Source organism: Vigna unguiculata, chromosome 11 (assembly GCF_004118075.2).
Source record: "Vigna unguiculata cultivar IT97K-499-35 chromosome 11, ASM411807v1, whole genome shotgun sequence".
Taxonomy (NCBI): Eukaryota; Viridiplantae; Streptophyta; class Magnoliopsida; order Fabales; family Fabaceae; genus Vigna; species Vigna unguiculata.
The window spans coordinates 9,418,529-9,490,617 of NC_040289.1; the positions used below are offsets into that span (position 1 = coordinate 9,418,529).

The 72,089-nt window shown below is 33.3% G+C and overlaps 2 protein-coding genes across 5 annotated transcripts; one reads left to right on the plus strand and one right to left on the minus strand.

Annotated features, from left to right (window-relative positions):
* The first annotated feature begins 3,051 nt into the window (after nucleotides 1–3,051).
* LOC114170732 (beta-glucuronosyltransferase GlcAT14A-like) lies at nucleotides 3,052–7,058 on the plus strand. Of its 2 annotated transcripts, none has more exons than XM_028056280.1 (5): nucleotides 3,052–3,265; nucleotides 4,084–4,793; nucleotides 5,190–5,265; nucleotides 5,401–5,516; nucleotides 6,306–7,058. In XM_028056280.1, exons 2-5 carry the CDS (start codon nucleotides 4,217–4,219, stop codon nucleotides 6,806–6,808), a joined length of 1,272 nt encoding a protein of 423 aa, XP_027912081.1. In that variant the 5' UTR covers nucleotides 3,052–3,265; nucleotides 4,084–4,216; the 3' UTR covers nucleotides 6,809–7,058. The 2 variants fall into 2 exon arrangements, with proteins under 2 accessions (XP_027912081.1, XP_027912082.1); XM_028056281.1 differs by having other exon boundaries at nucleotides 3,068–3,265; nucleotides 4,087–4,793.
* Nucleotides 7,059–31,964: 24,906 nt separating this feature from the next.
* LOC114168727 (protein SPA1-RELATED 3-like) lies at nucleotides 31,965–55,034 on the minus strand. 3 transcript variants are annotated; one of them, XM_028053640.1, is made up of 9 exons: nucleotides 54,959–55,034; nucleotides 54,493–54,801; nucleotides 53,854–54,373; nucleotides 53,548–53,705; nucleotides 39,619–40,465; nucleotides 39,280–39,426; nucleotides 37,728–38,039; nucleotides 32,490–32,549; nucleotides 31,965–32,217 (listed from the first exon to the last, which is right to left on the minus strand). In XM_028053640.1, the coding sequence occupies exons 3-9, from the start codon at nucleotides 54,370–54,372 to the stop codon at nucleotides 32,029–32,031; spliced, it is 2,232 nt and encodes a 743-aa protein (XP_027909441.1). In that variant the 5' UTR covers nucleotide 54,373; nucleotides 54,493–54,801; nucleotides 54,959–55,034; the 3' UTR covers nucleotides 31,965–32,028. The 3 variants fall into 3 exon arrangements, with proteins under 3 accessions (XP_027909441.1, XP_027909439.1, XP_027909440.1); XM_028053638.1 differs by having other exon boundaries at nucleotides 53,854–54,801; XM_028053639.1 differs by lacking the exon at nucleotides 54,959–55,034 and having other exon boundaries at nucleotides 53,854–54,838.
* Between the last annotated feature and the right edge of the window lie 17,055 nt (nucleotides 55,035–72,089).

The following is a 72,089-nucleotide window of genomic DNA, read 5'->3' on the forward strand; positions in this document are numbered from 1 at the left end:
CCTTGACCGACAACTTATATCGGACAAGGCTGGGGGACTGGTGTACCACACCTAGCCAAACTCGACCAAATAAGTAAACAATGCATATATCAAGGCAGCCAAGTACTCAGCCTAGGCCGAGTCAGCCTAACTTGTACCAGTTCTAACCTAAACATCTAGAGGAACAGCCTGCACATCATATAACCAACATAAGCCGTCAAGGAAAGTAGTCGGCCTAGGCCGACTACTCCAATAGACTCAGTAAGATTAGAACCCCCAGCGTTCAATAGGTCCTAAGGGCCTGGGCTAGGGTCCAGGCCCACTTATAGCCAAAGCCCAAGCCAAGGCCCGACCCATAGAATAACCAAATATAATTAATGCTCTATAAATACGTGTGGACTCTAGTAATTAAAGGTACGCATTCATTAATCACAGATTTGACCTTCTGAGAGCTTTGACTTACTTGAGCTTCGGAGTCTCTTCTGCAGGTAACCCCTCCTGGGTTCAAGCTGACATATACCAACCGGGAAGAAGCCAACTGAGGAGATAACGAACTACATGGTAAGGTGACACTTGTGCCTAACTTATCTTATTTGTTCTCTGCAGGAACAATATATAAATATATATATATATATATATATATATATATATTTATTTATTTATTGAATTTGAACGATGAAATTGAAATAAAGCAAGGAAGATGCTTAAGTAAATTATAGATGATATTGATAATTTTGAATCATTTGAAAGTTGTATTTGTTAAAATAGTCTTAAACATAATGACACGTGTAGATAAATGAACCTAATTATAATGAACTTATCGTGAATGTATGATTTATGTGTTCATTTTGAAATTCATCTTTTGGATCGAATAAAATATTAATCTTACTTACATATATTGAATATGAATCTTTTGGAAAAGATAAGTTGATATTTTAAATGTTAAATATTTTTTGAATATAGATCATATATAGTCTATTAGTCTATATGATTTTTAAATGTTTATGTTATTTTGAAATTGAATTGTTTATAGATTGTTAATAAATTTTTTTATACAATTATAATTATACTGTTAAAAATTTATTTTTAATAAAAACACTTTCTAGTTTTTGAAAATCTGCAATTGATGTAGAAATCATCTATTGAGCAATGTTATAAGTTTTTATGTTTTGTTTTAGGATTTTACTTATGACATGTGTTTTATAAAGTAGTACGAAGTTAGTGTAAACTCTGAATATTTTATCTTCACTATTTTTCTTTTACTTTATTGTTGAATACGCAATAAAATAGTAGTTTTAAGATTAAAAATGTTAAAGTTTTATAATATATTAATATAACATAGTTAAGAGAAAAATATATGGCAATATATAAATAAAATAGAAATGTGTTATTATATATTGTAACAAATGTTTTAAAATATCACCGACATAGTTTTAACGAATTTTGTTAAATTTTAATTTCTATATATTTTATTTAAGTTTTTATAGTACTTATTCATTCATATTATTTTAAACCTTTTCAGCCTCTATATTTATAAGATTACAATAAATTAAAAATAACGTAGTGATTAAATGAGTAATTTACTGTATCTAAATGTAATAGGTTTTCATTGGAATAAATATAAATATAAATATAAATATATATATTCATTACATTTTAGAGTTCTTGCATGTAATTAAATGTAGAAGTTTTAATTAAAGAAATACTTATTACAACTTTTTTAAGTTATAAATTTTTTAATAAATGGTATTCCTTAAAGATGCTTACAATCTATCCAAAAGTTTGATGTTAATATTTTATTTTTAACTATGCAAAAATACATATTAAATATTTATTAATGAGGGGAAAACACATTTTAATTTTTGTTTTAAAGGAACCATTTTTCCAACTCAGAACGTTTAAGTTAATACTAATACATTTTTTAAAGAAGTTAATTTAAAAAACTAAAATAATAATAATACAAAAACGAGTATCTAAGGAAAACTCAAATCATGCATTTTGTATGAAATGATTTCGTATTGATTAGCATTTTCCTAAACATACGTAGGAAACACAGACACGTCTATATAGTATAATATAATAAGAGAAAATAGCGTGTGTGAATTAAAAATGTATAAGATTTTGTTTGAAATTCAATTTTGTTTCATATTATATTTATTTGGTAGTTTGAGATCTTTATTTAAAATGTAGTTATCGTTTCTTTGTTTTAGAAAATTTTCAATTTTAGTTAATCTTCAATTTAACCAGAGGTATAAAAATGGACTGTAATCTATGAGCCAATCCCACTCAGTGTGGGTTTGATTCGGATTAAATTAAAAAAAATAAAATTAAATGTGTATTAAATTCAACTTAACTCCTAAACTAATAAATTTGAGTCAAATTTGATTTGAATTAAATTAAAAAAATAATAATTTTCTTAAATATATCAAATTCAACTTAACTCCTAAATTAAATAAGTTTGAATCAGATTGGAGATAGATTAATCCATAATTCAACACTACCAATTTTTTTATTATTTTTCATAATTTTTTATTATAATTAATTAATATTTTTAATTATATAAATTCATAATTTAATATTTTAAAAAATTGAAATGTAAGTCAACAATATTCAAATTATTTGAATATTTAATTAATTAATTAATTTAATTATATTGAGCTGAATTCATTTACTTTGATATCCCAAAATTTAACCCATGTTTTATTTTGATTAAATTTAATTCAAACTAACAAATTCATGAAGATACTGTAAAAATAGTTTAAGTAATTAAAATATAAAAATAATATTTTTTAATGAAAGGTATATATTTTCGAAAATAAAATACTAAGTATGTTTATTTTAAAATGAAAAGTCAAACTTATATTTTGTACACAATACAAGAACTAAAGTTGTATTAGTAGTACAGGATATTTACATTATCATTAATTACAAACTATTACACAAAATAAATTTATTCATTTTTATAATAATTATTTTAAAAGAAATGAAATCCACCGACAAAATCTTTTTTATTAATTAACCACAAACTTAAAAAAAAGAAAGTAATTATGTTGCTTGAATTGTAGTTGGTATCTTCTCTCTAGCGCCTTGGAGTAACAGAAATGCCTAAGCTCAAATACAATCGCTTTCTCAGTTTCTTTTACAAATACATGTATAAATAATTATGAAACACTCACACCCTTACAACAAAAGAAACCCATCTTTTATTTCAATAATTCATTAAATCTCTATCCGAATCCAGAATTTTCCCATGATTCCTTCTTCTCTTCTCCATCTACAGATACAGGTTCGTGTCTCATGTTTTCTTAGGTTGTTGTGTTAATTGATCAGTATTATGTATCTATCTATTTATATATAAATATAGATTTTGATACATAGATAGGTAGGTAATGATTAATCATATGATTTAAACTTTGTTTCATGCATATTTGAGCTTAAAATTCAGCCTTGTGTTTATTACCATGAAGTTTCTGTTGTCCTATTTTTTGTGTTTCTGTTGTTTGTATGTTTCAACAAAAACATAAAAGTAAAATAAAAGTTGAATGTTTGATCCGGATGTTTTGTCCATTTTTCTGGTTTATATTATCGTTTTCTTTCTCAACGTTTTTGGGATGCAGATTCATTGTTCTTTTCAAAAACCTTTTCAAACCTCAGGAATCAAATTTTTTTGGCACGCCTTGAGCTGAACTGGTCTTTGATTTTATCCCGACGATTTGTTCTAGGTCATTGTTTTTCTGTCTATTTCGTTACAATACAATCACTATTTCCATTGGGACTGTTTCTCTTACGCATTTTTTTAAATACCTCATTGACAAGAACTAGTACAACAGTGTTTTGGTTTTCTGTAGTTGTTTATTCCTTTGCCACTTTTCGATATCTTTTATCCTCCAGATTTGTCTCTTCTGTTAGGAAACGCATGCTGACAACGAATCACAACACATGCCCACACATGTTTGAAAATTTTGGCAATTTAAAATGCTTTATTCATTCTTTTATTTATTGGGGCTTAATATGTTTGATTTTGGAAACTGCAATTCCTTTCTTTTATGAAAACAATGAATGTGAATATTCATTTATTGAATTGAATACATGATTTTGATTCAGCAGACACTGTTCAGAGGAAAAGTGTGTGGAGAAGATATATTAAGAGATACCAATATGGTTATATCAGTGGCTTCTTCTTGGTGGTGAATTTCATGGAATGACAGAATTGAATAAGAGCACATGATAAGTCTCAATGATGGGGTCCTTTCACGTAGAGAAGAAATGGCAATTTCCTCTCATTATGATCTCAATTGTTTTCATATTCTTTCTAGCAACTTGCTTCAACATGGGGCTTGTCTCTACAATTCACAGCTTCAATTCAATATTATTCTTTCTCCCATCTCGCCTAGCCATAAACCAGTCTGCTCCAGTTTTTGTGGAGACAAAGATTCCTTCTACAGCTCCAGGTCCTACTGTGCTTGCAATTCCTCGTTTTGCTTATTTGATTTCTGGCTCAAAAAATGACTTGGAGAAGCTTTGGAGAACTCTTCTAGTCCTTTACCATCCCCTGAACCATTATATTGTTCATTTGGACCTTGAGTCACCACTAGAGGTGAGGTTGGAGCTTGCTTCTAGAATTGAGAAACAGCCTATTTTCTCTGAGGTTGGGAATGTTTTCATGATTCAGAAAGCTAATATGGTCACTTACAGAGGACCAACCATGATTTCTCACACTCTTCATGCTTGTGCCATTCTGCTCAAGAGAACTAAGGACTGGGATTGGTTTATTAACCTCAGTGCTTCAGATTACCCTCTCGTGACTCAGGATGGTTAGTGTCTCATCTATATAATTGTTTCAATTTTCTGTTCTCCTCACGTTGAAAATATGCCTACATATCTGCTGTCTAAAAGTGAACAATTTCATGAGTTTTGGTTAGGTTTCAAAGTTTTAGGATGTTAAGATAATGATACTAATATAAGTTTTATGATTAAGAATGTTATCTGTTTGATTTTATGATGAAGATATTGTTAGTATTTGGATTTTGTCTTACACTTTAGCTCTATATACAGTGTCCCTGATAAAAATTTCATAAGCTTCTCTACCTAACACCACTTTTCTAAAAAATATTTTTTTGATAAAAAAACAAAAGGTTCTGATTCACACTATATGTTGTTGCTCCTGATTCTTAGATACTTGCACTTACTTGGGTGTTGTTTTTGTTCAGATCTTCTATATACTTTTTCTGATGTAGACAGAAGCCTTAACTTCATTGAGCACACAAGTCATTTGGGATGGAAGCAGTGAGTTTCTTCTTTTCTCCTCTCCTTCTCATAATCAATTCTGAAATGTAGTTATGCACATAATAATGAATTGAACTATTCCCTTGAGATATGAAATCCTGATATGCACTAAATGATTTGACCCAAACTGTGCAGGGAAAAACGGGCAATGCCTTTAATTATTGATCCAGGTCTTTACAGGACAAACAAGTCTGATGTTTTTTGGGTTGGTCCTAAGAGAACTTTGCCAACAGCATTTAAATTATTTACTGGTTAGTTTGTCCCTTTTGGTTTCCATTTATTCATCCTTAATAAGTTATTACTTGATCACTACTGAAATGGTGCACTTATGTTTATCCGGATTATTGTCTAAAATTTTGCTGTTTAGTCTGACTAGTTACTGACTAGTTTGAGAGTGAATACACTGCTACAATAGGATTATCTTTTTTCATTCTTAAGTGCATTGAAAATTCTAGTTTTTCATGCGTAAAATATGATGTCATATAGCCTTTTCTAATAAGACTTATGGCGTGTTTGATTTCCATTTTCAAAATCTCTTTTAATTTTCAAGAAAAAAGGTTGGTCAGATAACTGGTGGAGGGTAATGAAAGGCGCAGAACAAAGTGTGAAATTGAGGGAGAGGTTTAACAAAATGTACACAGAAGATGTGAAAACATCTCCTAGTTATGAGTTTTCGATTTTGACATTTTTTCATAAATTCATACCAAACATTATTATAAAATTTGACATCTCTATTAAACTAAGAACATAAAATTCACCAAACGTCACACATATCATATCATAAAAAGGAAAAGAAACAAGATACAAAATCACAGGTACTAACTACACCAAACTCAAACAGAACACAAAACACACTCTTACTAAACAAAATGAAACATAGGAAGCTGAAACCTATTATGGTACGAGAATTTGATTGCTGAGAAGCATGAGGTTATGTTAAGATACATTCTTTAAAACCATAAAGTTAGAAGAGAATCAAACATGCCCTTTTCTTTCAATTGCATTCTTTTGTTAAATAATGGTCGGTATCAACATTGCAGGTTCAGCATGGATGGTTTTATCACGCTCCTTTGTAGAATATGTTGTGTGGGGTTGGGATAATCTTCCAAGGACCCTTCTCATGTACTACACTAATTTCATCTCCTCCCCTGAAGGCTACTTTCAGACTGTGATATGCAATGAGCCAGAACTAGCCAAAACTATTGTGAACAGTGACTTGCATTATATTTCATGGGACAATCCCCCCAAACAGCACCCTCATGTCCTTACAATCAATGACACAAACAAGATGATTGCAAGCAAAGCTGCTTTTGCAAGGAAATTCAAGCACAATGATCCAGTCTTGGATGAGATTGATAAACAATTACTAAATAGGGAAAAGGAACAACTATTCACCCCAGGTGGTTGGTGTTCTGGGAATCCGACATGTTCAAAGGTTGGCAACATTTACAAGATTACACCTGGTCCTGGATCTCGAAGGCTGCGCTTCCTTGTAACTAGGCTAACTTGGATGGCTAAATTTGGTCAGAAACAGTGTAAATAGATATGTTGTGGGAATTTTTATTGTTAAAGAGTTAGAGGAGTGAAACAGATTAAGGTCACTTTAATGGCCAGATATTTCACTCCAACATTCAGTCCATACCTTAAATTGCAGGGTACAACAGTCCTAGATATGAACATAGTCAAAGTTCACACCTGACACCATTTCAGTTTTAAAGGTGGAAAGAGAGTCACAGTGTTGATTGAGAATTTTCGCAGTTAGTTCAAAAATATATCATTAGTTTCAAATTCTAGTGGTTCAAAGAAAATTTTGGTAGTTAGTTCAAATTATACGTGTAGTTTCTAATAGAACTAAATTGAAATAGAATTTTATCAACACATAAAAATGTTAAAATCTTCAACCGAATTTAGAAATCTGCAACCACACTAAACTAAACCAAGGTAATTTTATTTAATTATCAATAGGTTATGATGTACGGATAAGATATGTGTATTGAATACGAAACATATTCGATACGCATATATTTATTTTAAAAATAATATATATATATATATATATATATATATATATATATATATATATATATATTAAAAAGTCTACAATAATTTTTAAAAACATGATAAATATATAATTGTTATTATGTGTATCCCCAATCAGCACTCATGATGAATTGGGCCTCCATCAGCGCTATAAGGAATTGGGCCTTGCTGTAGGATCCAATCTTTCTAAAACAGTTCCTTAATGTTTTCCTATATGTGTTTTATAGTCTTTACTTTTGTAAATAGTAAAACACTTTTTCTCTTTTGCAATAATATTAGTTTCTTTTGTCTCTTAGTGCGTCGTGCTTTCTCTCTTTCGTCTCTCCATGTGCACCAATATTCACCACTTTCGCTTGACAATTTCTCCTATGCTAATGAGAATCAGGTTTCTTAAGATGGTATCAGAGCTTTTCTTTTGAAGAGCTCTGTTGTGCATCACTCTATTTTCCCTTTTCTTTCTCTTTCGTTCTTTCTTCGTTTCTTTTTAGGGTTTCTTGTCCCTATTTTCTTTCTTTGATGGTCACGGAGAATGATTCCAAAACTCTTGTTGTTGCTAACGATTTCAATGCCTCGCATAGTTTTCTTTACTTGCATCCCAGTGAAAATCCAGCAATTTCTCTCGTATCACCCGTTCTCGAATCACACAACTATCACTCATGGAGTAAATCATTTGCCATTGCCCTTAGTGCAAAGAACAAGATGGAGTTCATTGATGGGACTGCTCCGGCCGACAAAGACAGATCCGAATTATCAGGCTTGGAGAAGGTGTAATAACATGGTGGTATCTTGGTTGACTCACTTTGTTTCGCCCTCGATCAGACAGAGCATATTGTGGATGGACAAGTTTGAAGAGATATGGAAAGACCTACAATCCAGGTTCTTTCAAGAAATTTACTTGGTATTTTAGAATTACAACTTGAAGCATCCTCTCTTAAGCAAGGAAATTTATCGGTTACTAAGTATTTCACAAAGATTCGTGTTATTTAGGATGAACTTGACAATTTTCATCTAGATTTGGTTTGTAGTGGCCCTATTAAATGTGTTTGTGATCTCGTCAGTTCTTTTCATTAGAGGAAGATCGAAGACCATGCTATGCAGTTCTTGAGGGGTATGAATGAACAATACGACAACGTTACTTCCCACGTTCTGATGATGGATCCAATCCCTCCCATCTCAAAGATCTTTTCTTATGTGGTTTAACATGAAAGGCAGATTGGCGGAAACAATTCTCTGAGTGGAAATGAGGTCAAAATCAACAACACCAACGTTACTTGTAGTTATTGTAAAAGGGATGGTCACACTGAGTCAGTGTGCTATAGAAAACATGGCTTTCCCAGGAACAGTACTGACAAGAATGCTAAAAGCGTATAAAAGATTTGTTCCTTTTGTGGTCGGAATGGTCATACTGTTGATAATTGCTACAGGAAGCATGTCTTCCCACCTGGCTACAAGATAGACAACAGAGAAACCACCGTGAATAATGTTAATACTACTCAAGAAACAAAGAGGCTAATGGTAATCATCTCAACAACAATACCAGGCTTTGATGAGTCTCCTGAAACAGGCTAATGGTAATGGCAGTGAGAATGTCTCTACCAATTAGGTTGGTTCCATTATATCCTGCATCATAGACAAAGGTAAAAATCATGTCTCTTTGATTACTTTCAATTCACATAATAACTGGATTATAGATTCGGGTGCCACAGATCACATATGCTGCTCTCTATCCAACTTAGTTTTCTTTAAAGAAATATCACCTATAAGTGTCAATTTACTTGATGGAAGTAAGGTTCAAGCCACCCATTCGGGTACCGCAAGAATTTTTGAAGACTTATTCATACAAAATGTTCTCTTTGTTCCTAACTTTTCATATAATCTAATATCTATTTCCAAGCTTATGTCACATTCGAATTCCACCATTATTTTTCCACTAATGAGTGTCTTATCCAGGACAAGATATCCACCAAGAAGATTGGTACAACTAGCCTTCAATCAGGGTTATATGTGATAAATTATGGTGCTCAAGCTAAAAGGGATTCTTCTATGCAGATCTGTAACAACACTATGAAAGATAATGTTTGGCACATGCATCTTGGCCATCCTTCACATAAAAGGATGGAAGTTCTCAATAAAAGGTTCCCTTATGTAACTCTTGCTACCAATTCTAATTGTGATGTGTGTCACTTATCTAAGAAATGAAAGTTGCCTTTTTCGAATAGTACATCTTATGCCAATTCTGTTTTTGATTTGACACATGTGGATATTTGGGGACCCTGTACTGTTACTTCCATGAATGGTGATAAATACTTTCTTACCATGGTGATTCACTTGGTTATATATTATGTGCACCAACATTCACCACTTCCGCTTGACAATTTCTCCTATACTAATGAGAATTGGGTTTCTTAAGATATATATATATATATATATATATATATATATATATATATATATATATTGAAAAGTCTACAATAATTCTTAAAAACATGATAAATATATAATTGTTATTGTATGTATCCAAATTAAAGTTTTATGTATTATAGTTGTTAACATAAAAAATAATAAATTGTTGTCATCATAAAAGTACATACTGCTTTGTTAATTAGATACTTCATTGATAAGTATCAATAAAGTATCCTAAAGTATCAGACACGGATACATGTCAAACATGGATATGTCAACGAAATTGAAGTATTGGTACAATATAGGCTAGGTTACTGTTTTCAATTAAAAATGTATACAATTTTTTAATTGAACCCTATAATAATGATATCAAGTTTATTACTTACAGTAGAATATTCATTCAAATAGCATATTTTAAAATATAACATCAAATTACATTGTGAGACAAAGATAAACAGAAACATTAATATATTTTATTAATGTAGATGAAAACTATTTCTAATCAGTCCACATATTTAAGCAAAACATGTTTTTCAACATGATTTTTTACTCAAATTTAATATTTTTAATTATAAATATCCACAACATATAATTTTTTGTAATATGAATAGTTTGAGGAACAAGAAAATGATATTTTAGAATTGATAGTGGTTTAAAAACAATGGGACACAATTATTTTAATATTAAATTATATGAATATGAACTTTTGTAAACGAATTTCATTATTTTAACAATTTTTATAAATCATTTTTCTAGAGTTCTCTGACTTCTCTCTAGAAGTTCTCAACCTTCATTGGTTTGATTGAAGATTTGAGACCGTAGGACTGATACTCGCGACGAGCTCTTTAATTTCGACTGATCAATTTTTTTTTATCGAGTAAGTCGTTGTTTTCCTCTTTTTGCATGACCAGTCTGTTTTTGTCTTGTATGTGGGCTTTTCTTGTTTACATGTGCTCTTTGAATCATCAATATGACTCTTTATTAATCAATGGTCCTTATGGTAGGTCATGATCATTCTTGTTATGTTCCTATGTGTAGATAGAAGATCTTGTGAAGTGGAAGTGGAAGGCGTTTTAGATTATTAGAGTTGTTAAGGACTATTTTCACAGATAAGGGAAGCTAGTTATTTATGAAATAATTCTTTTTTTAGTAATTAGAGTAAAAATGTGGTTTGAATCTTTGAATGGAGTATATGTGTAGAATTTGACTGATTTAATCAATTGTATGGTTTGTGTATGGCAGACTTATTTTATCATATGAAATGTAAAGATAAGAGAATGATTGTTTGGATGTTTATCTCAAGAATTGATGAGTTTGACTTATTTGATTTGCAAGTGATATATATTTGACTTGTAGTATTGTGTTCATTTTAAATGATGAAGAAAAAGGGAAACACCATTTAGAAGTTAAAAGAGCGGATTGGTCAATTCATTTGAGTTGTGATATGGCCTTGTGTCAATTGGTATTGAAGATTTTGAGGTGTAGATAAAATTGGTTGTTTTTGTATGCCAAATTTGTTTTTCATTGAGACCTTTAAATCCTGTTATTTGATACTTCTTGGGCAAATATATTTCTAAAACAAGGCTAATTGATAGTTCTACATGGGAAATAACTCAAGAAGCTTTAAACTACTCAATTTAAAACTCAAAAGAAAGAATTATGAGTCCAGATGCAGCGTTAGGTGCCATCGTAGTGCTGCCGAGCACTAGTTGGACATTGTCATTGACTTGGCTAGCGTTGGGCATTACTTTAGGGCCGTCGGGTGTCACCATGTTTTCAAATTTAAGCAGTCTTGGGAAAATTGTGATTCTCGCTTCGTTAACCGTCAGATCAAGCTAAAAGTTTGATAATAGATCCTAGGCACTTGAATTGTTACTTTGACTGGTGGGATCTTTGGGTTGAGGTCTGTAGTTAGAAAAGTTAGTCTCTTCTGTTTGTCCTATTTTTAGGTTTCTCTTTTGTGAAAAACATTTTTTATTTATGGTTTTGGTTTGATCTTGGAATAAAACAAGATATATGGTTGTTTATAGAGTTGTTGATAAATCCATTGATGAATATGCATGTTATGGAAATATATAATGGATATGAGGATGTATGGAAATATATAATGATTGTAATTGATCACGAACATGATATTACTCAGTATGGATGATTGTTGGGAAAAATCCCCAAGAATTACTTTATTAATAGAGAAACAAAATAAACACATAGACAACTCTCTCATGCCTTTTGACCCCGAGTATACCCACACTCTCCAAAGCAATAATTTAACCCAAACCTCACAGCGCTCTTATTAAAGAGTATAAGAAATAAGAATAAGAATAGTCAACTATAAGCTTGAAATTTCTTTGACTCGAGATAAGGAACATCATGGACTTAGAACCCATTATATAGTCACTAACACCCACCCCCTTGGTTATCCTAGGCGATGTGAGACTTTTCAAGACGTGTTATTTTCATGAGCCCAACATTTGACAAAAATCCAAGAGTCTCGTGAGTAGATTCTCTAGTTGCATATGTGTTTGGCGTAATTTCAGGGGTCTCGTGAGTAGATTCTTTGGTGGTGTATGTGTTTGGCATAATTACAAAGGTCTCGTGAGTAGATTATTCTAGTGGCATATGTGTTTGGCGTTATTCCAGGGGTCTCGTGAGTAGATTTCTAGAGGGATATGTGTTTGGCATAGTTCCAAGGGTCTCGTGAGTATATTCTATGATGGTGTTTCTTTAGTGAATCCAATGTCAATGTTTGTATCTTGATAATTGAGTCTTTTATATTTTTCTCTTGTAAATTGTATGTGTTGATGAATTATTGATAACATCTTATAACATGAATTATATGTTCTATATATGATACTCTTTTTTTTTGTAAATTAGCTTACCATTTGTTATGTTTTTTGTTCTTCTTTTGCAATTGATCACCTTATTGGTGTGAGCAAATGATGATGCAGGTGATAAAGACACACTTCTTATAGATGAGGAGCCAACTATCTGGGCCACTTGAACACTATTAGATCATGTTAGGTATAGTCTTGTAATATAATTATATTATAATAGCTTGAATGTACATGTCTTATATTATTATAGTATTATTTGTTGGATGGCTGATATAAGATATATATTGGATAAACTCTTTTTATATATTTATAATGAAATGTTTTATTTCAATAATATCATACTACTAAATGTGATGTTACAAATAGTATGAAAAAAATTATAAATAAATAAATAAGTAAACAAAAGGTGTATAGAGAGAATAAAAAGTTATAGAAAAATGAAAGAATTATAGATATCATAGAGTAAAATAAACTAAGAAAATAAGACAGAGTTATAGATAGAAGAAAGAGAAGAGATATAAGTGAAGAGGAACATACTTTTTTTCATATAATCATACTATAGTATGTGTATACAAGGTTTTCTAGGTATTTAAGCTAGTTAAGAATTTTGCTTTATTTACATAAAAAGAAAACTTACCTGAAGTGTCAGACTATTTCATTTGTCAAGGTACCCATTGTTAATTATTTAGTGGTATGAGAATAATCCAAGTTTCACATTCGTATAACTTTTCATGAAATGGAAATATTTAATATAATTTAAAAAAAAAATATCATACAACTTTTAATGTTTTTATGAATTATTAATTGTATAGATAAATATTATTTAACAGTCTTAAATTTATTAATTAATATTTTGTTTAATCATATTTATTATAATTTATTCTTATTTTATTCTTTTTTATTTATAAATATTAGCTATGAGAAGAAAAAAAACCCTTGACATAAAACATAAAACTACTTTCAGTATTATGTTTTATATTGTCTTCTGGAACAATGGTGTTCATAACATTAATATATTAGCATAAACATGATTTAGAAGTCGATGATAAAGTATCAATTAATATAATAAAAAAGAACAACTTTAAATATAAAAGAGAATAAATCAATTTTAGTAAGTCAAAATTCTATTTGATATTGCTTATAGAAAAAGAAATCACAAGTAAACTTCTTTTACATAAATAAAAGTAACTTAAATATATCCATAACATAATTTTATCTCTGAATTTTGTATAACAATGAGTAAACTAAAATAGCAAAGGTTTTTCTCTCTAAAAATGTTAGGGAAATATTAATTAAAATAAATAATAATAATTATAAGAAAAATACAAAGATATAAAAAATAGAATATTCAACAATTCCAACAAATAATAATAATATAGGACAAAGATATAAATTATATAAATGAAGAAAGGGTAAAAATAGCCTAGGTTGACACACATATAACGTTAGAAAAACGCTTCAACTGCACAAGGCTAGACACAATATTATGCGCTCCTCTCCCAAAATACAACAACCCGTTAGATCGATCAAGTGCAGCCATGAATCTCCACACCTTTTGAACATCAATGTCTTAAAAGACAATACAAAGCATAAGATTGAAAACACTTCTTGTGAGTTGATGTGTTTGTTGTGTACTTTCCCTATGCACTAAAGTGGTATTTATAGGTAAAAAAGGAAGACATAGAAATCAATTGTCATCAATATGATTTAAAAAATAATAATTTACAATCAATTTAAAAAACCACTTACCAATAAATAGCATTTACCCATAAAATCAATAGTCTATAAAAACGTGAGTAACAATAGGATTTTTATTTTAATTATTTATTTTTTAAATTATATTAATTATTTCCAACAACCCCCACATAATTTAAAAAAAAATAAAAAAAAATAAAAATATATTATCTTTTAAAACAAAATATGTAGTTCAGCGTGAGGAACCCTGAAGGGTTTGAGCCTTACACCTAGTACTTATAAACTTCCACCCGAGAAAATGCAGTGACTAAATTCTCTTGAGCTACATCCCCCTTAGACCGAGTTTTAGGAAATAACGCATATAATATTGGTGTTCATTTTAGGTTATAATAAGTGGGTTCACGTTATGACCTTGTGCATGTATTTTGTTCCATGAGTGTCACTTTTAGACTTGCCTATGTTACACAATGTCGGCCCCACCATCACACTCACTAGGTAAACCCTCAAAGGGTGGTTTGTGACACACACATCTACAATAATTTCTTACAAAATAGTAATAGAGGCCTAGTTGTAGGGTTTGGAATTCCCTTTATTTTTTCACATCTCAGAACAACAAATATACAATCAATATATAAGGATATTCAATCCTAGAATTACGTTCCCCTATTAATCTAATGAGTTTTTTATGACTAATTTACAGGAAACATATTATTGACAAATCCTAAATATAGAAAAGATTTATATGATTGACAATCAATCAATAATAATTTAACACTCCTCCTCAAGTTGGTGCAAAGATGTCACGCATGCCCAACTTGACTAGAAATGTAGAAAACACTCAACTTGAGATAGGTTTGGTGAGAATATCAGCCAATTGGTCCTCAGATCAAATTTTAGGCAATTGCAAAATGTCCTCGTCCAGCATGAAAAATTTGTCCACCTCAACGTGTTTTGTACAATCATGTTGAACATGATTATGAGCAATATCATAAGCTATATTGTTGTCACAATACAATCGAATTGGTTGTCTAGATGGATATCCCAAACCTTGCAAAAGATTCCTTAACTATAATGTTTCACAAGAGCTAGTGCCATACCTCTAAATTCAGCTTCTGCACTTAAGCGAGCAACAACATTTTGTTTCTTGCTTCTCCATGTAACAAGATTACCATAAACAAAGGTGAAATATCCTAAATCATCTATTGATCTTGCCCAATCTGCATCTGTGTATGCATCTATGCTCTGATAATTTGAATTTTTTATGAATAGAATTCCCTTTCTTGGGGCAAATTTCAAATACCATAAAATTTGGATGACTGCATTCACGTGTTGCTCATCGAAGTTATGCATGTATTGACTTATAATGCTTAATGCATAAGCAAGACCAGGCCTTGTGTGAGCTAAGTACATTAATCTTCCAACAAGTCTTTGGTATTGTCCTTTATTAACAAGTACTTGATTATGATCTACACAAAAATTTAAACCTTCCTCTACTGGTGTATCAATAGGTTGACATCTTGACATTCCAGTTTCGTGTAAAAGATCTAAGGCATATTTTCTTTGACATAGAAAGATCCATGCATTTGATCGAGACACTTCAATTCCAAGAAAATATTTAAGATGACCTAGAACTTTCATTTCAAATTCTCCACATAAATAATCTTGTAGAGCTTTTCTTTCTTCAATATCATTTCCTGTAACCACCATGTCATCCACATATACAATGAGCACAATGATCTTACCATGTTTCTTCTTTAAAAATAAGGTGTGATATGAGTTGCTTTGACAGTAACCAAAAGCTTCATTGATTTTGTAAACCTTCCAAACCATGCTCTTGGAGATTGCTTCAGCCCATACAATGACTTCTTCAATCTGTACACCTTTTGGCTATGCTCTTTTGTATCATGTATTCGGGTGGGAGATCCATGTAGATTTCTTCTAATAATTCACCATGTAAAAAGGCATTCTTCACATTGAATTAGTCCAATGGCCAATCTAAGTTTGCAGCAAAATATAACAAAACATGATCTGTATTTATCTTAGCTACTGACCCAAATGTCTATGTGTAATCAATCCCGTATGTTTGAGTGTACCCTTTTTCCACCAACCTAGCTTTATAACGTTCAATTGTACCGTCTATTATGCACTTCACAGTGTAAATCCATGGACACCCAATTGGTTTCTTTCCTGTTGGACAATTAACAAGTTCCCACATTTTATATTCCCGTAAGTATTTCATCTCTTCATCCATTGCAACTTTCCACTTTGGATCAACTAAGGCTTCTTGTACATTATTAGGAATAACCACAATAGATAATTGATTTACAAATTATTGATTTGATTCTGGTAAATGATGGGTTGACACATACATACTCATGGATATTTAGTTTTATTAGGTAAAACATGTTCATATGTGGGTTTAGGATTACCTCTAGTTTGACACTCTAACAATTGTTTTATATTTTGTTCAACATCTAGAGTAGGATCATTTTTAGCAAATGATTAGTTTGGTATATCATTAAGGGAATCAGATTCAGATACCTCAAATAGGGGTGAAAGAGAATTCACAACTTCTATGTCTGTCACTTCTTCAATTTTGTTGTGTTCATTGGCATTCTTATTCAAGCTTATACCACTTGTATTTGAGTTGTTGGCTTCTTGATTGCCAATTTCAAAGGAATCTTTCACATAATTATCATATTCATAATATAGAGTCTAAATTTCTTAATGACATTCCCCTAAAAATTTAACCTTAGAGGAAAAATACATTGTAACTTCATGAAAAACCACATCTAGAGTTATTATCATTTTCTTACTTGGGGGATGATAACATCGGTAACCTTTTTTATGCATGACATAGCCAATAAATACACACCGCAATGCTTTAGGGGCTAGCTTGTTCCGTTGATATGCATGAAGGTGTACAAATAATGCTACACAACCAAAAATGCGAGGAGGTAAATTCAGAACAACATATGCATCTATTGCTTCAATAAGGGTGTGTAATGGTGTCTGAAAGTTATTTGAGCTAGAAGGAACCTGGTTGATTAAATATGCAGCCAAGGTAAGTGCTTCTCCCCAGTATTATATATGCATATTAGCTTGTATTAAAGAAGCTCCAACCATCTCCAATAAGTGATGACTTTTTCACTCTGTAACCCCATTTTGTTGAGTTGTATTGGGATAAGAAGTTTGATGAATTATCCCATGTGTTTCAAGATATTGAAGAAAATCAATACTTTGATATTCTCCACCATTGTCCCTATGAAGAACCTGAATTTGTGCATTGTATTGCATTTAAATCATGTTATGAAACTTTTGGAATAATAATTTTACTTCACTTTTGGATTTCATCAAGCATACCCATGTCATTCTAGTATAATCATCTATGAAAGTAACAAACCATCATGATCCACCCAAAGTTAGAACTTTGGATGAACCCCAAACATCTAAGTGTATGAGCATAAACGTGATTTTACTTTTATTCAATGTCAATGGAAATGAAACATGATGACCTTTTGCTAGTTCACAAACATCACAGCGGAAGCTAGAAATATCACATTGTGTAAATAAACTAGGAAATAATTTCTTCAGATACCCAAAAGAAGCATGTCCCAAGCGTTTATTTTATAACCAAATTTTAGATTTCTTCTTCTCCTCCTCAAAATTATTTATTGTCAAAGCTTGTTGTATCTTGTTGATGCTTTTCTTTTCTAAGTCTAGGTAGTACATTTTCCCTCGCTTAATACCACAACCAATCGTATATCTAGTTTGAATGTCCTTAAATGCACAAAATCCTGGACAAAATATTATAACACAAAATAAAGCTGTAGTTATTTTGGAAACATATAACAGGTTATAATTTAAATCTAGAACCATTAAAACAGAGTCTAAATTCAAAGATTTAGTGAGGGTTAAAGATCCTTCACCAATAACTAGAGTTATCTTACCATTGGCAATGTAAACAAATTTTTGTGAGGACAGTTTAAGAGAAGAGACTTGTCTAGAATCAAATGTCATATGGTCAGTTGCGCCATAATCAATTATCCATGTGTTATTTAAACTATGTTCAAAAATATTTAAAGCCTTACCAATAATATTTGTAGTTGTTACCAAAGTAAAATTGCTTTCAAAAGTTGAATTTGCAAACTTTGATTCAATAGTAGTTGCAGTTAGGCTTTTGTTGGACTTCTTTCTTGAATCACGATTATGATCCCACCATTTAAGATACCCCACAATCTCAAAACAACGATCTTTTGTATGACCATTTTGGTTGCAAAGGGTGCATTTTTAAGTAGATTTATCACCCGTAGTGGTCTTAGCATGGTTTTCTTTATTTCGATGCTACCAATTTTGAGTTGATCGATTACGGGCTACCATTATTGAACTGCCAGTATTTTCATGTTCCATCTTCAAAGTTGCATGACGCAATGCCTCACGTTAAACTAAAGCATTCTTCTATGTCGGGAACGGGTTCTTTACGTAGAATTTCTCCACGAATTTGTTCAAAAATGTCATTTAATCTGGTAAGAAATATGTGTACCCACAGGCGTTGAACAAGATCTTTCTATGTTGTTACATCATCGGGATCCTTCAAGGCCATCTTGTCACGATGGTCTAATTCATAAAAAATCTAAGTCAACTCACCATAACATTTTGATAGAGACTTACCACTTTGTCTAGCAGAGAAAGCCTTCTGATTTAAGGAGAAAACTTGCAACTCATCACTTCCATCATAGAAGACTTTCGATAAAGCACTCCATATTTTGTGAGTAGTGGGTAAGCATATGTAACGCTTCATTATTTCTAGGCTCATGGACATCAACAACCAGCGCTTTACTTTTTTATTTTCGGTATACCATTTGTCATATCCTTCATATGTCTTTGCAGGGGGCTTCATATGGCAACTAAGATACCAGGTTTTTTCCCACTCCGCAATATGCATCTCTATTAATTGTGACCACAATTGGGGTTGATTTTCCAAACCTATTTTGAGAAGAAAAAAAGTGGAGTTTTGACTTTAGATTTTTTTTTCAAAGGGAGGCTCCTAATACCATCTTACAAAATAATAATAGAGGTATAGTTATAGGGTTTGAATTTCCCATATTTTTTCATATCTTATAACAACAAATATACAATCAATATATAAGGATTTTCAATCCTAGACTTACGTTCCCCTATTAATCTATCGAGCTGTCTATGACTAATTTACAAGAAACATATTATTGACAAATCATAAATATATAAGGGATTTATATGATTGACAATCAATCAATAATAATTTAACATAATTGTCATTAGGTTTATTTAGAGGTATTTTAATAAATAAGCACAATAATACACATACCTCAACCTAATTACTGTCACAATTTATAGTACACCTCGCCATAAGAATTAGATATAGAATTTAATAAAATTAGTAGGTGTACTTTAGTCAAAAACAACTTCATTGTTACCCATTGAACTCCATTTCATGAGATTGCCATTCATGTGGAGATGTGTGTCCATTGTTGCAACTAATTTATGGTTTATAATTTCATTCCTCTCGATGACTCAAGTACTTATTGATGCATCAATCCTTCGGTGAGCGGATCTGCACATTTTTTTGATCTAACAAAGTCAAGAAAATTAATACCATGAGTGATAACTTTCTAATAAATTTATGTCCCACTCTCTTATATATTTTTTTGAATAAAATTTTTGCTATAAGCTTTATATATTGCAACTTGAGTTTAACAATGAAATGTAATCGGAGGTATATGTTTATTTAATAATGATAAATCATATAGATAATTAATATCTGCGTTAGCAATACCGGTATTATAACAACAATCTTCACTTCCATGGTATATCATGAAACAATATTTTTGTTTTGTAGATTTTTATGACATTGCACCTCTACTTAGTGTTACCAAAATAAAAATTCAATTTGCATTAATATGTCATTCAATAATCTCAAGAAATTGCACATATTGAATGTCGTAACTAGAAGAAACACAAATAATATAATCATTAGATGAGAAAATAGTACTGAAGGTATCACAAACAAATTTAATCATAGGAATTTTTTTCTATTCTCATTAAGAGGTATATTAACCTTCATAAGACACTCCCACACTTTGAAATATTTTAATTGTGGTTCTCCTTCTTTTTTTTTTTCATAACTCAAGCAATTTTATCACAACATTTACAAAGAATTATATTTAGAATACATGGCAAACAAAATATAAAGTTTCACCATATATATTGCTAACTTTATTATATATAAAAATAATATAATTTCATTGTCTTTAAAAAAAATAACACAACTCAAATGTCAAACCATTTTAAGTTATATCACTAACCTTTGCTACAAAATATCTTTTAATGTCAAAACATTGTAAACCACACTCATTTTCGCCAATACACATTCATTAAATCACCAAAATTGAAAAAGTGTCCTTCGTTGCCAAGACATAAAATAAACAATAGACCCAACATATTAAAACCAGATCTACATCATATAACAGAACAATCACATGCCAATTTCTCAAAACATATTTATATAATTATACATTTGGATCCTTTATTTTCACAATTTTGCCTTAAATTAGTGGAAAATGTTACTTAATGAATAAGACCATAAATTTCACAAAAAACACTAATTTCTAAATACATATATTCATCATTTTCCTTTTTAATTATTTTGTACATTAAAAACCACTTAGAATAAACAAAATACTTTTTCTTTTATTTCTGGTATAAACAAAATAACTTTTATTAGCATCCACATGAACATTAGCCTTAGAGTCTATAAACCAAAAGTTGACTTAAAAAACATAACTTAACTCAAAGCTAATGACATGGTACCTTTCTGATGGGAAAACATTGGTAACACCTATAGTAAAAATAAATAATATTGACTCTAGGTTTTGGAATTAGATTGATAAATTTAAACAAAGTTTGTGAGAAAAACAATGTTTTCCTCAATACAAAGACATACATAAAAAATTAGGCTTATGTTTTAAACACCTACCACTATTAGATCATGAACGAAATAATTTTTAAAACATAAAAGCCATAAATATGATGTCAAGTTAAAAAATTCCTTTGAATTTCATGTCATAAGTGTACTATACTAGGCATTTAGGACTAGCGTGGCTAACTACCCGGTCCCATCCGCCAACTTATAGTCCTAGCATAAAAGGAATATTGGCTAACTGTACAAAAAAATCATGCGTACATAACGGCCTAGGCAACATACGAGCAAATGCCGTCTACTCTCAACTTATGAAATAATGGTTAAACTCCTATAATCAAATCACAAGTTTGGTACTGGACCTTAGTCAGGCCCACAAAGGCCTAAAAGAGACCTAGTAAATCCAATGAAGGCTCAACCCATAAGTAAGGTCAATTGTGATTAATGTTCTATAAGTACAGGTGGACCCCAACAATTAAAGGTATGCAATTCATTAATTTCCTAGTCTGTGATTTGACTTTTAAGAGCTTCTTCTAACTTGATCCTCGAAGTCTTTTGTGTAGGTAAACCCAAAAACGTTCAATCCGCCTACAAGAAAACACACCCAAATCGAAGAGTAGAGGAGTAACCATCTCAAGGAGTCGAGGATTGGGTAAGATTTGATTTGTGCTCCCTAATATCTTTTTATTGTTTCCGCAAGAACAATAAGCAATCATTTCATTCATAAATCTGAAACCAAATTATTATTTTTTTCCACAGAAATATGAAGATAAACCTTTTTTTTCACATATGCATAAATTAGTTCAAGTGCTTTCCATAACTTAATAGCAGTTTTAGTATGAAAAAAAAAAGTCATTTTATAAATGTTATCATATGAAACACTTAAAGTGTCCTCATGATATAAAATATCTTTAGCATGTTAAAGTATTAATTAATATGATAAAAAAATAACAACTTTAAATATAAAAGAAAATAAGTCAATTTTAGTGAGTCAAAATTTCATTTGATATTGCTAGTAGAAAAAAAATCAAATGAAATCACATGTAAACTTCTTATACTTAAATGAAAGTGACTTAAATATACCGATAACAAATATATTATATAATTTTATCTCTAAATTTTCCATAACAATGAATAAACCAAAATAGCAAAGGTTTTTCTCTCTAAGAATGTTAGGAAAATATTAATTAAAATAAATAATAGTAATTATAGGAAAAAGACATAGATATAAAAAAAATAGAATATTCATCAATTTCAACAAATAAAAATAATATAGGATTAAGATATAAATGATAAAAATGAAGAAAATGGATTAAGTCACGCATAACACTATCCATAGAGAGAACCCCCCCTCAATTGTAGAGGGCTAGACACAATATTATGTGCTCCTCTCCAAAATACAACAACCCGTCAGATCGATCGAGTGCAACGAAGGATCTCCAAATACTTCTTGTGATGTTATGTGTTTGTTGTGCATTTTCCTATGCACCTAAGTGGTATTTATAGGTAGAAAAGGGAGACATAGGAATCAATTGTCATTAATCTGATTTAAACAGAAGTAATTTGCAATCAATTTAAAATACTGCTTACCCATAAACAATATTTACCCATAAAATCAATAGTTCATAAAAACATAAGTAATAATAGAATTTTTATTTTAATTATTTAATTTTGATTTCATGGCTTATCATTTAACTTTTCATTAAGCTAGATATATTCTAGAGCATCTTCTTATAATCTTCTTGTTTCTAGATCTTAATATTCTTCGTCAATGATGGCAGCTTTTGACATTACTTCAAGCCAGAGAAGTTATAGGTATAGGTATTTTCTCTTGGTCTCCTCTTTACTTCTTTATCTTGATTTTCTCATTGCTTCTTCTACATTGCAAGCTTCTATGGTTTATATTTTGTAGCATCCACCTTGTTCTTTGAGAAGGTTGTCTATTATTGCTTCATCTATTTTTTTCCCTTTTGTACATTAATCATTACTTATGTCTTAATAAGAAGACTTTTTCTTGATTATGATTAATTTGCAGATTAAGCTTGCTGCATATTAGAAAATTATGTTAGACACACAAATTGTCATATTTGTTATCATCAAAATTTTGGTATCAAATGATAAGACTTAAGATATTTACAAACTTTTCTCTTATAGTAGATTGACTCGTTCTTTCCTTAACCCTTATTTCTATAATTATAACACACAGAAACCTTCTTCCACAAATTGACCATAGGATCCCACATCAATGTTACTTCTTCTGGGAGATCAAAGCACATCACTATTTTTTATACTTCCTTAATCTTATATCCACTTATAATTGTTAGACCTCAAATGACAAATTAAGCTATTCATTTTTAAAGTTTTGTAATATTAAACTCGATCATTTTTATGACACTCAGATTAGTTTTCCAACAACTTAGTAGATGACATGGTGTCAAGAGACATAATATTTTAATGTATTGACAAACAAAATGTTTCATTTCAAGGATCTTGTCATTTAAAAATGAGTTAAATATGTTTTTTATCCCTTAACCTTTTTAGTGAAAATTGGAATTAGTTCCTCTTTGAAACTTTGAACCAATTTAGTCTCCATCTTTAGAAATGTGTAGATTTAATCCTTTTAACCCAATTTTGTTAAGTTTATTTAATATTTTCTCAGCTAATATTAAAATGAAAATGTGTTAAATGATGTAACAATTAAATTGTTATTGTAACACCCCAATTTCGGGATGTCATGGAAAGTTAGAAAATGAATGTGTTTGATGAAAAAAAATTATCATTGAAAATGTACTAATAAAAAAACTTTTAATTTGATTTAAATTACATGGTTCAAAACATCACTTTGTCAAAAAAATTCAGATAACAATTGTGAACAAAAGAAAATTACATAGTTTTTAATATCTAATTTAAAACAACTAAATAAATTATAAAAACTCCTGAGTCCACCCCAGTCTCTCGTCAATCTACACCATGCCAAAATTATTTGCAATATCATCTGCTCCCGTATAACACACACGTTATACGATCATCGCACATACAACAAACACACAAACAAACAAATAGGGGTAAGCTAACCATAAACAATGATGTATAAAAGAATTTCGTAAATAAAACACGACAAACAATACTCAACATCTCATTCAAGTAACACTTAAGCATTAAGATCACAATCAAATTTTATTTTGAACACATAACCCACAACATCCAAACAACCATATCCAACCAACAGACTATCGCATTCATCTAACATCCTTAAAAACAATAATCATAATCAAGCTTTGATTGTCCGCGACCTTTTACCCCACAACAACATCTAGTTTCCTATAAATAGTTGGTTCGATGTGTCCCACTATCGCAACCAGACTATCTCCCTTATTCCTCAAGGAATTATGAGTAAAAACATCGATGCATCACACACCGGGCACTATACTCGTAACGAGCCAAAATAAGGCGAAACATCTTTCCCCTCCCTACTGCTTCACACAGGCGAGAGAGTACAACACTCAAACCAATCCTCTACTACTGCTTCACACAAGCGAAGATGACCCTTTTCCACTGCTTCACACAAGCGAAAGAGTCTTCACTGGTTCTCTAGGTACGAAAAACCTCACACAACACTTAATTTCACCAAGATTCTTCAATCAAGAAATAGCACTTCCAACATACAACATAAGAAATCTAAAAATTCCTAACCAAATACACACCATCACATATACATGGTAAATAAAATCCTAGCAATTAAAATCCCCTGTAATAAGCAACCCATGTAATATTGTTCACTTCTGAACCAACCCAATAGATCTACAATGGAACTCTTGCACCATGCATAAAGTGATATGAAATAATATGCCAACTTGTGGCTGGCCGAATAACAAAAAAAATATAAACATATGTGGTTACAAGATGCCTAACTTCTGGTTGCACTTAAAACATAACGAACAAAAACCTGCACTCACTCACGTTCTCATTCATTTATTGACCGCACACACACCATGTTTCTTTCATTTTTTGAAAACCGTGATCCCACCCATGCACCAAACACACATTCTAAAAACATGAGAATTTTATAATGAAAAAAAATGTTATACTCCTACGTACTTAAAGAACAATAACATATATGTGTGGCCCACCTATTCAAAATTAAGCAAGCTAACATGAACTCCACCACATTTCGTTTCATTCTGGTCCACCAGAACGATTCCTTTAAGTCCTTGTACATCTTAGTCAAACCAGGATGTGTGGCCCACCTATTCAAAATTAACTCTCATGCATTATGTGAAAGAGACAAACAAAAAGGAAGAAAGAGAAAAAGCAATCCATGAAAAAAAATTGAGGCAGCGTGAATGAAAAGAAACCTCAAGACCTGACGCAATGGCATGGTTAAAGTTGCTCTTAAAATGCTAGAATAAATGGACCAATGGCTAAAAGACTACAACACATTTACATGTTCAACATAAAAGGAAGCAAATGCATATTTGTGTGTGGCCCACCCATTCAATATTAGATCTCCGAAAATGATAAGCAAAAAGAAGAAAAAGAAAAGTAATCTCGTGAACCCATGCAACCCCACACCCTGCAACGTGAATGAATTCCCGTAATGGTAACAATTTCATAAAACAAAACTGATGCAGTGTGAATGAAACGTAAAAGCAACCTAGATTTGAAACAAAAAGGAACCCACGACCATGCACTCTGCATCCAAGGATCATATATTGACACAAAAAAAAAAAACTAAATAAAATTGCACCAAAACCACCGAGAGAAATATAGCAAACGAGAACGAAAATTTTGCTCCACCAAAAGAGAGATAAATGGTGACTCTAACCCCACTGGCCTGCTTATAAAACCTACGAGAAACCCTATGGCAGCATCCACACTTTGCTTAATGCAGTGGCAAGCAACTGGCACCTGACTCCACTACAAATCCCGAATGAAAAGAAGATATATAAAAAACACGCAAACCATATATATATATATATATATATATATATATACCAGACATCAAAATGAGAAGCAAGCATGTTCATGACAAAACGAAAACTACACCCACTGAAATTGCACACCAAAACATTTACGTTGCACCATACAGTTTGACAACAACCACTTCAAAGCTTTATTCATCAAACAATCAAATAATAAAGAAAGAAGAAAGACTAAGAACAAACAAGCTTTAAACAAAAAAGAAAAGAAGAAAAGTCAACTTCCGCTACCTAAAGTATCTCTCTGAAGCGTTTTCCTTCTCTACCACAATCGTTGGAACTCTCCAACTTGCACCCTTGTTCTCTCTTCTCTCTCTCTCTCCTTCCTAATCCTTCCTCCTTATACCTTCTAGGGTTTGGCCTTATCTAATCCTATACCAAATCTTTCTGTTAAGATTCTCATAAAAAACCTACATCTAATTTTATCTATTAAATATCTCCTAACATTTTCTAAATAAAACTGAGCAATAAAATAAAAAAATATTATTCCACTATCTCTGCATTAGCGTGACTGGAAAAGGAAAAGCAATCCATGTTTCATGGGCCCCACTTCTTAAAGGTGGAAAAATGAATTTAAAATCAAAACACAAACAAAATCCAACCAACCAGGTTCAAACCTCGCACCTGCACACATTGCACAACTTTCACCACTGGGCTATATGCCATCACATGATATAGAATGCATTATAAGTATTAAATAACTTATACTCCATAAACCATAATTCCTTAAATTAGATAAATAGCAACTTAAATCACTCATTTAATTAAATTAGTCTTTTGTCATGACTAAAGTAACTTGTTATACTATCATAGATTGATACTAAATTATCAATCACTTTTTAATTTTACCTAAATTACTCAAAGTTCTTCCTGGGTCTCACAGCTACCTTGAAACGTGTTTGAAACATTAATTAAACTTAACAAAATTTGGTTAAAATGACTAGATCTACTCATTTCTAAGATTTAGGGACTAAATTTAGTCAAAGTTTCGAAAAATGACTAATTTCAATTTTTACTTAAAGAAAAAAAAGACAAAAAAACATATTTAACACTTTGATTATTAATCAAATCCTAAGATTACTCGTAGATGATAAATAATAATATTACAATCAGTAACTGCAACATAAAACATCACAATATTTAACTAAGGTTGAGATCACAATACTAAACAATACAAAAGTTATTGAAATTATTATAATCCCTTTGATTATCCATAAACAATAATTAAAAATTATAATAATCATCCATCTCGCTTAATTCATATTTAACTCAAATTATGAGCTTACCACATTTGAAATACTCAATTTTATAACTTGACAATTAATGCTTTCAAATTCACCCTACACATACCTTAGAAGCTATTTTTGCCGTCATTAAATAATATCAATTCAAACAAATGATTCAGTTCTTCAACATCAATTTTCATTCAACTCCAACTCTAAACTTCAAAATTGTATATCTAATCACACTCGAAATACTCAAATTTCATCTTATAGCTTGAAATAATTATGAATAATGGAACCCGCTAGTAACAAATCTAAGACTTAAAAAACACGACCGTCTCCAATATCATCTTAAAATTATTTAGTTAAAATAATATGATATATAATAACATATAACAAATTAGAAAATAAATTCAATGAATGCGAAGCTTATCTCCAACAATATAATTTATCATGTGATAAGATTCAAGACTTTATTACATCTATCACAAGAAAACATACTTGAATTTATTTGCAACATCCAAAGTGACTGAACTATATATTCAACTAAATGTGTGCGTTAGCTTTTGCTATCATGTGTTTCAGCTTTTGATGTTGCATTGCTGTAAACGTGTTTCAGCTTTTAGTGTTGCATTCTGCAGAGTGGAGGAGTCCTCTACTTTGGATTTGTTTTCATTTTCTGATGCTTGAATACTTTGGAAAGATTCCTTACTAGATATACATAATTTTTAAAAGATTCCTTACTTGGTATGCATAAATAGAGCATTTTGGAATTCCTTGTGTCTAAACTCCATCCTTTCCTTCTGCACGTGCTTTGGTAGCCATAAACTTTCACTCTTGACCAATTGTATATGATCAACTCTTACTTCCCTTCCCCCACTTGAATTTGTAAACATACCGAACAATTGTTAACTCATAATTTTGTTGCCTCTTTTCCCAAACATTTGCACATGCTTCTCTAGCCATCTCACAAATCCTACCATAACAATATAAAGCAACATGCATTTCCCTTATAAATTCTATTATTCCAACCTGCCAAAGGACATATTTATACTGGTTATCTTGATATGCACAGACCGTGGTAGTGACACCTTTGGATGTAAGATTGAAATGGATATGGTCAATTTAAGTTGCTACATAACATCTTCACTATCTTTCTTTAAGAATCTATGTGCCAATGCAATTGAGTTAGTGAACAATCAAGTAAACTATACCTTTATTATCACATTGACCATTTGTTTCTTCAATAAATTTGTGCTACAAATTGAATCTTGTGCATCAATGTTGCATGCATAGGCAGAATGTTGCATGCATAGTTTCATGTTTTTTCTCTGACTGCGAATTTCTTACTAACTCTTCTGTGAGGCACTTTGCATTTATTGAGGTTGAACCCATTCTGGGTTTATCATATCAAATGTGTAAATAATTATTTCTTCTCAGCGATCAAACACAGGACTCAAAGTGGAAGTTGTGTATGTATCACATTTTGGCATAATCCTCTCAACCTAACTCTCTTCCTGTCATAACTAATTTCAAAACAAAAGATCCAATTTCAACAACAAAAATATTTTCCAAATTCAATACATAATTTTCTATTTTCCCATTTCATGCTTTTGGAACCCTATGCATTTTCCCATTACTTTCCAACTTTATATGTCATTCTTCTTTTGGCAGGTGTGAAACTATTTATGTGTATGCTTATGGCTGCATTGTGACACTCTTTAGGTTGTTGACCTTGATGATTTAAATAGAAACTTTCTCTCTTATTGTTCTAAGCCCAATCATATGAATTGTTCTTAACGTGGTTCTATATATATATATATATATATATATATATATATATATATATATATATATATATATATATATATATATATATATATATATATATATATGTGTGTGTGTGTGTGTGTGTGTGTGTGTGTATTCTTCTCTTCTAATAACCCTTTAATATAAGATATACTTGGAGAAGTTAAGTTTGGATTGTTGCTCTGGTGCTTATGTGTATGTAAATAACATTTGCATTCTTCAATTGCAATAGTATCTTATTAACCTATTGTAGGCATCAATTTTTTTATCACTTATAAAGCCTTAATTAAAAGTCTTTCCAACCATCTTTAGGATTCTACGCCTGTTTATATCGCCTTTATAACATTTTTTTTCTCTATGACATGTGTAAGGCTCTCCATTTATAGTAGTCTCCCATAGTCTTTATTCCTCCATGTAGACAACATGTCATAGTCTCATAGACATCTTCTTTTACTTATTTTGCTAATCTAGTGTCATGTTTAACGTATTCATTATTTTTCATAGACAATTGTGTCATGGAGGGCTGAGGATGAGGATAGAATTATGAAAAATTTTCACTTTAGAGCATCTCACAAACTCTCGGAGATGTTTAAAGAAGCTAGAAAAGAAGGTATCAAGCCTGATTGGAATGGAGCTTTTGTTTGGACCGGTTTATTAAAAAAGTGGAACAAGCCCACATATCGAGAAAAATGTGATACAACTAAGAAAAATTGTGCATCAGAAAAAAGGTGGAACATTACACACCGAGGGATCTATTAGCGTGCATGACCATGCCATTCGTTTGGTATGACTATGATGATAAACTTTTGTACTTATTTATATGATGTAACATCAATTGCTTACTTTATAATTTGTTGTGTTTGTAGACAGAATCGCTTGGTCGTGCAGTTCATGTTGATGAAATCTTTCAATAAACACACATACGAAAGAATATCGACAATTTTGTTGACGAAAGATCTAGACGGACACATGTTAGTTTCTTGCTTGGTTAATTACAATTTAGATATAAATTATTTATATTTTAATAGAAAGACCTCTTATTTTGAACAGAAAGATTTTCAAACTAGATTTTCTACAGCATTATCAGAGATCGGTTTTGTTGGTGTCTCTCAATGCATTGCCCTAGACCCTGTTGAGGAGGAGAGACTAAGGAACAGATGTTGGTTAGAGGTGGCAGGTGGAAGGTACAAGGGACGAGTATATGGACTTGGACATGTGGTTTCTCGAGATGATCGTGTTCAAAGTTACTTAAAACAAACACATGCATGTTCTAGTCAGCAAGTGCCTTCAGAAGAGATTAATGAACTTCGACAACGACTAGCAACTATTGAGGATCGAATGTCCCAACAAATTCATGAAATGAGTACTCAATTTCAACATCAAATGCAAACTCAATTCCAAACATTTCAAATTTACTTGGTACACTCATGGAGTATCTCCCACCTCTCGTAGCAGTTGCTGCACAAAATATTCTTCAACCACCAAACACTCAACAACAACAAAATCAAATGCAGGAAGAAAACCCACAAGTACAAGAGGACAACCCATAGGTGCAACAAGATGATGAAGGCCAAATTAATTCACTTCGTCCTTATAATGATTATTAGTCTTGGACATTATGTTATATTAGGAGTCTTTATAGTATGCTTGGATGTTTATGTTAGGTTTGAATTATGGTAGTTTTAACTTGGATATAAACATTGTATGTGTGTTATGTTACTCCTTAATATAAGTACTATAAATTTTCTATATAATGTGGTGAACTGTATGAAAATATGTGCACAGGATAAAAAAATCCGTAGGACAACCAAAAAGCCAATTCCAAAAAAAGAAATCCATAATTACCTACGGTTATCCGTAGGTAATTACCTACCGATATATCCACAAGTAATTACCTACTGATATATCCACAGGTAATTATCTATCGATATATCCGTAGGTAATTACCTACCGATCTGAAAATCCGTAGGTAAGTGTTAGCTACGACCATTTTACCTACAATTTTTTGTCCATAAGTAATCCGTAGGTAAATTTGTTTTATCTACGGACTTTGGACACTATCTACGAATTTGTGCAGTAGAAAATACCAATTTTCTTGTAGTGTATTATTTTGACATTTTTCTTATTATACTCTTGTTCTTTCAATGAATTAAGCATTAAAACATTATTCACATTTGACTTCCATTTAATAATATATTAACTCTTTGTTGTTGTTAATAATTTAATCGATAAACCTAGAAGTTGCATATCCCGTCTCATTAAAGAATTATGTCAAAATAATTCACTTTTTAGTAAAAAGAAAAGTCCAATTCATAAAATTGTGAAAATAGAGCATGTAAATGTATAACTATAAACATTGAATATGCATCACTACGGTAAGAAAATATAGTATATTAATAGAAAAAAAAGACAACAACCTTGTATATTTTTCAGCTTTTCGTTTCTTCCATTATAGAATAATACACTTGAAGGGATCATTCCCACTTTATTTTTCTTCTCCACTAACTCTGATCTAGAGAAAAATAAAATTCATAAGTGTCAATCATGAAATTGGTATAGACTTTTCTATATCTTATTCTCCCAACACATTATCTCTCACCGGTACAAATATTTGTTTCATCATTATTTCGAAAAAGATAATGATATTTTAACTCATTTTTTTTATTCATTTTTAACCTATTATTTCAATCACCAATAAATAATTTATTTTAGTTCTTTTTAGTGATGTGATGTGATGATCAAATGATAATTAAAATGATAGGTTAAAAGTGAGTTAAAAAAAATGGATTAAAATATCATTATTTTTTCAAAAAAATGCCAACTTAAGCCATCTGTAGAATTTTGACATTCCCTGTGGAGTTTGCAGCAATTAAGGTTGTCGACTGACCACGCCAACAAACCGAAGTGATGAAATTAGAAGAATCATTCGCTTCATCCAAAGACAAAGGGTCACTGCTGTAAAATTTGAAGGAGAATGCTGGCATGGGGAAAGCCTTGTGATAAATGAACACCTAATTAACGTAGAATAAAACTATTAATACAAAATTCAAGAGAAATGCATAAGTATAACGTTAGTACACCACAATATCATCATAATTATTCCTAGACCTTATTAGTGAAATTACTTCAATAAATTTTCATTTCTCATAATGATTCCTATATTTTAACAACTTGATCTACTATAGAATCTAACAGAAATGTATGCCAAAGCAATGTTCTTCTAACCACAACTTTGGAAAAAATACAACGAAAGGAACTCATTAAATGACAAATTATAAAATACCTCGTTTGTCTCCGAACCAGTAGCAATGTAACCGTCTGATACAGACAACCCCACGAAGTTCTGCAACAAAAAGAAGATGAATCAGTGTACTTAAGATTTTATATAGTATTTCTGTTGGTATTTTAAGGTTGTGAAAGGGGATAGTTGAAGGGATAGAGAAAATGTGTAGATAGTAGAGTGTGAAAGTTGTAGTTGAAAGGAGTATGTAGTTGTAGTAGTGAGAGTGGTGTGTTAGATGTGATCTTAGTTCTTGGCATTCATCAAATGATTGAGTACATGGGTATTTATAGACCTATAGAGTATTCTAGAAAGTGCTAGCCACAACTTGTGTGGAATGTTCTAGATTTTTGCCTATGTAGAATGTTCTTGATATTTTTCTTCATATCTTAGGCTTTTCTACTTTGTTCTAGAACTTTCATTACATTTCAATACTTTTATCTTATGATTTTCTAGATTCTTCTAGAATTTGCATTACACTTTAATACTCCTCCTTGATGCAAATTCGGTAACTCCAAGCATAGCGCGTAGTAGTTCAAATCTTGGTCTTGGTAAGGCCTTTGTGAAGATATCTGCAATTTGATCTTCTGTCGGGCAGTACTCAAGTCGTATCTTCATATTTGTTTCCGCTTCTCTGATGAAGTGGTATTTAATTGCTATGTGTTTTGTTCTACTATGATGTATTGGGTTCTTCGTCATTGCGATAGCTGATTTATTATCACAGTTGATTGTAGTAGGTCCACTTTGTTTCTCTCCCATATCTTTGAATATCTTTCGAAGCCATATAGCTTGACTTGTTGCTTCAGCAGCTGCCACATATTCTGCTTCAGCGGTTGATTGTGCAACTGTGGCTTGCTTCTTTGACGCCCAAGAGAATATCCCCGATCCAAGTGAGAAAGCATAGCCTGAGGTGCTCTTCATGTCGTCCACTGACCCTGCCCAATCACTATCAGTATAACCAAGCAATGTTGGATTGCCTGTGGATTTGTACCATATACCGTACTCTTTGGTTCCTTGTAGATATCTTAAAATTCTTTTGCCTACGCCAAGATGTATTTGGCTTGGGTTTTGCATGAATCTTGATAAGAGACTTGTAGCGAACATGATATCTGGTCGTGTAGCCGTCAAATAAAGTAGACTTCCAACTAGACTCCTGTATCGAGATGCATCAGCTTCTGGTGCGCCATCCACCTTTTGTAGTTTCTCATTCGTCACTAGTGGTGTGCTTACAGGTTTGCACCCGTACATCTTAAATTTCTTCAGCAAATCTTCTGTATATTTCTTTTGTGAGATGAATATTCCATTATCTCTTTGACTTACCTCTATGCCGAGGAAATAACTCATCAAGCCAAGATCAGTCATCTCAAAGGTCTTCATCATATCTTCTTTAAACTCCATCAACATCTTTGTGTTGGTTCCAGTATAAATAAGATCATCTACATATAGAGAGAGTAAAAGAGTATCCTGACCTTGTATCTTGATGTATAGTGTAGGCTCACTCTTGCTCCTCCTGAATCCTTGATTGGTGAAATATTGATCGATTCTGCTGTACCATGCACGAGGAGCTTGTTTTAGGCCATATAAAGCTTTCTTCAATCTCAACACTTTGACTTCTTGGCCTTTAACCATAAATCCTGGTGGTTGCTCTATATAGATCTCTTCTTCAAGAACACCATTGAGGAATGCAGACTTGACGTCTAATTGGTAGATGCTCCATCCTTTTTGTGCTGCAAGGGCTATTAGAGTTCTTATTGTGTCTAGTCGAGCAACTGGAGCAAATGTCTCATTGTAGTCTACTCCAGGTTGTTGTGAATAACCCTTAGCTACCAACCTTGCCTTGTGTTTGTGTATGGTACCATCAGGGTTTAACTTTGTCTTGAAGACCCACTTAACTCCGATGATATCTTTATCTTTTGGACAATCTGCTAGCTCCCAAGTGTTGTTTTTCTCTATTGTCTTTATCTCTTCTTTCATTGCCTTGACCCATTCTTCTTGTTTTGCGGCCTCTTCAAAGGTTCTAGGCTCTATTATGGCCAAGTTGCAAGATTCATAGATGTCTGTTAGAGATCTGATTCGTCTCGGAGTGGATTCAGGTGATGTTTCTTCTTGATCTTGAATTGATGTTGGAGTTGCAGGAGATTCTGGAGTTATAATGGCATCTTGATCGTTATCTTCTTGGCTTGTAGTTGGTTGATTGTTGGGCATGTATATTGTCTTCCTTTCAATTTGTTCCTCTTCCCAGTTCCAAGTAGCGCTTTCATCTACTTCAATGTCTCTGCTGATAGTTAGCTTCTTTGTTTGGAGATTATAGACTCTATAGCCTTTGGATTGTGTACTATATCCCAAGAAGATGCCTCGTACGGTCTTGTCTTCTAGTTTGTGTCTCTTTTGGTCTGGAACATGAATATAGCAAACAGATCCAAATACTCTTAGATGTTTAGCTGATGGTTTCTTACCGCTCCAGGCTTCGATTGGAGTTTTATCTTGAACTGCTTTAGTAGGACATCTATTGAGTAGGTAGACCGCAGTGTAGACTGCTTCTGCCCAGAATGTATTTGGTAGTCCTTTCTCCTTCAACATTGATCTCGCCATCTCCATGACTGTGCGATTCTTTCTCTCCGAAACACCATTTTGTTGTGGAGTATATGCGACAGTAAGTTGTCGTTCTATGCCCTCATCTTCGCAGAATTTGTCAAACTCACGAGATGTGTACTCCTTTCCACGATCACTTCTAAGTACTTTTATCTGTTTTCCACTTTGTTTTTCGACAAGAGCCTTGAATTTCTTGAATATTCCGAAGACTTCTGACTTTGCCCTTAAAAAATAGACCCATGTCATTCTAGAGAAGTCATCAATGAAGAGGATGAAGTACATGTTGTTGTGATGTGAAGGCGTCCTCATTGGTCCACAAACATCGGTGTGGATCAATTCTAGTAAGTCGTTTGCTCTCCATGCTCTATATGTTGAGAATGGTAATCGGTGTTGCTTACCGAGGAGACATCCTTCGCATGATTCATTATTCTCCTTCAAGTAAGGAAGATCTCTCATCATGTTTTTCTGATATAGAAGCTTTAAGGCATGTGTGTTGAAGTGGCCAAATCTTCTATGCCAAAGCCATGAGTCATCAACTTCCGCCTTCATGACAATATTAGTTCCAGGTTTGAAGCTTATGGGAAAGCTTCTATTTCTCTTCTCCATTTTTACTTCACCAATTTCTATCCTTCTATTGTCATAAATTTTGCATGTATCTTTCTCAAAGTGAAGAGAATACCCATTCTCCATCATTTGGCCAATACTTAAAAGATTTTCTTTAAGATTGGGAACTAGTAAAACATCCTTGATGAATTTCGTACCTTTCTTTGTCTCCACCATGACAGTTCCTTTGCCTTGAGACTCCACTGTGGCGCCATTTCCAAGTCGAACTTTGACATTGACAGATTTATCAATGTCTTTGAAGATGCTTTGATCTTTGGCCATGTGATTGCTGCATCCACTGTCCAAGTACCAATTTCCTTCTCCACTATGAGATTCTTGATTAGCATAGAATAAACGTTGCTCCTGATTATGTTCTTTAGCAAAGTTTGCTTGGTGCTTATTTTTATTACGACAATACTTCTCCACGTGACCAGGCTTCTTGCAATAATGACATATTGGCTTCCCACGATGCCAACAGTCTTTTTCTGCATGACTTGACTTATTGCAAATGCCACACGGAGGATATTTATCTTTCTTGCTTCCAGAGAAATTTCTAGAATCTTTGCTTCTAGAATATTCTTCAATATTTTTCTTTTCTCCTTCTTCTCTCCTTTTGGGTTGTAATTTGAGCTTTGATTGGAAGGCATTTTCGATTGAATTTGTATCAGCACGATTATTTAATCTTGCTTCGTGCGCTCCAAGGAGACCAACTAATTTACTTATCGATAGAGAAGATGGATCCGAGGAAGTTTCTATGGAAGCTACTATGGAATCATATTTTTCTGTGAGAGTGATAAGAATTTTTTCTACCACTCTTTTTTCCTTAATTTCTTTTCCATATAACTTCATTTTATTCACTATTTCTTTTATTCTTCCATAGTATTCTTCAATGGTCTCAGATTCCTTCATTCTGATGGTCTCAAATTCTCTTCTTAGATAGTGCAGTTTAACGGAGCGTACCTGTTCATTGCCTTCAAATTCTTCTTCTAAAATATCCCATGCCCTTTTTGCAGTTTCTGCATCCATGATCCTCCTGGCAATAGTTTCTCCAACAGCTTGTTGAAGAACAAACAATGCTTGGGCATCCTTTTGTTCAGAATCTTCTAGCTTTTTTCGTTCCTCCTCAGATAGAGTCTCAATATTATCTGGTTTTGTATAACCAGATTGAACAATATCCCACAATTTTTGTGAGATAAAATATGTCTTTAGTTTGAGTTTCCAGAGGTCAAAATTTTCACCGGTAAAAACTGGTAGGGGGACTGAAGAAAAGTGAACAATGTTAGAAGCCATAGGTTAAGAGAAAAAACTCTCTTCTTTTGGAAGTATAGAAGGAAGGTTTTGAAAGTAATATAGTAATTTTTCTACGCCCAATAAATGATCGAACGTAGCTCTGGTACCACTGTTGGTATTTTAAGGTTGTGAAAGGGGATAGTTGAAGGGATAGAGAAAATGTGTAGATAGTAGAGTGTGAAAGTTGTAGTTGAAAGGAGTATGTAGTTGTAGTAGTGAGAGTGGTGTGTTAGATGTGATCTTAGTTCTTGGCATTCATCAAATGATTGAGTACATGGGTATTTATAGACCTATAGAGTATTCTAGAAAGTGCTAGCCACAACTTGTGTGGAATGTTCTAGATTTTTGCCTATGTAGAATGTTCTTGATATTTTTCTTCATATCTTAGGCTTTTCTACTTTGTTCTAGAACTTTCATTACATTTCAATACTTTTATCTTATGATTTTCTAGATTCTTCTAGAATTTGCATTACACTTTAATAATTTCTGATCCAGATCTCACCCAGTGAATAAAATAGTAAATTCGTGTAAATTGACACCATTTTTAACCAAAAATTTGGATCTATAGACTTTTTTTTATGTGATGTTTAATCTGTCATTTTATCCAACCTATTAGAATCACACTTTTTAGAATCACACTTTGGTTATATCCACCGTGTTAGGATGCATATAGTAATACTATTCTTTAAAATATTCTTCTTTATCTCCTTCATTTTTTCTGGAGAAGAGAGAAATAAGTGTTGTGAACAAACGTACCTTAATATTCATGTGACCAGTGAATGATTGAAGCGGTGAATCTATAACCCGCGAGGAAGAATCGGACAAATCCCAAAGCTTCAAAGTGTTATCTGTGGATGCAGAGACTAGGCTCATGGTGTCTACAAACTTGATGTAGCTCACTGTCTTATTATGTCCAACTAATGTACAAAGAGGCCCTTTCATGTTGCGAAGATCATAGTAATATATCTGATGATCTGCTGAACCAAATGCAAGGAAATGAGCAAAATCAATGCCAAACTGAACACAACACACATTTGCCTTTGTTCTGATCGTACCAACACTAACACCCTGCAGTAACAGTAAAAGTGAGGAAACCACGCATCATAGATATATAGTTACACACCATTGCAAAAAAGGTCTCAATTCACTATTGAACATCTACCACAAAAGCAAAGATGATAAAGAGAAGGAATTATAGTATTAGGAGATAGAAGATACGCAGAAGAACAAAAAAAATCACACACAGAACTAATGTGGTTCGATTAAAGTGTTAATGAAGTTTAATTTACATCCACAGAAGAATTCACTGCATACTACAAACAAAAATTACAACTTAGCGATTTCTTTCCCAGAAAAAACATGTGAACAATGTTTCTTATTACATGATAGATACTCACTAGACAATTTCACATACAGTCTATTGACTCTGTAGACACTAAAAGACTAGACGGCATATCACTAGTCAAACCGTCTAATAACTCAATAAACTAACACTGTGTTTTTTTGGATGGATGTACTATTCACAAAAAGTAAGAAGCAATGATTAGCGAGTGAGTAGTGTATTCTTTTAGAGATAATACAAGATGATAGGAGGAGATGATTAGGAGGATTCATTAAAAATTCAATCTCACTACCCACAATGAGATCAGAGGGTGTCATTGCTGGATTTACCAAATTACTCATTCAGTAATATTCATTCTCCTTGTTATTAGAAAACAACATAATAAAAAGTAGTAACGCAAATAATAATTTATTATGGGTATTATAAAAATTTATTACTTCTAAAATTACTATTAAAAAGAAAAAAAAATCATGTAAATAACTTATTTTCCACCTTATATATTAAATTTATTTTCATACAAAATATATTGCATTATTCATTTTTTTATAAATAATTTCTTTATATTTTCAATAATTCAATAAAATTTTAAAAAATAATTCTAAATCATTTATATATAATTTTATATTATGTATAACAATAGGGACATTTTGGTAATCTAACTTTTTTATCTATTAAAAGTTTTTTTTTAATATGTCGCATCAGTCAATTGAGTCACAAGCTTTCACAAACTTCACTCCCTAATCCACTCTAAAATCACCTTCACATAAACAATATTAACTTCATTATCTAATCCTTCTCATCTCTTCCTCTCTCTCCTTCTAATACTTCAAATATTCTATTAACACCATCTTCTACATATTAACACTAGACCATCTATTACTATTCAGAGAGTCTAGTAGAAACCTTTGATCAAGATTTTATTGAATCATTCTTCATAAACACAAAACATGCAAAAAAAATACTTACCTGATTGATAGTCCACAACTTAACAGAGCCGTCATCACTTGCGCTTGCTAGTAATGTGGGATCTGCCGAAGAGAAATCAATAGACCATGCTCTTTGATTATGCTCCCTCATCTCAGACTGCACTTGACTTGTTGCCACATCCCAGAGCTGAAACAACTTAGTAAACTATAAATTTTATGGAAATCATAGACAAACTATATAATCCAAGACCACCACATTCTACTATCCAAACTAGCCTCTTAACGATTAACAAAATCGTACATGTTACCAGGTGAAAACTATAATGGTTTTACACCATGCAATAATTTTTGAGATTTTGCGTCGTTCAACCTAACCTACCTGTACAACACCTTCAAAGTTACTTGAAGCAATTTGACTTTTGATGTAAGTATTCCAGCAAGTGCTACTCAATGTTGATCTGCTAACCATCTCCACTACTGGGTAGTGGATATCAAGATCCTCATTTACTGTTGTGTCATATTCAAACACTTTAATCTTCTTATTCACTCCTGCAGTGGCAAAAAACTCTGCATCGCGATCAAAACTGAGAGAGCATACCAGGTTGGAAGAATGCAAAAGATCCCCTTGTTTCAGGTCAGCCTTAACCTTTAACCTACTGAAAGATAGGTACTTGCACAAACCCTCAAGGAAAGGATTTGTCCAAGGACTTTTTCCTTCCCTCATAGGTGTGTGTTCAACCACATGTTTCCCTGTGGAATATGCTGATTTTGATCGTGTCAAAAAGTATGCAGAATCTAGTTTCTTGAAGTTCTTCAAAAACTGTGGACTTTTAGAAAGAACACTTTCATCGTTTTTCTGATCATCACATTCTGCAGTGTCATCAACACTCATGTCAGTTCTGACTCGTTTTCTGTTCCTTGAACTGGTAGAATCCTCATCATTATCAAGAACTGCAGTGAATGGGAAACTTGATGTTGAACAATCATCACTCGCTAATGCAGTGCCAGATATCTCCATGAATTCAGTTTTCTGCTTGGTCACTTGTGCAATATCTGAACACAGAAATGAAATAGAATGTTGCAAGTTCTCAGCAGCTTCCACTCTTTTCTGCTGAATTAACAGAAGGAACTCTAGCAACAAATCCTGGTCATATATCCTTTCTCTGAGTGTTAACTCTTCTTTGTCATGTCTTGGTTCGTTAAGAAATTCACTCTGCAACAAATCCCTGTAACAAATCAATCGCAAAAAGTTTAGACCGAAATTGATGAGAGATCACACGTTTGGATTGATTTTCAAAGGATGAATGTTGTCATCTGATTTTGATTATTTGTACTGTGTACTTCGGACAACGCAATCATGTGTCTTTATAATTTTAGTGGAATGTAACTTTCACTATCTTTGATGGAAAACAGAAATAGAGTACATTAAAATTAAATAAAAAAATTGAGTCACATAAAAAATAAAAAATAAAAAGTTAAAAGTGTTTTTGATTGAAAAAAAGAAGAAGAGAGAGATGATCCAAAATAGGTGTGTAATAGTAAACAAATTCCATTAATTTTCAAATTATTTTTATCTTTTTCTTTCAAGTAATAGTTTCAACTTAATTTCATCTTATCTCCCTAGAAAGTGAATGGATAAAGAGGATGTACTTCAATAGTGATAGTAGTTATAGTATAGATTTTTTTTTTTTTTCAATTTTAATTATAGAATGAATTACTTGTATTGTATTTCTTTGAATTGTAATTGTAGTTTATGATTTTAAATTGGTCCTCAATCTAAACACATTCAATCAAGGTCTAAGGAATTTAATCTTGGCAGCAAGGGAAGCACGTGGAGAAGCTAAAGGTATGTGACCAACTTTTTAATTTTCAATTTCTGGTTCCCTTTCTCTCTGTACAAGAGAGTCTTTCTCATTCCATCAAAACCTTTTGAATGAATATTTTTTTTTTTATAAATTCTTTTTGAGAGTTTATCTTCTGAGAGAGTGATTCTTTTTCCCATAATGTTATCTTGAAATTCTTTGGAATTCAAATCATGACTTTTTCTTTCACTTATCTTGAACGTAACTCGTGGTGTGTTCTCTATCTTGTTCATCTCCATTTTTTTTACTTACTTTGTTACATTTTCGATGCTTTATTCTTTATATATACTTGTTCCCGTGTTCTTATATTCGTGACTTTAAATTTAATCATGAGACATTTATTGTGCATTATAGTAAAGACGAGGTTTAATTCATTAGTTATGATTTTATAAGGATAATGAACTAATTTATTTGTTTCTTTACCGATTCGATTTAACTCAGTAAATAAGAAACAACTTATGTGAAAGATCACTCTTTAATACTTTTTATGAGGTCTTTAATACTCTTTTATGAGGTTTGATCATTTGGTGTTTAGAGTAAGATTTAATATGATTTGTATGAATAAATTTACATTATAAAAATTTTCATAACTACAAATGAAATTTTACCGTCAAAAATAAATCTTTTGATAAAATTGTATTTATCGACATATTTTATCGATAATTGTATCGATAATTATAGATTTTGAATTATCGATAAAATTATTCATCGATAATAAATTCGTCGCTAAATTTCGTTTGTATGTTAGTAAATTTGAATTTTTATTGCCGATGAATATTTTCACCATAATATATCCATCTTATTAATGATGAATTTATCCATCGATAAATATCGTCGATAAAGTAGTTTCACCCTTCCCACTCTAGGTCTTGACCAATTCGTGTAAGATTCTTAGTAAAATTTGTCAGTAATTATATCTTAAAATTCAGAAGTAAAATTATATTTTTTACTACTAACAAATTTTTTTGTCAGTAAATCTGTAAGTAAAAACAGTAGTAAAATTTCAACAAAGTTTGATGATATTTTTTATGTATTAAGTGGGGATGGGTGAGAAGAAAAGAAAGAAGAGGAGGAGGAAGGGGGTGAGGAGAAATATGAGGAGGATAAGTGAGAGGTGGTGGCGACAACAGAAGCACGATGGCACAATGACGATGCAGTGGTAGAGCAACGAATATTTATCAACGAATATTACTGACATATTTTATGAGTAACTTTTATTGAAGAGCATTTGACCGACGGACTTTTGATTGTTGATAAACTTGAAATTACCAACAAATTTTTGTTGTTACTAACATATTGTATTCATTCGTAATTAACTATTTTCTTAGTTTTGATTAGCTATAATTAGTCGCAACATACCCACTTTTGTGTGAATGTGTCTAAATGGTACTCACTTTTAACTTTGTGTCTACTTAGTACCCAAATTAGTTAATTGGCATCAATGTAGTCCCTTTTCTTTGACGCTGTTAAAAAAGATAATGCCTGACTTTATGGACTTGGTAAGTGAGGAAAAATGTTGTGACGTGGCACGTGAGTTGTCTGTGATGTGGAATAATGCAGCGATAGGAAAAAAAATGAAGTGACACATTTGTTCCCATTTCTCTACAGTCAATGGTGAAGAGGGTTGAAGAGGGTTTGGCGAATTTGGGGGAGTTCGCACGATTTGGACAAAACTGAAGCTTCCTTTGACATCAAATTGGCTTTGATTTCGAATCCTAGGTGCACAAACCAGTATTTGTGTGTGTTGATTGCATGCTTTGTTGTTGGGATGGTGGGGCTTAGGGTTTTTGTTTGAATCTTGTGCATGGTTTAATTTATTGTTGTTATGCGATGCTATTATCAATTTTTTACCTTGCGGAAAATGAGTTCCTCTAGCTCAAGATGAAGAAGAAGATGAAGATGGCAATGGACAATTAGGGCTTTCAAATGGAAAAAATAATTTAAAAGATACTTTAAAAGAAAGACATGACACGTTAAACAAAAATTACCATTTTACAATTATGTTCATTGACATGTATTTGTTCTGCTATGCCACATCAGTGCATTATTAACGACGTTTATGAAAACTTAATGGGATAGACTACATTGATGTAAATTAACGAATTTGAGTACTATGTAGACTCAAAGTTAAAAGCGGGTACCATTTAGACACATTCACACGAAAGTAGGTATGTTGCGACTAATTATACCTTTTGATTAATAAGATAATGTTTCAATTGTTCAAATCCTTGACAAAACCTCTAAAAATATTCATCACAACTTTTGTTGATAGTATGATTAATGGAACTGGTGGAGCCACTTTTTAGTTAGTGTTGATATTAGTTGTGGTTTTGACTCAGTAGTGTTGATCTTGTTACCTATATTGATCATGACTTTGGTGCTAATTTTGGTACCTCTAGTGCTAATTCTATCCAAAAATTTGGCTTGATTGAAATTTTAACTAAGGTACTAATTTTGTTGCCTATCCTAACTCATTGGCCATAATCACATTACTATGATGGTGTTGATTAAGTGTTAATATTGGTTCGTAAGTTATTGATCTTGGCTTAAAATTTTAATTCGCTAAAACTTTTACCAAGGTGCATTTTCTAGTGTTGCTTTAGGAGCACTAATCACAATCCTTGTGCCAGTTTTGATTAAGTGATTAAGGGAAAATTCATTTTTTTTAATTCTTATTGGATTTTTTTTAATTCAATCTTTGAGCCGAGTCTTTTTTTCATTAAATTTCTTGTATTTTCCTTTAAGTTTTATATTTGAAGGAGTTTTTTCTCCCTCAATAAGTTTTAGATGTTGAATTCTTAGATATCTCACTTGTTTCATATGGAATTTGAGACTACCAAATTAATGACTATGTGTAGCAATCATGTGATGAAGATTTCTTTAAACATGTGTTTGTCAAGATATAAAAATACAAAATTACAAAAGAAAAAATATATGAGATTCAACGATAAAGATTCTCTGGATTAATCTTATTTCTCTATTAGTTGGGTGATTCTTGAAGATAGAAACGATAATGTTCTTAACTGATGATGCGTTGCACCAATGAAGATTCATCTATAATGGTCATATTTTGTGAGTGCATATAAAAAATATAGGATATTATACGAATTCGAAAAAAGATATTGTAATTCTTCACTTTATGAAGTTAAAATCTCACTAAAGAGTATTTTATTTTTATTCTCTTTGAGAAAGTTATTCTCGTAGGTTATTCATCTTATTATCTTTTTATTAAAATGAGATGGTTTAATACTTGTGTGTTTAGTCTTAGGACGAGACTAAAATGAGAAGTCAGAAGTAGTTTTGTATACTCATTGTATCTCAACATGACAATTAGAATACTTTGTTTTAATCTATTTAATTAAAGTAGATCCATTTAGGAGTGTCTTAAAGGATAATTAGACATAATATAGATTTGTGGTGAGTTATTGGAGATAGTTAAGCATAAATCCACTTATTAAGGTGAACTAATATAAAATGCTTTAATTTTCATTCAAGTTCTTTTTTGTCTGTAGATAACTAGTCATCAGACCATTTATTATTAAGTGAAACAGTTTCAAATTCTATTGATTCTTTTTTTAGACTCAGATAAATATATCATATACATTCTCATTTTAAATAATTTTTTACTTCAATTCTATTTTCCTTCATTTATAAATAGATACAAAATAGTAACTTTCGTATTTAAGGATATGAACAGTGATGAATTTTGAAATTTGAAAAAAAAAATTTGAAGAGCAACATAATATATTTAAAACTTGTATATTTAATTATTATCACTAATTTAGTATTTAAATCTCTTTCTATGTTTCTTTTTAGAAAAATGATAGGTTTGAAGTTGTATTTATCTATTTTAAATCAACTTTTCTAATTTTATCATTTTCATTGGATATTCTCATATTTAAAAACGTTTTTTTGGAATAAATTCCAACGAATTAATATGAATATTCATCCCTTTAATTCTTTTAATCTTAAGAAATTGTTTTTCTACTTTAACAATTTCATCCTTAGTATATTTGTCTTGTTTATATCTTCTCATTATCTTCTATTTGATCTCTTAAAAAATTTATTTTATTCTCATCAATGTATGTTGTTTTGTAAAAAAAAAAAAGTTTAAGACTAAAAAATAATTTATCAAAATCTAATAGAAAATTGAGATGTGTAATTACTAAAAAACTCTGATAATCAAGTTACAATTAAAAAATGGTTACAAAAAAACATATAATACATCACTTTTCTTTCTATATTCATAAAAAAAATACAAAAAACTCATGAGATGAAAAAAATACTAACTATTAATTTAATATGAAGAGAGAATTGTGTGTTTTATCTTCAATAAACGAAAGAGGACATGTGAGAAATGATAGCAGAAAAATATAAATGTGTTTAACTTTTTTTTTCGAAACAAAAGAAAACACACAAAAAGTGAGAGATAAATACAATATATGATAAACCTAAAAGACAATGAGAAAGAACATAAAAAAATATCTCAATAAATTTTGTTAATCTATATTATATTTAATTTTTATTTTATTATTTATTAGCATTAAATATTATATTTTATAAAAAAAATAATAATTTATCTAATTTAATTTTATTAATATAATATATTACATATATTTTTAAAAAATTAAAAATTTTGGGAGGGTCAACCCCTTGACGGATAACAAAGGTCCGTACTTGGATATGAACATTGAAAGTAATCTAAACCTATTAGAAGCTCATTTAAGTTTCGAACAACAAGTAATACAACACAAGAAATGAGTCAGCTAAGCATGGAAGGTGTGACATGTGCATTATAAGTGTGACAAAATCATCGAAAATATAAAGATCTTTATTTAAAATTTAGATTTCATATTTCCTTGCCCCATTATATTACAACTTTTGAATAAATAGACATTTAATGTGAGTTTTTTAAGGGATATTAGCTCTTGAAAGAATGATTATCTTTCTCTTTAAGTATTTGAACTTCATAAGAACTAAAGTAGTAATTTTTTCTCTCACTTATCTTTAGTCTTACTAAAATGACATGTTCTCCATTACATTCTTCTTTATCTTTTCTATTTCCTATGTTACTTTTTTTTTTTTTGGAGATTTGTTATTTATACATTCTTATATTATTTTTATGTTCTTAAGTCCAAAACTTAAAGCATAATGTTCAATGTGATTGCGAATGATGAATAATCAAATCAAGAAGGAAGAAAGGGTTTAAAAGATAATCAAATATTATAACAAGAAGTATTATGAGAAAACAACGAGAAAACAATAAATAAATTGAAAGGAAGATTTACGATTAAATATTGAAGACATTTAAAGAAGAAATTAAGAAGATAAATTATTTGTAATATATAGGAGATTATAGAATATTCTAAAATATTAAAGAATATCCTATAAACCTTAGTCATGCAATAATGGAAATACAAGAGGGAAAGAGACACATGCACAATTGTAACTTCTTTCTACATATGACTTCCAAGTCCATGTGTTGGTCATAACTACTTTCATATATCACTTTGAAGTACATATGAAAGTTGAATCTAATTTCATATCACTTTCAAGCATATGTGAAGGGTGCATGTGAATTTTGCAACTACTTCGAATGTCACTTCAAATCTCTTGGACATTTCATGTTCTAATAAGATTAAGGAAGTTAACTTTGTACAATCAAAGGATTAATGTTTACACTGGGTGTAATCATTATGCTTGTGCTCACATTAATGTAATCACTATTTCTTTATTCACATTTATAATTTTTTAATATTGTGTCCACATTGTTTTCATCCATTTTTGTATGTGTCTTGGCCACAACTTAGCTCTTAAATAAGGTCATCAACTCTCGTAAAATTACACTTGAATATTGAATGCAAATAGCGTTGTGAGAATACTTAAATGTCTTTGAGAGTATGAGACTCTTATCTTTTGTTCTAACCATGAAGAACTTCTTTAAGTGTTGAATCTTCATTACATTTATTCTTGGAATTCTCTCTAAGGTGTTGTGTTATTTTTCTTCTTCTTGCCTTTATTACATTTTTAATTTATTTTGTTAGTATGTTCTTGTTTTTCCTTTTTTTTTATATATTTTTCCACAAGCTTTATGGAGTTTGCTTCTCCTGCAATGCCTCTTTGAGTTGATAGATCCTTCCATCTTTTAGGGAACGTGTCAACATCAAATATTCTTGTGGTATATAACAAAGAGGAGATTCAATCCATTTGTTATGATCTTACAAAGATTATGAACTAATTGATTTGCATCAATTTCCAATTAGATTTGATGAAGTATAGGTGATTAAATACTTATGTGAAAGATCAACCTTTCATACACTATATGACTTATTGAAACACTACTTAGACGAATTAAGCCAGAAATGATTGTAATTAACAATCATACTTGTCTATACTTCGTAGTAGTAATAAGCTTAGAGAAGCTTGAATAATCTGTCAAGAATTGTACATAGTTTGTTTACTAGACAAACTAGTACGATACTCAGGAATTCATTCCTTCCTTAATCTATCATATTGCATATTATATCAATTAAGCTAACTTAAAGAAGGTGAAGTCTTTAAACTCGGTCTGCAAAAATATTTGTCAGATAATTCAAAACCTATTACCTAAGTACTTCTATTTAAAAGACACATGCAAAAAATTGTGAAAACTTTTAAAAATAGAATTTAACCATCCTTTCTCGTAGTTCTCCCCTTTTCACAATTTTAATTCATTTTTTCTCGAGAATTATCAAATTAAATCACCACACTCGTGTAGGGGTTTTTTTTTTTCTTTCGTGCTATTTGTTTGTTTTAAGTGATTTTTGTAAGACCCGTTTTATTTTCTACCTTTAATTAAAAGCGTTGTCCTAAATCAGTTGGGCCTAGGACTGGGCCAAAGGGGATCCAAGAACCCTAAATTGCCCTAACCCTAACCATTCTACTCACTTTCAGAAATTTATCCCCTCCTTTTTCCCTAAAGCTGCTAAGAACTAGCTCTATTAGGGTTTGGTCTCCGCCACTGCTAAGTTCGCACAAACTCGTTTCACACCAAATAAGTTGTTCCTTAACCATACCTTTTTCTCCTTAGGTTGGTTTTCGTAGTTCCTAGTGGGGGTTCACAGTAGTGACCTCATTTCCATTCCGTATCACTGTTCACAACTCTCAACACTACTCTCGAAGCAGTTGTGTTTGTGGGGTTAAGCGTCGGGGTCCCTTTCTAGCTTATTTCCAGGTAAGGGAAGCTAGATCCTTCTGTGTATTCCATGAAATCTACTTGTTTTACGTTTATTTCATGTTGAATGGACTGTGTGTGAATATGAGCTACTGGAAAGCCTGTTTGAAACTGTTTGGGGGCGTTTATGTGACTGTTGCACGAGAGAACCGTGGTGAGCACTGGTTTTCTCACCCAAGCGAGCATGTCTTGCCTAGGCGAGATTAACAGAGGCTCACCCAGGCCATTTCACGTGAGTTGTCGCTCAGGCGACTAACTACGTTTTGAGCGAGCGAGTGTCTCGCTCAGGCGAGGGAAGTCTCGCCTAAGCGAGAAGGAGTTGAAGGCCACTGTTCTTGACGTCGAGCTCTCGCCTAGGCGAAAGGAGCTCGCCTCAGCGAGAGTCCCTCTCTCCTGAGAGGGGCCTTTCTGCCTGAGCGAGAAGCTGGGCGAGAATGCGGCATGTTTGGTTGTTTCTCTGTTCTAAATTGTTGGCTCTATGTTTGTGTTGATCTTGCTTTTAAAGTATGAATTGGGTGATTATGTATGAATGAGATAATCTATAGTCTGTAATGAATGAGTTCAATATGATTTGGGCATGTTACATGTATGGTTGGTTTCATGGATTGAATATGATGAGTTGGGTATGGATTTGATATGAGATATGGAATGATTCATGGATAAGAAATGATGACTTTTGACATGGTATCGACATGAGGTACGATTCTATATTCATGGATTGAGAATAATGAGTTGGTATGGATTCACTGGGAATATGAAAGAGGTGGATTATAAAGGACTGGTATGTGATATACATATGCATGATAAATCTTTCTTGATTGATTGAGTATGATTGATATGTGGTCAGTACGTAAACCCATGAGCCTCTAGGTGAGACCTCGTGGTAGTGCTTCAGTGGTCGGGACGTAATTCCATGACCCCTGTTAGTGGGAGTTCATGGTGGTGCCCCATCTATATAATTTGGTAAGGATTCAAGGTAAGGTTGCATCCTAACACTCTAAGAAATTAGTTAGTCTCACATAGAGCAGACTGACTCTTGTGGTGAGAGTAGCAGGAGGCCTGAAACTCATTAAGGGCTAACCTTATGTGTGGGAGATTGAGATATTACAACACTTGTAACACTTAGCTCGGGGGTGAGCAGAGAAATCCATCACAAGTGCAAGCATCCGCTGAATCTGACTAAATTATACGTATCCAAATGAGTCGTGTCAAGTATTAGTGTATTGTTTGTAAGGTCATAACATGCTTTGGTTATGTACGTATAATTGACTGTGAAAGTGTATCTAATTGCATGATAAAACTATTTTTAGCTCTAGCTTACCCTTCTTTTATTTGTTGTGTGTTCTGCTGTGTGGTTCTCTCTTTTGCGATGATCATCAACTTGTTGATGTGAGCAGATGCGAGGAACACCCTTGGTCAACAAGGAGGTGATGGTTCCGCTGCTTAGCCTTTGGACTAACTTCTACTTTTGGGTTTTTTATTCAGGGCTAAGGCCCATGTATTGTCTTCTCTTGGAATTTATTTAAGTTATTATCGCTCTCTTACATTACTTTGTATATGGCATCATGGTGTGCCTCTATTATCGTCCTTTAAGTACTTGGGATATCTGTAAGAGTGACATTATACTCCGTTGGTCTTGCTTCTCATATTATACTGTGTGATATTTCCTTTAATTAACTTTATTAATTAAATAGGGTGTTACAATTTTCTTTAGTGTGTTTTAACATGATTATTTTGCTAAGACCAGTTGTTTACTTTTACTCATTTTTGTGGTTTTCTTCTAACTTTTTTTTACTATACTTTGAGTCATATGTCCCATATAATGTGTTCTTTGATTTAGCCTTTTTTTTATCTCTTTTATTTTATATTTTCAAATTTCATTATACTTTGTTTGGAATAAAGAGACGGGTAGAAAATAAAATGAAGAAGAACATAATGAAAAATAGATTGTTTGGATCGAAGAAAAAATTACGAAAAGTAGGAAAATAAGCATAAAGATCGTAACTCACTTGATTAATGTGATAAAATAATTCTTTTTATATTAATATAATATAAAATAAGTAATAAAATAAATTTTTTAAGAATAATTTCACATAAAAACAATTTTTAAAAATGTAAATTAGAGTTAAAATAAATTTCAAATTAAAATAAAAAACTTTTATAAAATTTAATATATATATATATATATATAATATTTTCAAAACAATAATATATTAAAATAAATTACTTTAAAATTATTAAAAATATTTGTATAACATTTTATAATTTTGGTTTCAATTTGGAGAGGGACAAAATTGCACAATTTTTACAAAAATTGGGACTAAATTGAGACAAAAAATAAAATACAAGGACCAAATTGAGAATGAGAAAATGACAACTCCCAAATAGTGACACGTGGCACTGTCACTGCCACGTGGCACTATGTCCACTTGACACATGGCAAAAATTTAATTTTTTTTAAAAATTTTAAAAAAATTAATAAAAAATAAAAAAAAATTCAAAAAATAAAAGAATAAAAAAAATTCAAAAAATCCAGAAGCTGACACGTGGCACCCCATTTAATACCGTTACTTCACCCCTAACGAAAAGGACTTGATTGGGTCAAATTTCCAAAAATAGGAATCAAATTGAGATAAAAAATAATTGAGGGACCAAATTCAAATTTTGCTACGAAAATGGGGACTAAAAGTATAATTTAACCTTTTATTTATTATTTCTTATTTTAATATTATTTATCTATAAAATACAATCATAAATAAAATATTAATGTCTATAACCGATTATGGTTTTACTCATATTTGATTATATATGTAACTTTTCCACCAAATGGGCTGCTAAAGTATTGTTATATAGTTTGGTATTTTGTTTCTATTATGTTTGAATGTATTCTTTTTTAGCGAAAAACATAAAAAACTTTTGGAGAGTGATGAGGAAGTTTAACTCTAACCAATATATTTGTATTTTTCTTTCTTGTGTTGCTTTCTCAATTTTTGTATAATTTTCAAGTTCTCCAATGAACCCAAAAAGGTCAAGAAGAACTTACAAATGAAAGACCTTCAAATTGATCTTGAAAGATACAAGAAAATAAATCAACAACTCAAATGGAATATGAAAGATATAAAAAAAATAAATAAATAAATTATTAGAAAGAAAAGAAAGAAGAAAAAACTTCACCAAGAAAGGAGAGAACGAAGGAAGGAATAAGAAAATATTTAAAAACTGTCTTCTTATGAACATATAAGAGATTATGAAAATTATGAAATATATATATATATATATATATATATATATATATATATATATATATATATAAAGATATCAAGCGCAAAAGTTAAAACTACCTCATAACATCATGAATAAGATGTAATAAAAGACCATGAAAGAGACTTGGATATTTTGTTTTGTAATTTTTGGTTTTCGACCTTATAATTTTATTTTATTTTTGTATTAGATGAGTCTTGTATTTTGTTTTCTATAATTCTTGTAATTAGAAATATTTTAAAAATTAGTTTTTAAGAGGTTTGATTAAACCGACAAGTACAAGGTCCAAAATATATAAGACTTTTGGTAGACCCTTAAAAGTCATAATTGCTCATTTAAGAAATTTAAATCATTTTCTTGAATCAAAATTCTCTATATATGTTCGTAACAAGAATTTTTTATTCCTATATTTAATTTTTTTTTATACCAAGTAACACATTTTTTTCATTAATTTCTATTAATTATGACTTCAATCAAAGTAGACAGGAATTTCTTTTTTTATGACCCCTTTCTCATTTTTGTGTTTTCTTGATCTTGCGAAAATTGTCGGAAACAATCTTACGTGAGACTACTAAGACACTATTGTTTCTATTACATATATTCCAAGTCATGGACATACTTATCATCAATGTCCCGATAAAAAGTAATGTGTGAATAAGACATGAAGGATGATTATAATGAACTTAAAGAAAAATTGGAGAAAAAACACGAAGCAAAAATAAAGAAAAACAATAAGAGAATGATTTGAGAAAAGAAGAATTACATTTAAAATCATCATCTAGTGAAATTGTTGAAAAAAATCTTTATAAAGAGAATATTTTACTTTATGTATTTGTATTGCAACGGTGTAACAATTGTATTTTATGTATTTCACATAGGATACATAAAAAACACAAGTCTTTTTTGTACTATCAATATTGGTTTTTAACAATAATGTTGAAAGTTTTGATATGGTGTGACTTTTAGTATCTTGTATGGCTATAATTGATATTGAAAGTGACTTTCAACTATATCACCGGACTGTATTAAATATCAATTCTAGAATTGATGATGAAAAGTTTATATACCAAATGTTAAAGAGGATGTTACAAAAAGGATGTAAGTGAGATGGATCAACTATGCTAGTTAGTGTTGCATGTCAGTTTCAATTATGCAAACTAGATTCCTCGATCAACTTTGTTTTCAACTCACTCTCTTTATTTCTCTGTACCCTCCATGGTTTTAGAAATCTAAGCTTAAGTTTAATCCTCCCTTTGAACAAATATAAGAAAGTTAATTGTTTCGGTATACTCAAAAGTCTCGATCGTCTAGGAATGAAGGTCAAACGCAATTTAAATGTTTTTTCTTCCCTTCACCCTTTGAGATGTCTTTTAAGGATAAAATCATGACCGAGTTCAATACTCCAAAACAGCTGAACTCAAGTTTTATTTGTGTTGTTTCGAGACTTGAAAGACCTTAAATTCTCTTAATTTTCATGTTTTGAATGACTAATTTAATTTTTTTGGGAAACTAATTTCTTGCCAAGTTTAGGGGGAAAATGCAGATAGCTAAACCTTAATCCATAAAGAATCTTAAGACCTAATCGCAATCTTAGCCAACATCAGATATTAGCTTAAAGATCTTAATTTATTCAAAATATATAATAACTTAACAGAAGGATAACGATATTTTGATACATTTTTTTTGACTCGTTTTTAATTAACTATTTCAATCATCATTAGATCATCATATCACGCTACTAAAAAAATAAAAATAGATAATTGAAGGATGATTGGAGTAATGAATTAAAAATGAATAAAAAAGAGTGGATCAAAATATCATTATCCTTAAAAAAACGCAATCTTATAATCAAAATTGAAGGAAACGGATAACAGAAGTGGAAAAGAAGCAGTAATTGGAATTGGAACATGTGCAAACAATTAAGATGGATATTTTTTTAATAAGTAAAAGGAATGTGATGAAGAGAATTTACCCTATTGTTGGACGACTACTAGGTTCAGGATGTAGTAACCATAAGCAAAATGAAGCTTCTTTAGGCCACTTTAGAAGTAACTGTGGAGGAAGAACTCTCTGTCTAAGGCTAGACATGGTTCTGCTCTTTTCTTCAGTTGAACTGTGTGGACAAAATAGCTGCTCACAAATAACACACCCAAGTTAGAATAAATTGAAAAAAAAAAAAATCTGCACATAGAATCTTTGGAAACTTTATCTTACTTCCATATTGAAAATAACAAGAAAAATGAGATAAAATAACAACTCAAAAAAGATTGTTGTGAACCTCAAAAAGTAGAACTCCTAGCTGAAAAATGTCTGAAGCACATGAACTTACAGCACCAGCAACCTCTTCGGGACTAGTATACCAACTCAACTCCATCACCAGTTCTTGTTTAACTGCAAACAATTCCTTCTTTCCTGCAACTTTTTCACCCTTTCCTTCTATGTCTTCCATTGATGATGTAGGTGGCACAAACACCACACTTGACAGAGAAGCTGAAGTACTTGCAGACACAAAATCATCACTTCCTAAACATCTCTGCTGATGCATATCACAGCTAGGAGTAAGTGTTGGAGTTTTAATCTCAGCATCTGAAGAAGTTGCTGGATCCATAGAAGAGGCATGCCTGAAAGATGATGACATGATCACAAAGCAAGAGGGCCTCACATTATGAACAGCATTTCCTTGAGAATGAGCCACATGAACAATTTCAACTATTTGCCTAAAAATGTTGAAGCATTCACAGAAATCCACTGATCGTTGAGGATTATCTAACCATTGCCTCAAACTAACATCACCCATTCTATAGCACAAACAAAAGAGTCATCAATACACCAGAAATTTTTATGTTGATCTCTTTCAGCAAACAAACACAACCTTGTCTATCAGGTGTTTGAAGTTAATCCTGTGATAGTGCCTCACCTGAGAAGGGGCTTTTTGGGGTCACCTAATTAAACCTGAAAACTTATACCCAGAAGAATCCTTCATTTTCATTCATTATTATTAACAAAGAGTTGCATGAAGGCCACGGAACAGGTCCAAGGTGTACACTGTAGTTTGCCCAAGATGTTTCACACACTTGCACCAACTTCACCACCATCAACATCATGACTCAAATGCATTTTTTTTTTCAGTGGTTCCAAGAGTGCCACATAGATACTCTAGAATATAGGCCAATTTCAAGGTTAATTTCTCAGCCTGGTGCCTGCCACACCATGCATTCACAATTTCCTGCACAGTTACGAGCGTTAATTCACGAACTTCATCAGAATGCAATTCATCCTGATCAAGAAAAAGCAATTCAACAGAAGTAAAAAAAAGAAACCTTTTGTTATATACACAAGAAAGAACATTCGAAAATATTACAAAACTCAACAAAAAAATATACATTTTTTCTTGAAAATTCTGTCGGATTTCTCAATTATAAGCATCACAGTTTTCTCATTGGTTCCAAAGGTTCAGCGGATTGTAGGGCTTTAAAAACACATAGAGAGAGAGAATGGAGAGTATATTCTTTTTCTAATAGACCAAACCCAGACAAATCTTTCTACTATACCAACACAATTTCAAAGGATTATTTTATATAAACTGAAAAGAAAATTAGAAGAAATAACACATGTGAGAATAAATAAATAAATAAAATTTAAATTTCATCTTATAAATACAAAATTTTTAGTTTCGTTAATTTTATTTTAATTTTTTTAACTATTGAAATAAGTAAACATGTATTTAGTCATTATTAACAATAATCTATTTTATTAAAAAAATTAAAGTTAATATATAATTGATATATAAGATAAAACATTGTTTACCATTTATCTTTTAATTAATAAATATAAAGATGACATATTAATACATATTATTGATTCATAAAATTTAAACAAAATTAACAAAACTAAATATTTTGTATTATTATTGTAATTTATTTCTTATTGTCACAAAAATTAAATATATCGACCAATTATTTATTCTTTAAAATATTATGAAATATTAGTTTTGAAAGCCAATTAACTTGTTTAAATAATTTAATTTTAACTAGGTTTTATCACACTAATTATTTCATTTAGTAATGTCAAGTTTAACTATGAATTTAATTTTAAAATGGGCACGAGTCTTTGAAGGAAAAACTCAGTGATTTTATAAAATATTCTATTCTTAATAAACGGTGATTTTATCTACTCAAGAGGATCGTACATAGTTACGGAACGATTCGAAAGAAAAAAAACTGTAAAATATGAAAAAAGAAAAGAAAAAGGAAAAGGAATTTAGTATTTTTCTTTTCTCTGTAACCTAAGTTCAACATTGGGTCCTCTGTCAATTAGTTATTAATTTTCTTCGTTATCTTTGTGGTCTGCTTTGTTACGCATCACGAGCATGCGCTCTTCATGCTATTGGTTACGTCTTCTTTAAACGACGTGGCATTACTATAGCCTCTCCTCTCACCAATGTTCAAGAATAAAAAAAAAACAAAACAGTTAATTATTAGTAAATTAATCCCCATGGTAATTGATTTAATAACCCAAAAAAATTGCTTTATTCGAAGGTGTACCAGTGGAGATTATTTTATTTTATTATCTTATGGAACGTGACCGAAGACAATGCTAGGCAGGGTGATCAAATTTGGAAAAAATCCCAGAGTACTCGGCCCACCAAAGAATGGCAAAAATAGTAAAGAAATTTTCCGGATATGTTTTAGTTTTTTAATAATTTAAAAGAGGAATGTTACTTAACGCAATTTTACGATCATTTCACATTTTCATAGCTAGCATGGTTAGTCATGTTCTCGTGCATAAGATATATATATAAATATATATTTTAAAAAGTGTACGATATATTTTTAAAAACATGATACATACATGTGTAAATTCAATTTAAAATTAGGTGTATTACATTTGTTAATATAAAAAATTATAATTACTGTCATCATAAAAGTATTATTATTTTATTCATTAGATACTTCATTGATAAGTATCTTAAAGTACTGGACATAATATGTGTCAGACACGGACACGTGATTCAAAATAAAGTATTGTTGTCCTATATCGTTTAAAGGTTGAGACTTAAAATAGTTTAAATGTTTTGTCTTTTCTTTTTACCTTTGAGACACCTTTTAAAGGTAAGATTGTGATCAAATTTCATATTTCAAAATAGACAATATCTTTTAGGTTTAATTACTTGGATAGTCTCCACTTTGGTAGGAGTTTGCCAATTTGATAAATTTGGTACCCGCTCTTAAAAAGTGCCACTTACGCCCCAATTTTTGAAAAATGCCTCAATTATGTTCCTTTTAAAAAAATATTAATGTCGTTAATGGCGCGCCATGTGCTGTAAGGCCCACTTTATTTCTTTGCTTTTCTGCCCTAATTTTTAAGGGCCTATCCTAAGCATATGGGCCTAAAGGCTGGCCCATAGGGTGTCAAGGCCCCTAAAGCAGCCAAGGTCCCTCATTTTGCACTCACTTGCCAAAATCAGTGCTCTCACTCTTCCCTTTTCTCTCCACAGAAGCTCTACTAGGGTTTGGGTCTTACTCTTCTTCACGTTAGCTCAACTCCATTTTTTTCAGTCCACGTAAGTTGATTCTCCACTCTACCTTCTTCATTTCCACCTCTGTCCACATGGTTCTAACTAGGGTTCACCATGGTAATCCATTTTAAATCTGTTCCGTTGTTTTTCAGCTCGTGAATCTGCTCTGTGGTTTGTCGTACTCACTTGCTTGGATGTTGGGATATTCTGCTAGCTTTTTCCATATAATGGAAGCTAGGGTTTCGTATCTTGAGTTTATTTTGCATGCTTTTGGTTCTGTTGTGCATTTCTAGTGATTGTGTGGTGCCTACTTTGGAATGAATATGCTTGGTATGCTGTTTGGGATAAATCTTTGGTTTTGGTTGTACAGGCGTGGAATAGTGAGGGAGAAATGTTGTTTTCGCCCAAGCGAGCTCGTCTCGCCTAGGCGAGAGTAGCAAAAGCTTGCCTAGGGGTTTTAGCTCGAATACTCACTCAAGCGAGAAAGAACTGAGTTTTGAGCGAAAAGCCATCTCACTTAGGACCTCAGTTCGTAATCTCGCCTAAGCGAGAGCCTGCAACTTGAGCGAGAGCACTCCTCTCGCCTGAGCGAGGGCTCCAAGCTTGAGTGAGACCTGACACAAATTGTACTATTTTCTCATATGCTTATTATTGATGGTATGATTGAATGGTTTGCTCTAGTTAAAGTGAGAGGCATGTGAGTATGTATGAAATGTTAGAAAATGATTACTCAAATAATACTATTAATAATAAAAATATAAAATGATATAATAATAATTATTAAATCAATAATAATATTAAGACATATATATAAAACAATGAATATTAATCAGATATCAACAAATATAATAAAAATAATAAATAAAAGATAAAAGAATAAACAAGGGAAGAAATAGAAATATCGTGGGTTGAGGCACGCATAACGCTATCCTTAGAGAGAAAACGCCTCCACTACACAAGGCTAAACAAATACACACTCATATGTGCTTCAAATCATATGCGTTTCTCTCCCAAGATACAACAACCCGTCAGATCGATCGGGTGCAGCGAAGGATCTACGAACCTTATGAACACCACTGTCTTAAAGATAATATAGATAAGAAAAGAAGAACGCTTTTAAGAAAAACTCTAGTGTTTGTTGTCTCTGTTATTGTTGTGGTTGTTTTCTTCCCCATGCACCTAGGGGGTATTTATAGGTACAAAATGGAGACAAAGAAGTAAATAGTAATAAGAATATAGCCGTTAGCCATAAAAACCATTAATCCATAAATTAAAGGTCTATAAAAACTTTAGTAACAATAAGTTTTTTATTTTAATTATTTATTTTTTTAAATTATATTAAAATATTTCTAACAATCCCCCACATAATTTTAAAAAAAAATAAAACAAAATATATTATCTTTTAAAACAAAATATTGTAGTTCAGTGTAAGGAACCTTCCGGGTATGACCCTTACACCTAGTGCTTATAAACTTCCACCCGAGAAAATGCAGATACTTGATTGTCTTGAATTACATCCCCTGTGACCAGGTTTTAGTAAATAACACATACAATATCGGTGTTCATTATAGGTTCCAATCAATGGGTGCACGTTACGGCCTTGTGCATGTATCTTGTTTCATGAGTGTCACTTAGAGACTTGCCCATGTCTCACAATGGTGGCCCCACCATCACACTCACTAGGTAAATCCTCAAAGGGTGGTTTGTGACTCACACCCCTACAATAATTGTCATTGGGTTTATTAAGAGGTATTTTATAAAATAAGCATAAGAATGCACATACCTCAACCATTTGGTTTATTAAGAGGTAGTTTATAAAATAAGCATAATAATGCACATACCTCAACCTTATTATTGTTACAATTTATAGTACACCTCGCCATAGGAATGAGACTTAAAATTTAATCAAATTATTTGGGGTACTTTAGTCAACAACAATTTCGTTGTTACCCATTGAACTCCATTCCATGGGATCGCCATTCATGTGGAGATGGGTGTCCATTGTTGCAACTAATTTATGGGCTATAGTCTTATTCCCCTCGACGACTCATATACTTGTTGTTGATGCATCAACTCTTTGATAAGCAGATCTGCAATATTTCTTTTTGACCTGACAAAGTCAAGAGAGATAACCATGAGTAATTAAGTTTCTAATACATTTGTCTCTCATTCTAATATGTCAATTTTTCATTGACATTTTTACTAGAAACTTTAAATATAACAATTTGATTGTCAGGATGCATTGAAAAAAAGAATAAATTATGTTTGCATAGTTGATCATGACAGAAGAACAACTTTCTAACATATTTCCATGATAGTACACATTCATCCAAGGTTAAAACATAACCATAACCAATAGTTGATATTGTGCCACCTGAATCAATATCCAATTCACATTAATATATATCATTCAATAATCTCAATAAATTTATTAGAATAAATAACCAAAGATTTTTTTTCTCACTAAGAGGTATATTAACCTTTACAAGACACCCCCACACTTTGAAATATTTTTAATGTGGTTCTTTTTTCTTTCATAACTCATAAAAAGTTTATCACAACCTTTTGTGTTCAAAATATGGTAAGTAAGATATAGAATTTCATTAATATAATGTTAGGCAAGCTAGAACTTGAAGTATAACATTTACCATATCAAACAAAAGCATTTTTTTTTCTTTCTTTCGCTGCACCATTATATTAACATCATACACTATATGAAGATGTTACTTAATGAATAATACAAAGAGTTTCACACAAAAACACTCATTTATACATACATGTATCATAACTTCTCTATTTAATTAATTATGCACCTCAAAATTTTATAATTTTAATGGTCTCTAACCAAAATTCTCAACAGTTATAATTTAACATGTCATAAATCACAACTTAACATTTTGTAATAATCAAAGAAAACTTTATAAATATTTTATTACAAGATAAAGGTACTTAACTCAAAATTTACCAACCAAAACACATGTCTAGAAATAACAATCTTATTGCACTTGGAAACCATCTCATAACCTTGTTGAGCACAAGAAAGTTTCTAAATTCAGAAACATGAAAAACTCCTTTTTCTTCATAAATCTGATAATTTATTAGTCATTTTTTTCATATAAATATCAAGCTATATTTATTTATTTTTTGCAAATGCAAAGTTTAGTTCAAGTGTTTTCCATAACACAATAGTAGTTTTAGTAAGACAAATTATTTTATAATCATTTTCATACAAAACACTTAAAATATATACATGATATAGAACATCTTTATCAATGGTAAGAATAGACAATATTAAAGCATAAATTAATATAACAACAAAAACATTAGCTATAGACATCACAACAAATTATTCAATGAGCAGGAATATCATTTATTCATAATTTCATTTATTGTTACCAATAGAAATAGAAACAATTATACACATCAATTTTTAGGCTTAGTTGAAACTGATTTAATTATAACCATAAGAAACACATTAGTTCACAAAATGTGTTTTGCAGTCTTCAACTTTATATTGTTTTTAATTTTAGAATTGAATACAAATGAGTAATCAAAAAATAGAAATAACAAGATAATATTTTTCTCTCAAAGAATGTTAGAAAATGATTACTCAAATAATACTATTAATAATAAAAATATAAAATGATATAATAGTAATTATTAAATCAATATTAATATTAAGACATATATATAAAACAATGAATATTAATCAGATATCAACGAATATAATAACAATAATAAATAAAAGATAAAAGAATAAACAAGGGAAGGAATAGAAATATCTTGAGTTGAGGCACGCATAACGCTATCCTTAGAGAGAAAACGCCCCTACTGCACAGGGCTAAACAAATACACACTCATATGTGCTTCATATCATATGTGTTTCTCTCCCAAGATACAACAACCCGTCAGATCGATCGAGTGCAGCGAAGGATCTCCAAACCTTATGAACACCATTGTCTTAAAGATAATATAGATAAGAAAAGAAGAACACTTTTAAGAAAAACTCAAGTGTTTGTTGTCTCTGTTGTTGTTGTGGTTGTTTTCTTCCCCATGCACCTAGGGAGTATTTATAGGTAGAAAATGGAGACAAAGAAGTAAATAATAATAAGAATATAGTCGTTATCCATAAAAACCATTAATCCATAAATTAAAGGTCTATTAAAACTTTAGTAACAGTAAGTTTTTTATTTTAATTATTTATTTTTTTAAATTATATTAAAATATTTCTAACACGAAATCTTTGATGTTATGGGTTATAATAATGAGTTTGGCATGATTTTGGCATGTAACATGTATGGGATGGTTGGTTATCTACGTTGGTATGAAATTGACATGTTAAATGACTGTATGTTGGTTGGAGAAACATGATTTTGGTGTGGTCAGGACATAATTCCACGATGGTTGCATGGTGGTGCCTCATTAGTCAAGGCGTAATTGCATGGATCTAGGTGAGATCTCATGGTGGTGCCTCGTTGGTTAGGACGTAATTCCATGATGGTGCATGGTGGTGCCTCATTGGCCAGGATGTAATTCCATGACTCCTATTAGTAGGAGCTCATGGTGGTGCCTCATTCTTAGGACGTAATTCCATTTCTCTTTTTGCGATGATCATCAATTTATTGATGTGAGCAGATGTGAGAACTCCTCGTGGTCAACAGGATAATGGAGATTCCGCTACTTAGTCCGTCTTGGGTCAGATTTCGCTTTCTGATTTTTCCTTTAGGGTTGTAGCCCATGTATTTGTCTGCCCTTGGGCATTCATTTTAAATATTTTTTATCTTTTACTCCGTTTGTGTAAGCCCCATTTTTCAGTCTTATGCGTGTTGGGCCTGGCCTCTTCGTAGGCCCAAGACCAGCCCTTCCAGGGGACCTAATACCCTTGCTAGCCCCTAAACCTTTGTTGCATGTCCCATTTGCAGAAACCAACCTTCTGTTCCTCATACGTTCTCCAGCTAGAGCTCCGCTAGGGCACACTGTCTTCTCTATTTTCAAGCTAACAAAAACATCTCGTACCTTTTGGTAAGTCGAACTTTAGAGCTTTAGTCTGTTTCTTCACCCCTTTTCACGTTTTGAGCATGTTGGTCAGTTTGGGTTCCATTTATTTACCTATTTCGTCTTGGTTTGCACGATTGCAGCACACTACTCGAGTTCCTGGAGCTGTGATATCCCTTAGTTAGGGTCTTTTGCTTTCTGTACCCAAAACAAAGGTAAAGGAAGCTAATTTTTTCCTCTTTTTACCGTTTAAAATATTTTCTCCTGTTGTTTTTGGGTTGTTGAATACTTTTGGAATGATGAATGAGGTTTTTGGTGGTATGAGACTGTCTTGTTTGCTTTTGGGTATGTTCATTTGTGTGTGTGTTCCTGCTGCATGTGTGAAATAATGGTGAGTGTTGTCAATCTCACCTAAGCGAGCTCGTCTCGCCTAGGCGAGAGTGTCTAAGACTCGCCCAGGTTCTACTCGAGCAACTCGCCTAGGCGGAGGATTCTTGCTTTGAGCGACATATTGTCTCGCTCAGGCGAGAGTGTAACATCCCTAGGGAATATTACTTAAATATAAATAATAAAAGAAATAAATTCATTAACAGTCAACTCGATAACAATCCCAACGCGGAAAAAACTTAAATTCATTAGAATAGTGCGCCAAATCTCATAATTAAATCCATAAAATGTTACAAGTTTCCAAAATTTGTATTTAAAATATGAAATACAAATGAGCAAGACTCTAGCTCTAATCCCATGCTAGCCCTCACTCCGCCATCTGAACATCCTCAGCACCACCTGTATCAACATCTGCTCCCGTGTAACGAATTACACGATCATCGCCACACACAAACAGAAAGGGTGAGCTGAGAAAATAAAATAACAAGCATATAAAACACCAGATAGATCATATACCCATCTTATTCATTATATATAATTCTTGGCCAAGACCTTAACCCAAAGACTTATCAGTCTTCAAATCATACAATTGGTTAGCCTTGGACTCAGGAATATGATGCTCACACGAACCTGCCCGCTCGTGGTCCTGCCTCTACGAACCTCCCCGCTCGTAGTCCTACTCTACGGACCTGCCCGCCCGTAGTCCAACACATGTGATCCACCAGCCCCCGTACCTCCCCGCATGTGGCATCTCTCAACGTGAGCACGGAACATACGAACCTACCTCGCTCGTATCCCCACGTGAGAGTAACTTGATATGAACCTCCCCGCTCATATCATCACATGTCAATCACCATCCATGAACCTACCCGCTCATGGCACAGCATCTCCCGATCCAAGCAAAACACCATTATCAATTAAAACAACACACACAGCTCATAACCTGACACGCAAGCGCCTGGCGCATCCACTAGTACCGCCTGGCGAAACAGGTTCAGGCCGCTTGGCGATTCACGTCCCACCGCCAGGCGCTATGGCCTCCAACAGAAGCTCGCTGTCTCGCGTCCGCCTGGCGGATCTCATCTTACAGCCAGGCGCCAGCCTCTACAGACTCCCTTTCTGAGGCTTCTACCGCCTAGCGCACCCAGTCCAGCAGCCAGGCGCTGTGACAGTACCATGCTAGTCATGTTTTCATCTCTCTTTCCATTTATCCCACACTACCCTAGTCCCTCCAAGGTAGCAAGACAATCTTGGTTAACCCCACTCTCACTCTGGGTTTCCTAACCAACCTCTTGACGGATTACAGTACCTATAACCCCCATTCCAAACTCCCTATCACACCTACTATACACCAATTTCTTCCAACATTATATAGTAAGCTCTCTTATCTCCTAATAAAAGCCACACAGTATAGTTTCGCATACCATATTCTTTACTCAACTTACTCTATCACAGTACCACACTTCCTACTAAGTTAATTTTATAATTCCTTTTACACAATCATGGTAATACCCCGAATCTTAATCCAACTATCTCTTAATCCAGCGATGCGACTCCAACCAGTGGGTTCACTTACCTGAGACTTGTCATTAAAACTCTTATCCTTACTATTCCAAACTAAACTTCTTACAACCTTACCCTATCATGTGCATATCCTCACACTTAATTCATTTTCCTTAATTATATACTACAGAGTATTTAACCCTTACTGTTTTACCAACAATCGTCTACAACCATGACTTGCCCAATTTCTACTCCCTTCCATTCTTTTCTCCCTCTTTTAAGCACTCAAAACCAGACCTGCCCCCATCATCGCCTGGCGGCAAGCAGCACGCCACCGAGCGGTACACCAGTTTTTTGCAGAATCGCAGACTCTCCATTCCTATGACACGCTCAGTCCACTTCCAGTTTCCACTCCTACTAATTTCAGTCACCAAGGTGCAACCATACCTGCACTACGTGTTAGTTATCTACTCTCAATTTGATTCATAATAGTGTCTCTATTTTCACCCTCATGCGTAGCCCCCAAATCGATTCATACCCCTATCCTCTCTTAACCTTGTCCTTCCCCAAATTGGTAATCAATTTCGGTCCAACAAGGCATCAAATAGAACCCCCTCACATCAATCATAAAAACCACATGAATATTGGTACAATTAGCATCAAAACAACAAAAGAAACGCGAACGATGTCGCGCCGCCTGGCAGGAATTCATCGCCGCCAAGCGGTTCAAGCCAAAACAAGAACAATGCTCATCACTGATGTGCCGCCTGGCGGTAGGGATTGAACCGCCAGGCGGTTTCTGGGAAAAACCCAAAAACTTTGATAAAACAGTGCGCAAACTGACAGATTACATGCAATTTTGATCACGAGACACGATGTAATAGATATAACTAAGGAAAACACACAAAGCAACTCCCCTTACCTCTTATCCTCGCTCCAAACTCGAATTGGTGAGTGTGCTTTGAAGTAAAAACCTTCTCCTCTCTTGATTTGCACCCTTTACACCGTTCTTCCTCTCCAATTCCTCTCTGCAATGCGTCCACACCAGCTGTTCTCCACCCAACGCCCACATTCCTGTCTCAATATCCCTCCTCTTGCTAATTCTCTTCCTTTTCTTTACTCACTACCTCTCTAATTACCCCTTTTTACCACTAAACAAAAACTTAAATAAAATAAAGCTTAATGGTTAATTAAGCCCCCTCACATGCTGTCTAATTACCCCTTTTTACCACTAAACAAAAACTTAAATAAAATAAAGCTTAATGGTTAATTAAGCCCCCTCACATGCTGTGTCCAGCCCTCTGAATTACCTATTCATTGGCTGCTAGGGTTCTCAAACACCTTCAGATTCATGTTAATGAAATTTGGCAAAAAGAAAAATAGGTTAGTTCTCAACAAGGTTTGAACCCATACCCCTGCACACACCAACTAATGCCAAACCATTAAACCAACATATGTTTTATGATGACTCCTACAATTTTAAGGATTTATCATCATCCCTACGCATTCGATATATAAACACACAAAAACGCATAATTTAAATAACACCCCAGTGACACACATAGGACTCGAACCCAAGTCCTCACACACAATAAAGTACTCTCAACCACATGAGCTAACACTTTTCCACGTCATAGTTCTTCACATTTATTACTTTAAATGTTCTCATTACCCCATCCTATTTAAATAATTAATTAAATAACTATTTAATTTTCCCGGGTCTTACATTACACCCACCTTTAAAGATTTTCGTCCTCGAAAATAAGACTTACCAGGAAATAAGTACGGATAGGATTGCTTCATGCGATCCTCCATCTCCCAGGTCATCTCTTGGGTAGTCTCATCCCACAACACCTTCACAGTCTTAATTTCCTTCCCCCGTAGCTGTTTCACCTGTGAATCTAGAATTCGCATTGGTCCAATGCTCACCGTCAAATCCTCCCGAATCTGAATATCATCTAACTCCAGTACGTGCGACGGATTTGCAACATATTTCCTCAACTGGGAAACGTGGAACACGTTATGCAGATTCGTCAGGTGTGGCGGCAAGGCGATTTCATAAGCTGCAACGCCAATTCTCCTCAAAATCTGATAAGGCCCAACAAATCTCGGTGTTAGCTTCCTTGATTTGATGGCCCTCCCAATACCAGCCGTCGGTGTTACCCTGAGGAATACATGATCTCCAGCCTCGAATTCTAGAGGTCGCCTCCTCCTATCTGCATAGAACTTATGCCTGCTTTGTGTAGCCCTCATCCTCTCCTGGATTGCCCTAACCTTCTCAGAGGTCTGCTGTAAAAACTCAGGACCCAACACTAATGATTCCCCATCCTGGTTCCAACACAATGGCGTCCTACACCGCCGCCCATACAACGCCTCATATGGAGCCATACCAATGCTAGTGTGATAACTGTTGTTGTATGTGAATTCCACTAAGGGAAGCATCTCACTCCAACTACCCATATGATCTAATACACAAGCCCTCAACAGATCCTCCAAGGACTGAATGGTACGCTTCGACTGCCCATCAGTCTGAGGATGGTATGCAGAACTCATCCTCAACTGAGTTCCCAATGCTGCCTGTAAGGACTGCCAAAAACGAGAAGTGAACCTCGTGTCTCTATCCGACACTATACTGGCCGGCACACCGTGCAACCTGACCACTTCCCTCACATACAACTCAACCAATCTGTCCATTGACCACTTCTGATTAATTGCAAGGAAATGAGCACACTTTATCAACCTGTCCACTATTACCCAGATTGAGTCGTGCCCCTTCGCAGACTTCGGTAAGTGAGTGACGAAGTCCATGGCAACGCTATCCCATTTCCACTGAGGAATGTCCAATGACTCAAGTGTACCCCCTGGTCGCTGATGTTCAATCTTGGCCTTCTGACATACCAAGCACGATGCCACGAAGTCAGCAATGTCAGTCTTCATCCCATTCCACCAGAAAGACTGTTTCAAATCGTGATACATCTTAGTCATACCTGGATGTATGCTAAGACGACTTTTATGGCCCTCCTCCAAAATCTGTTTCCTCAGTCTCCAATTCCCAGGCACACAGACTCGGTCTCTGAACCTTAGGATACCATCTGTCCCGATCCTGTAGTCTTTCCCCTTCTCGGTCCCTATCCAACTCACGAATTGATGTAACTCAGTATCATCCTTCTGGTGATCACGGATTATTCCCAATACGTCACTAGTCAATGTAAGAAAACCGCATTTAATACAATCCCCACTCAGCTGCATGCCCAGGTTCATATCCCTGAGCTTCTCAATTAACTCTAGCTCTTTCACCATCATAGCTGAGATGTGCATCCGTTTTCGACTCAAGACGTCCGCAACCACATTAGCTTTACCAGGGTGGTAAAGCAACTCAAAATCGTAATCCTTGAGATACTCCATCCAATGCCGCTGTCTCATATTTAGCTCTTTCTGATCGAACAGATATTTCAGGCTTTTATGATCACTAAACACCTCAAATTGGGAGCCATACAAATAGTGTCTCCATGTTTTAAGAGCGAACACTACAGCAGCCAACTCCAAATCGTGGGTAGGGTAATTTTTCTCGTGCACCTTTAACTGCCTAGAGGCATAAGCTACCAGCCTCTTCTCCTGCATTAGTACACAACCCAAACCCTGGTAGGATGCATCGCAATATACCTCAAACACCTTACTGATATCTGGAATAATTAGGATCGGTGCTGTAGTCAGCCTCCTCTTCATCTCTTCGAAGCATTGCTCACATTTATCAGTCCATGAGAAGGGTTGATCTTTCCTAGTGAGTTGAGTTAATGGACTCACCAGTTTAGAAAACCCCTCCACAAATCTCCTGTAGTACCCAGCCAATCCCAAGAAGCTTTTGACCTCTGTTACAGTTTGAGGTCTCTCCCATTTCAACACTGTCTCAATCTTACTCGAGTCCACTGATATACCATGCGAAGAAATTACATGCCTAGAAACTGCACCTCGTCCAGCCAGAATTCACATTTGGACAATTTACCGTACAGTTGATGTTCCCTCAATACCTCCAGCACGATTCTCAGATGGCCTGCATGTTCCTCCCTAGTCTGAGAGTATATGAGAATATCATCTATAAACACTACCACAAATTTGTCCAGATATGGTCTGAAGATGCGGTTCATATAATTCATGAAGATAGCTGGAGTGTTGGTCACTCCAAAGGGCATCACAACATATTCGTAATGTCCATATCTCGATCTGAAAGCTGTCTTCTGGACGTCCTCTGGCTTGACTAAGATCTGATGATAGCCAGACCTCAAGTCAATCTTAGAGAATACTCTTGCCCCTCTGAGCTGATCAAGCAAATCATCGATTCTAGGCAGTGGGTACTTGTTCTTTATCGTCAATTTGTTCAACTGCCGATAATCGACAGACAGCCGAGAACTACCTACTTTTTTCTTCACTAACAACACCGGGGCCCCCCATGGTGAAGCACTGGGTCGAATGAATTTCTTCTCTAGCAGGTCTTCTATCTGATTCTTCAACTCTGCTAGTTCAGCCGGTGCCATTCTGTATGGCACTGCCGACATTGGACCCGTTCCAAGGATTAGATCAATTGAGAAATCTATATCCCGGCTGGGCGATAACTTAGGTATCTCGTTTGGAAATACGTCGTCATATTCATCTACTACCGGTATCTTACTGATCTGCTCTTCTGTACTCATCTTCTCTTGAGCCACTATCACAAAACAAGTCGACCCCTTCTTCTTCTCTTTCACTGCTTCTCCAGATGTCACCAACTCTATCCCTTCTGTTTCTGGAAACACAATTCTACGCCGTCCACAATTAAGCACTACGTGGTTGATAGACAGCCAGTCCATTCCCAGTATGACCTCCAATCCCTCCAAGGGCAAGCAAACTAGATTCACCTTGAAGCGTCTGCCCTCTACCTCCATCAAGCATCCCACACAGGCTACATTTGTAGAAACCTGTCCAGATGCGGGTGTCGAGACTATCAACTCGCATCCAAGGTCACGAGTAGACAACCCCAACTTCTTCACGCAATCATGTGATATGAAGGAGTGCGAAGCTCCTGAATCAAATAGTACTAACACACTATTACCAAAAAGTAAACAATGATCCATAATCAAATTACCTGACCGTGTGGCCTCTGTGCTAGTCATGGCAAAAACCCGGCCTGCGGCTCGCGGCCTGTCGGATGAGGATGGCTGAGGTCGTGATGCTGGAGTAGTCTTCCTATTAGGACATCTGTTGGCAAAGTGTCCTGGCTGATCACAGGCATAGCACTTACGAGTGCCCATGCCACTCCCTCCGCTGCGGGCGGGTCTAGTACAGTCTCGCTGCAAATGTTCACCCCTACAGTTATAGCATCTCGGTCTCCACGAAGACGCGACTGGTCTACTATAGGGCTTCTTCTGGACTCTGCCCTCAGCACTATTCTTCTGTGTGCGATTGACCCGGCTGGGTCCCATCTTCAGCTGCTCTACGCTCTTGGCTTGCTCAACCAATATTGGAAACTCTCGCACCCTCAGTGGCACAATAAAACGCCTCAACTCATGCTTGAGGCCGCCCTCAAACTTTCTACAGCGCCATTCCTACGTCACTGTCTACGAGTAAAATCTCGAGAGGTATTCAAACCTCTCCACATAGTCTTGCACTGACAGACTTCCTTGCTGTAGGGTGAGAAACTCTGCCTCGCACTCATGTTTAGCGCTATCAGGGAAATACTTCTCCAGGAACCTCGTCCTGAAATTAGCCCAAGTCACCTCTTCAGCTCTGTTCATCATCTGTTGCTGCATGCTCATCCACCAATACTCAGCCTCGGTCACCAGTAGAAAGGTGGCGAAGTTAAGCTTCTGAACCTCCGAGCACTCTATCACCCTGAATATTTTCTCGCACTCTCGGAGCCATGCATCCGCCTCATCTGGGGTGGCTTTCCCAGTGAATTTAGTCAGCTTGTGACGCATGAAGTACTCCATCGTCACTGGTCTGACAGGTGGGATCATAGCCCGCGGGGGTGCTGCCACAGGCTGCATAGCATCCACCATCCTGTGGATTGCGTTAGTAATCTCATCAGCTTCGACGGTGTTTCTACGCCTCCTGTTTGCCATTGCCTGTGCACGCCACATATTTCAGCTGTTAAAATCAAACAACTAAGGATCAAGATATACTCTAGCAAGTTTAACAACCACAAACATCAACTAATTTCACACAATAAGCGTCACCTCACTCCCCAATTTTCCAAAAGCATCAAAACGTTTGCTCTGATACCAAATGTAACATCTCTAGTGAATATTACTTAAAAATAAATAATAAAAGAAATAAATTCATTAACAGTCATCTCGATAACAATCCCAACGCGGGAAAAACTTAAATTCATTAGAATAGTGTGCCAAATCTCATAATTAAATCCATAAAATGTTACAAGTTTCCAAAATTTGTATTTAAAACATGAAATACAAAGGAGCAAGACTCTAGCTCTAATCCCATGCTAGCCCTCACTCCGCCATCTGAACATCCTCAGCACCACATGTATCAACATCTGCTCCCGTGTAACGAATTACACGATCATCGCCACACACAAACATAAAGGGTGAGCTGAGAAAATAAAATAACAAGCATATGAAACACCAGATAGATCATATACCCATCTTATTCATTATATATAATTCTTGGCCAAGACCTTAACCCCAAGACTTATCAGTCTTCAAATCATACAATTGGTTAGCCTTGGACTCGGGAATATGATGCTCACACGAACCTACCCGCTCGTGGTCTTACCTCTACGAACCTCCCCGCTCGTAGTCCTACTCTACGGACCTGCCCGCCCGTAGTCCAACACATGTGATCCACCAGCCCCCGTACCTCCCCGCACGTGGCATCTCTCAACGTGAGCATGGAACATACGAACCTACCTCGCTCGTATCCCCATGTGAGAGTAACTTGATATGAACCTCCCCGCACATATCATCACATGTCAATCACCATCCATGAACCTACCCGCTCATGGCACAGCATCTCCCGATCCAAGCAAAACACCATTATCAGTTAAAACAACACACACAGCTCATAACTTGACACGCAAGCGCCTGACGCATCCACTAGTACCGCCTGGCGAAACAGGTTCAGGCCGCTTGGCGATTCACGTCCCACCGCCAGGCGCTATGGCCTCCAACAGAAGCTCGCTATCTCGCGTCCGCCTGGCGGATCTCATCTTACCGCCAGGCGCCAGCCTCTACAGACTCCCTTTCTGAGGCTTCTACCGCCTAGCGCACCCAGTCCAGCCGCCAGGCGCTGTGACAGTACCATACTAGTCATGTTTTCATCTCTCTTTCCATTTATCCCACACTATCCTAGTCCCTCCAAGGTAGCAAGACAATCTTGGTTAACCCCACTCTCACTCTAGGTTTCCTAACCAACCTCTTGACGGATTACAGTACCTATAACCCCCATTCCAAACTCCCTATCACACCTACTATACACCAATTTCTTCCAACATTATATAGTAAGCTCTCTTATCTCCTAATAAAAGCCACACAGTATAGTTTCGCATACCATATTCTTTACTCAACTTACTCTATCACAGTACCACACTTCCTACTAAGTTAATTTTATAATTCCTTTTACACAATCATGGTAATACCCCGAATCTTAATCCAACTATCTCTTAATCCAGCGATGCGACTCCAACCAGTGGGTTCACTTACCTGAGACTTGTCATTAAAACTCTTATCCTTACTATTCCAAACTAAACTTCTTACAACCTTACCCTATCATGTGCATATCCTCACACTTAATTCATTTTCCTTAATTATATACTACAGAGTATTTAACCCTTACTGTTTTACCAACAATCGTCTACAACCATGACTTGCCCAATTTCTACTCCCTTCCATTCTTTTCTCCCTCTTTTAAGCACTCAAAACCAGACCTGCCCCCATCATCGCCTGGCGGCAAGCAGTACGCCGCCGGGCGGTACACCAGTTTTCTACAGAATCGCAGATTCTCCATTCCTATGACACGCTCAGTCCATTTCCAGTTTCCACTCCTACTAATTTCAGTCACCAAGGTGCAACCATACCTGCACTACGTGTTAGTTATCTACTTTCAATTTGATTCATAATAAT

Bases quoted from the DNA above. Each gene is read 5' to 3' on its own strand.
- LOC114170732 (XM_028056280.1), top strand. From the start codon at position 4,217: ATGATGGGGTCCTTTCACGTAGAGAAGAAATGGCAATTTCCTCTCATT. The intron at 5,266-5,400 runs GTGAGTTTCTTC...CAAACTGTGCAG, and splicing joins AGTCATTTGGGATGGAAGCA to GGAAAAACGGGCAATGCCTT. The intron at 5,517-6,305 runs GTTAGTTTGTCC...TCAACATTGCAG, and splicing joins AGCATTTAAATTATTTACTG to GTTCAGCATGGATGGTTTTA.
- LOC114168727 (XM_028053640.1), bottom strand. From the start codon at position 54,372: ATGGGTGATGTTAGTTTGAGGCAATGGTTAGATAATCCTCAACGATCA. The intron at 53,706-53,853 runs GTTCACAACAAT...ATTTGTGAGCAG, and splicing joins TAGGAGTTCTACTTTTTGAG to CTATTTTGTCCACACAGTTC. The intron at 38,040-39,279 runs GTAAGTATTTTT...CTGTTACTGCAG, and splicing joins AGTTGTGGACTATCAATCAG to GGTGTTAGTGTTGGTACGAT.